At 46.2% G+C, this 63,779-nt stretch overlaps 2 protein-coding genes, 1 long non-coding RNA gene and 1 pseudogene across 3 annotated transcripts; 2 read left to right on the top strand and 2 right to left on the bottom strand.

The window, feature by feature from the left end:
- Positions 1–17,447: 17,447 nt before the first annotated feature.
- LOC138987290 (mth938 domain-containing protein pseudogene) lies at positions 17,448–17,723 on the bottom strand (annotated as a pseudogene).
- Positions 17,724–21,948: 4,225 nt separating this feature from the next.
- Positions 21,949–47,240, bottom strand: LOC138986375 (uncharacterized). The gene is made up of 2 exons (XR_011463212.1): positions 46,944–47,240; positions 21,949–22,239 (listed from the first exon to the last, which is right to left on the bottom strand). It is a non-coding gene; the product is annotated as an uncharacterized lncRNA (long non-coding RNA).
- KCNJ10 (potassium inwardly rectifying channel subfamily J member 10) lies at positions 35,805–37,186 on the top strand. The gene has a single exon (XM_070365875.1). The coding sequence runs from the start codon at positions 36,026–36,028 to the stop codon at positions 37,184–37,186; it is 1,161 nt and encodes a 386-aa protein (XP_070221976.1). The 5' UTR covers positions 35,805–36,025.
- Positions 47,241–47,296: 56 nt separating the features above from the next.
- PIGM (phosphatidylinositol glycan anchor biosynthesis class M) lies at positions 47,297–53,113 on the top strand. Its single transcript, XM_005903871.3, has one exon. It carries the CDS (start codon positions 47,424–47,426, stop codon positions 48,693–48,695), a length of 1,272 nt encoding a protein of 423 aa, XP_005903933.2. The 5' UTR covers positions 47,297–47,423; the 3' UTR covers positions 48,696–53,113.
- The last annotated feature ends 10,666 nt before the right edge of the window (positions 53,114–63,779 follow it).

The raw sequence follows: 63,779 nt of genomic DNA, 5'->3' as shown, positions 1-63,779 counted from the left end.
TTCCCAGCATCAGGGTCTTTTCCAATGAGTCGGCTGTTTGCATCAGGTGGCCAAAGTATTGGAGCTTCAGTTTCAGCATCAGTCCTTCTAATGAATATTCAGGATTAATTTCTTTTAGGATTGACTGGTTTGATCTCCTTGCAGTCCAAGGGACTCTCAAGAGTCTTCTCCAACACCGCAGTTCAAAAGCATCAATTCTTCAGCGCTCAGCCTTCTTTATGGTCCAACTCTCACTTCCATGCATGACCACTGGAAGAATCTTAGCTTTGATTAGATGGACCTTTGTCGGCAAAGTAATGTCTCTGCTTTTTAATATGCTCTCTAGGTTGGTCATAGCTTTTCTTCCAAGGAGCAAGCGTCTTTTACTTTCATGGCTGCAGTCACCATCTGCAGTGATTTTGGAGCCCAGAAAAATAAAGTCTGACACTGTTTCCATTGTGAATGGTGATTGCATCCATGAAATTAAAAGACTCTCGCCCCTTAGTAGGAAAGCTACGACAAACCTAGACAGTGTATTAAAAAGTAGAGACATCACTTTGCCAACAAAAGTCTGTATAGTCAAAGCTATGGTTTTTCCAGTAGTCATGTATGGATGTGAGTTGGAGCATAAAGAAGGCTGAATGTTGAAGACTTCATGCTTTCAAACTGTGGTGCTGTAGAGGACTCTCGAGACTGACTTGGACAGCAAGGAGATCAAACCAGTCATTCCTAAAGGAAATCAATCCTGAATATTCACTGGAAGGACTGATGCTGAAGTCAAAGCTCCAATACTTTGGCCACCTGATGTGAAGATCCAACTTGTTGGAAAAGACCCTGATGTTAGGAAAGATTGAAGGCAAAGGGAGAGGGGGGCTGCAGAGGATGAGATGGCTAGATAGCATCACTGACTCAATGGACATGAGTTTGAGTATATCCAGGAGACAGTGGAGGACAGAGCAGCCTGGAGTGCTGCAGTCCACGGTGCCGCAGAGTCAAGACACAACTCAGCGACTGAACAACACAACAAGCGAACCACCTAGTTACAGAAATTCTGGGAAGAACACTTTGGTCGTGTGATTAAGCATCCCGTAACTTATGTCTTATAAATGTTTGTGTATATCTCATTTACTGAAAGGAAGTGGTATATCTAAATAATGAATCCATTTGTGGCTGGCGGGGAAGGCTCAGTCCCTCTCTTGGCTTTCTCCTCCGTGGTCTGAATTATCCAGCTAGTAGGCACCCTACTACTAATGGAAATTGTTCAGCCTTATGGGGCCTGAACACTAAAATGCCCCTTGGCATCCTCTCCTTGTCAACGTCTGCCGTTTCTAGGTGGCACCCCTGACTGTGAAGTGTTGTCTACTCTGAGCCTCCTCATGCCTCCTGACCCAAAGGTTCCCTGTCCTCTGTCCACTGGCCTTTCCCACCAGGAGCCCCTCATACAGCTGCCTGCTTGTGGACTCTCCTCCCCAAACGGGTTTCTCATCTCTGCGGCCCTCTGTGCTCTGAGGAAGCCCCTACCCTATTACGGATGAGATAAAGGAAGAGATGAGGCCAAAGTTGGAAGGAGTGAATCGGAAAGGGATCATTGAAAATAAGAAAGATAGAACTTGCTAAAGTGAGGAATGGGGTGGGGGGGGGAGGTCCTCAAAGGACGCCGGTTCCCCAAATTGGGAAACACTGGACACTGCAACCCTGGCAAATTTTTCATACAAACGTGTGCTCATAATGCCGAGTTTTTGTTTCAACCGTGCAAATTCACTCCAGTATTACCTTGAGACAAACTTTGAGTCCAACATACGTGGATTCAAATTCCAAATCTAACACTTTCTGCTCTGTTACCATAGATGAGCTGCCGAACCTCGCCGTTTTCCCATCTCAAGTAATACGTGTATCTTGCATAGTGAACGCTCACACATATGAATTTCCTATGTCTGTACTATTGACTCCATATTGGTCTCCTAGTGACTGTTTTGAGACTTCTCTTTTGTAACAAGACAAAAATTAAAAACTGACTATGCAAAAAGCAATATACATAATAGATATCTCTATAATTGTATAAAACATAAAAAGAAAAAAACTTTTATTTAAATCACTATTTTAAAATGGAAAACTCAACAATGCCATTCAAGTTATCTGTACACCTTCTACAGTCTCCACACACCTGCTATTCTAGAACGTCTAAGTGCTTTCTAACTGTCCAGTCCTGCCACACCTTGAGTTTCAGTGAATGACTTTTCTGAACTACACAGAAGTGAAGACCTTTTGTAAGGAACTTCTCCAGAGACTTCTTCACCACTAGGTATCTCTTTCTGCTTCTGCCCCTTGATTCTTCCTCCCCTCCAACTCCTCAGAGGAGTACTCTAAGCGTCAAGCTAGCGAGTTTGGGCTGTGACCTGTTAGCAAGGGCCACCAGTCTGAGGTTTTGATCCAAGGACACAAGGAGTGGCATGGTGAATACAGGCTGCCTCTTCCTTTGAGACTGGAGGGAAAGGTGAAGGGCGGGTCAAGGTCCTGGGCTGCTAGGGATCTTCCTGACCCTAAAAGTGGCTGTGAAATGAAAAAGAATATCCTAGAGAAATAGGCCAAAGGGAGACATGACAGGATTTAGTTGACGTCCCAATGGATGGAGCACAGTTGGTAAGGGTGAGAATGAAGATGACTTCTAACTTTTTAATCTGATTGACTGGGAGAAACACAGAGTAAGTCATGAGAAGTCACAGAAGCCATGAGAAGTGTCACACTGGGGGTGGAAGATGATGAGTTCAATTTGGTGCCTGTCCAGTTGAGAGTGGAAATCCCCAGCAAGGAACTGGAATTGTGGAGGTAACACTCTAAAGACAGCCTAAGACTGAAGACAGAGATCTGGGTATAACTCAGGAAACATAGTTGGAGCCGTGTAAACCATGAAGGCTCCAGGGGCAGGACAGGGAAAGAGAACATAAGACTCAACCTTGAGTATTGGAGGAGGAACCTGTAGGTTGGGATGTAGGGGCAGTGGAAGAAGAAGAGACTGGAGTGGTCCAGGCCATAAGAGGCCTTCTGTTCCATGGTTAAGAATTTGGACTTGATTTATAGACAATGGGCAGTCATTGAAAGCTTAAATTGGGAAGTGAAACAGTCAGATTTGTGTTTCAGAGGCACTGGTGTTTCTTTTTAAAAGAAGGATTTCATGATTCGAAGGATTGTTAGAGTGGAGAATGACTAAAGGCAGGTGTTGGAAGGCTGCTGCAGTAATCCTGGTGAGAGGTGATGGGGTCCTGGACCACTAGATGATGAGCTAGGGAGGAAGGGAGCGGGATTTAGGGGGTTTAGAAAAGGAGATGCAATGCTTAGATAAGGGAGGTAAAGAAAGAGTCTAGGATTGCTGCCAGGTTTCATCTTGAGTCACCTTTTTGTTCAGGAAAAGCCTGGAATTGTTGCCAGGTTCCCTCCTGACCCACCTTTTTGCTCAGGAAGAGTCTAGGATTGCTGCCAGATTCCCTCCTGAGTCACCATTCTGCTCACGTCCAGATTAACCTCCCTAAAATTCTGCTATAGCTTTGTCTCCCCCCTGCTCAGTACACCTTCATTGCTCTCAGTCGCCTTCAGAGCTGACCGTGAATGGGCACAGCTCTACATTTGGTCCAGGTCTTCCCCCACCACAATCACTATACCCGTGGTGCTTACCTTCAGCCCAGTGCAACCCCCTCTGCCCCCATGGCCTGCCCCATGGGGGCTGTTTGAATGGACATTTATCCATCATAGGGCGTTTAGAAGTTGAACTAAGCTAAAATTTCAAGTTTCTTTCCTTTTCTCCCCCCCCAAGATGTGTATCAACTCAATATGATAATACGGTTTACTGATTAGTAGTTAAATATCTATGATGTATAGAAACGGGGAAGTAAATGTTTTCTTTCTTAATGCATGCCAAGAATGGGAGATTGTGGAGAAAAATCTCTCAAAACATGGATTTAGATAATCAAATAAGTCCCTTGTGATGTTAAGGTTGAGAACCACCATTCTATATTCCAGTCCAATGGAACACTTTTCTGCTGTTTCTTTCCCAAGCCTACTTGTGTTTTCCTGTCCTCCCAGAACTGTTGAATGCAGCTGTCTCTGCCTTAAATTCCCTCCCCATCATCTCCTAGTACCTGAATCCTCTGCATTCTTTAGGGACCTTATCGGAAGTCTGTCCTCCCACCTAAGACCTCCTAAGTAGAGTGCTCTTTCCCTTTCTGCAGCCTCTGGCACCTCCCAGGCACTAGGGCTGCATGTTCTGCCCCCTCTCAAACCAAGCCACTGTAGGTGGTAATGATGTCTGCGCATTTCGCAGGACCTCACTCAGCGCTTAGAAAACGGCAAACAGCGTGGAAATGGTGCCGAGGGATATAACCCCGTAGCCCCCGGAGCCCGCCCCTTAGGCGCTGCCTGTCGGGCCACTGGGCGGGTGCTGAATTCATTTCCACCTCATTAACTCGGCCCCAGGCCCGCCCCCGCCAGCTCCCGCTTCTGTTCCCCATCCCTGACACGACCGCCTCCTTTTTCTTCCTTCTCTTTTCCTCTGTCACCTTGCCAGCTCGGCTTCTATCGCTTCGCCTATCGTCTCTCCATCTCTCTCTCCTGAGTCTGTCTGGGTCTCTGTCTTTGGGTGTTGCTCTCTGCCCCGTTCCTGCAGCTGTCTGGGGCTCCGCTTCGTTGCTCCACACGCCCCGCCCCCTGCCCAGGCCCCTCCAATCCCGGCGGCTCGGGCCTGGCGCTCCACGTTCCCATTGGCCTGTCCGGAGCCCCCCGCCCCCGCCCGCCCGGCCCCTCCAGGTCCCTCCATTCACGCAAAGTTTGGCTCTGCGCTGCGGAGGGAGGGGGCGGCCCGGCCCGGCCCAGATCTGCCCCCGGCCGGCCCGACCCCAGCCCCGGCCCCTGGACCAGCCCTTATCTGATCCCAGCTCCGAGTTTAAGAGTCCTGGCCCTGCCGGTTGCACAGCTCCGTTCCTCACGCCTGCCCGCCCCGTCCGTCCGTCTGTCCCGCTGCCCATCCGAGGGGCCACTCCACCCTGGACCCAAGGTAAGACCCTGGCCCTAATGAAAGAGTGCTGCCGCCTAGGCCGGGGTCCCGTTTACCTCACTGTCCAGAGATACCGGGGCCCCCAGTCCCTGGGTCCCTCCCTGACTGGCCTCAGTGGTACGGTCCTATTCCTTAGCTTCCCACCTTGGGCGTCTGGGAAGGGCTCTCCAAGAAGGGAAATTTACCTAAGCTGGTCACCTCAGCGCTTTCAGCCCAGGAAGGGGCTTTCCTAATACCCCTTCCTATTGGGCAGACCTGGAGTTGCATCACAGCTTTCCAACTAATTCAGTAACTACCACATATAACCATGCATGCCCCACAGGCACTCCAGACAGCGCCCCCTTTTCCCAGGATCATCAGGTTACTCCCACTCCCATGCCCAGCCCCTTTCCCCCTCCCCATGCTGTGACACATAGTGACACCCACACATAAGTCACACAGAGGAAGAAAGCTGTATGTGTAACTACTGCTCATATTAGACAGCTCAGATTAGGGAGATGTAGTAGCTTGGTATGACGGGGACCCCCTGCCCACTTAATTTCTTCCCTCCACTCCAACTTGCCTCCCATTTCAAGACATGCCTCCCCGTTAATAACCCCCTCCCCACTGCAAAGTGAGACAGTTGGGAAAGTGGGGTGGTGAAGAAGCCAATACAAATTTGGACCCCAAAGGAGGCCTAGGCTTAAAGCCTGATGCTGTTGCTTACTGATACACATTCTGGCTAAAGATTTTTAGCCTGTCTGCCTTGGTTGTGGTGCTTGAATTTTTTTTTTTTTCCCCCCACCAGAACTGCTTTAGGCATTTCTGGGTGGGAGGGAGATGGTGAGAGATTCGGTGTCCTATGAGGAGTGACGCTTGTTTAGGAATGAGGGGGGTTTGGGGTGGCTATCAGGAAACCAGTTTGAGGAGAGACCAGCAGCTACCACTGAGTTCCATTTAGTTTCATCTTAAAACTGTCTCCCTAATCTCCAAGGATTTCTTTTCTATGTTCCTGGCATGATGGTGGGCACCATCCTGTGCTGAGGGGCAGGCTTGTTAATTCCTCATAGTATAAGCTGGGTACTAGGGACCAAGTGTAGAAGGAACCAGGTGTCCTGGTTTATAGTTAGGTCTTCAGGGAGGAGGAAATGAGGGAGGAGGGTGAGGGAAGGCATCATGCCAAGGAGGGGGGCCAGGGCTGGTCTACAGAGGCAATAGGCATGGCCCAGGCAGTGCCAACTCCTTTTCGCCGCCCTCCAGTCCTTTGGTGGTGGTGGCGCGGGAGGGAAAGAGGGGGTGTTGGGGGTGATCTGGGCCAGTCCAGCCTCCCAAAGCCCTTGCCAACCTAGGCCCTGAAAGGAGCTGCTGTTTTCTGAGCCATCCCCCCACCCTCCACCCTCAGCAGAGCAGCCAACTTGTCTCAGTGGATATCAAATGGCAGTGACTCCACACAGGGGGGTGGGGGGGCAGGGTTATGGTCCCATCCCTTCTGTGGTTCAGTGCAGAATCCCACTGCTGTCCCCTACTCTGGGGGAAAAATCTGTCTCCCCAACATCGCCCCATATGCAGTCTGTGGATGCATCTGTTTGTGTGGGAGGGTTAGTTGTCAGGCCCCTGGCATCTCCCACCTCGTCCCTGTGCCCCACTGGATGGTGGGTGCCCCATCTCTGTACCTGCACCTCTGTGCACACTGGCTTGGGCTAGAAGGGAAGGGCATGGCATAAGACCAGGGCCCTCCTTCCCCAGTCCTCCCTAGGGACCAGAAAGGCGGGCGCACTTGGATCTGGGTGAGCTTAAATGAAGTCCTCTGGGGCCATGCTGGGACTGATGGAATACGGGGTTTAGGGCTCTGGGTGGGGGAGTGAGTCAGGCAGAAAGACTCACTTCTACAAAAAGGAGAAACGGCCTCTTGTACCTTTTAGTAAAATGTTTGGTTTCTGCACACAAGGTGGAAGGTAGGCTGAACCCCCTGGCATTGGTGGGGAGGGAAAGAGATGTTGGGCCACAGAGCCCCTCAGCTTTCCTGCCAAGGGTTATTTAGGACAGAACGAAGAAACTTCCACTCTCAATCCCCTCCCCAGCCAGCCTAGATTCTTCTCTTGCCTGACTGGTCAGTGCTATGGTCCGGGTTGAGGCCAAGCTGTCCAGGACGGTGGTGAGGCCCTGGAAGGGGCAGAGAGAAGGGAGAGTCCAAGGCACACTGTTAAGATGAAACTGCAGAAAGATTAGAGAGATGGGAGATCTGGAATCCAACTGTTTTAGCACGCAGTGAAGGGTGGTTGGAAGGGGCAGCTCTTGGGAATCAGAGCTTTCTGAGTTTACCACATCACCCCTTCTCTTCCATAGGCTGAGTCAATGCTTTTCTCCCTTCATCCAAGATTATTATAGACGTTGCCACCATTTTCATGGAGACAGTGCATTTGCGTGGTCCCTCTTCATCCCCTCCCCCCATCAGAACCTTGAAAGGGCAGAGAGAAAGGGATTATGGGAAAAACCCTCCCGTGGGTGTCAGCCAGCTGGGAGCTGGATTTGAGGTGGTGGGGAGAAGGGAGGGGTTGGCTATGGAATGCAGGAGAGAAGTGAGAACTGAAATGGTGGCCTGGAGGAGGCTGGAGAAGCATGGGCTTGAGAGGGCTTAATTAGCACTTCAGGTCCCTGAAAAGGTGTAGTATTCAAGGAGTGGATGTGGCCAATGGCAGAAGACCTAGGGAAAGGGTTGGGGCTGCAACTTGAAGGACTTAGGCTAGATTTCAGGAAGCATGTCCATAGAAGGAAAGAGATCTGGAGTTTGGAAAAGAGAGGGAGACCACCCTGTGGACTCTAGCAAAAACAAAAAAGCTCCCAAACAACAAACAAAAGCCCATCATTAAGGCTTGTGAGGGGAGTTGTGAAACTCAGAGAAATGCAGGGATTACTGTATCAGGCCAAGAGGCCTCTTCTGGAAGGAAGGTGCGACCCACAGCACGTCCCAGGGTGCATTTCTGTTGCCTGAAAGGCAGAGGCATAGCAGTTAGGAGCACAGCCTTGGAGTCAGACTTCCTGGGTTTACAATCTGTCTTCTGCCGCTTTGTAGCTGCACATTCCCTCATCCTTACAATGGGGCTAAAAGTTATAGTTGTGGATTAACAGAGTCAGTATTTGTAAAGGGCTTGGAATGGTGCTCAACAAGTGGAAACTAAAACAGTGCAGTTGTTGGCTATCGTGGTGTCCCCACGTCTGTGACTCTTTCTACTCCATCATCTTGCCTGGCTCCTGGGCCTGCCACAGCCCTTCCCTGGGGCTTTTTCTGAGGTCTGTCCTAGGTCTCTATCTCTCCACGCTTCTAGACTTTGGAAGGGTGGGAGAATTATCAAGTTGTTGAAGATGAGCTTCCTGTCTTCATTCCAACAGTCTGGCCACAGCCAGAGCCTGGGTCTCCACGTCCCTGGCCCTTTCTTTCCATACGTTTTCACCTAGCAGATGTCTTGCATTCAACTCAGATATGACAAGTGTAACTGAGCTGGTGAGCTTCCCTAAAAGAGTGTCTTTCCCCATTCTGGGCAACTTACTTCTTCCGGCCAAAGATGGCAGCTTCTTTCTGTCCCCACATCTCACCCTGGTCCCTCCATGGGCCTGCCTGTCCCCTCCCTGCCCATTTCCCCCCACCCCCCACAACTCCTTTCAGGTGTGTGAGCCAACCTCTTCCCTGTCCCCCGATCAGCCCGTCCATCCCATTAGCCTGGGTGCCCACAGCAGCCTCCTTAGGACTTTCCTGACTCCCGCCTTTCTTTCTCCTTGATTCTCTCCCTTTACCTCACGGAATCATCACTGCAATTGTTATCATGAAGCATCAGTTTTACCTTGCCCCTTTCCTACCCAGACATCTCTATCGGTTTTCAGACTAAAGTTCCCAATCACAGTCTTCAAGCTGCTTTATATCAGCCTTTCTCCTATCCCCTCCAGCACCCCCTCTTTAGGGACCCCAATCTATTCAGACCTTGTACTGGGGGAGCATATCCCATGGCAATCCCTGAGCCACACCCTTCTACCCTGGGCCCTCACATAGGCCTATGGATTTTAACCTCACGCCTCCTGCAAATCTCCATCCTCCTATTTCCCTATCTGCTCTATCATCTTGTACCCCTTCTTGTCAGCATCCTGCCTGTCCCTTGTCCTTTGTGTCTGTGACTTTGCCCAGGACATCCTGGGCAGTGGTAATACTGGATGGGACATCCCGTCTCCTTCAATAACGGGGGCTCCTCTAGGGAGGGGCCTACACCCCTGTCAGATTGTGGACTCCCTGAAGCAAGCGCATCTTTTCCCTCCCTGGATCCCTCTACCCCAGGGCACAGGGTGCCTACTGACCAGCTTGATTCTAGGTAAAAAGTCTTTCTGGTTGCTAATTCTGGGGGAGGATCCTGACTTTTAAGGCTTTAGAAGCTTAGGAGTGTCCTAGACTAGGGTGCACATTCGTGCATGCTAAGTCACTTCAGTCATGTCCAACTCTGTCAAGAATACTAGAGTGGGTTGCCATGCTTTCCTCCAGGAGATCTTCCTGACCCAGGGATCGAACCTGCATTTCATACATCTCCTGCATTGGCAGGCAGGTTCTATCCACTAGTGCCACCTGGGAAGCCCAGACTAGGGTATACATAAGATCCTATTATCCAATTCTCCTGGGAACTGCCAGAGACATTTATCTCCTACCAGGCTCCCCATCCTGTGGAGACAGTTTCATCCTAAGATTACAGGCAGCAGATTAAGCATTGCTGGCCCAAACACAAAAATCCACATGGGTATCCACAGAAGTTTTCTCTCTTCACCAGGAAGGTCTGCCCCTGCCTGATGTTGGACTTGTCAGCCGGCATCTGGATTGCAAAAGGGGCAGAGACCAGAATCCAGCCTGAGACAGGCCCGTGGTCTTGAGCATACCTCTGGGTGGGAGCTTGCAGGCTAGGAAACATGTGGCGATAGTTCTCAAGTGGGGTTAGGCCTGACTTTTTAGCATTATATACTCAACTTCAGCCCTCATTCTAGTTTCAACCCCAAGACTTTTTCCCCACATCCAAATCTCCCTGGTTGATCTGCTAAAAAAAAAAAAAAAAAAAGCCACAGGCAACAGCAAGAGGAGAAGGTAAGGATGTCTGAGTCTAGGGCGGTGGCTCTCACACTTGTAGATTTCAAGACTCCCTTCACATCTTAAAATTTATTGAGTTTTGTTCATGCGGATTACATCTGCTGATAGGTTAGAAAGAGCAAACTTAAAATATGTATCACTTCATTCAAAAATAACAATCAACCTGTTTTAGATGTCAACTTTAATGACATTTTTAATGAAAAATAGCTATATTTAAAAACAAAATTTAGTAAGTGGCACTGTCTCACTGTCTCAAATCTGTGTGATATCTGGCTTAACAGAAGACAGTTGGTATCTCATATCTGCTTCTGCATTCAATAGGTTACAATATCACATTGATTCTGGAAAATTCTACTGAACACCCATGAGAAAATGAAAGTGAAAAAAAAAAAAGCAAATGACATATTAGCATTATTATGAAGATAGGTTTGGAAAAGCCCTCAGTGATCTGAATATTCTGGCTGATTTCTCTCAGCTGCCCATGGTCTTCTGAATATTTTCACTAGGGAGGCAGTACGGGGCAGTGATTCATCATGTGGGCTTTGGAGACAGACTACCTGCTTGAGCTTGAATCTCAGTTCTCCCACTTGCTAGTTGTACAAGCCTGGGCAAATTATTAACATCTCTGGGCTTCAGTTGTCTCGTCTATAAAATGGAACTTTTAAATAGTGTCTAGTTTTTAGAATTGTTGAGAATTAGATGATGTAAGGCTAGAAAAGGGCCTAACATAATGCTGAATAATATGAGCTCTTAGTAAATCCCAGAGCCTTGTCCCTGAATCCATTGCCCATGGGCCCAGAAGGCAGGGTGATGCAGAATTGACCTTTCCCATGTTGCAGATGTGGGCTTCTTGAACCAGACAGAAAAAGTGATTTGCGCGAGGTCCCAGAAAAAGTTAACAGGGTTGTTGGGCCTGAACCCAGGAGTCCTAATTCTTAGTCCTGCACTTTCCCCATCAGACTGTTTCAGTGGAGGGAAAAACTCAAGATGCTCAGAGAGGGGAGCAGACCTTACCTTTCCCCCAGTAATCCCAAGTGTGCCATCCATGGCTAAGGGCAGAGCAGGAAGGCGGGTAGCAGGGAGGACCTCCTGACATCAACAGCAACTGCAAAAGGAGAAAGCAAGCCAGGAGAAGACATTCCTCAGCCCAGGTTTTCCATTGTGCCTTGCGGTGAGCACCTCTGTAAAGTGGCCCCAACCTTCTCTCCTATGGGTTCCTGACCCAGGGCAGAGGAAGTCTGTAATCAGCAACACTGCTTCTCCGGGGTGTCCCTTTTCCTGCTGTCTGCCTGCAGCCCTTTCTCAAGCATCACTCCCTCTCAGTCTCCCAGCCCTGGGGTGCCTTTCCGCGTTGCTCCAACCCTGCCCTTTGTCCTGTGGAGCCACAGGCAGTGCTCGCACCTTGGGAAGGCAGGGCTGGTGCAAAGGTGCTAGTCAGGTGGAGGAGGGATGAGGCGGGGGTGTCCCTGGCCAGGAGGAGAAGCCTCTTCCCACAGCCTGGGGAAGGGGATGAGGCGGATGGGGGAGACAGACAAACATGTGGTGGTGGGGGCAGGGGTGGAGGGGAGCTAGTTCCGGCTCTTCCTCTATCAGCCAAATCCCCCTGGGCTGAGCCGCAGGCACTACCTTGTCTGAAGCCTAAACACCCCGAACTCCAGGCACACACCCTGAGCAGAAGGATTCTGGACGGTCAGGACCCACATGCAGCCTGGCGACTCTGACACATGGCAGGCTGAGGTTTGAGACCTTCCTGCCTGTTGCTTGGTTTTGCCTCTCCCACCCACACAGTTCCCTTGAATAGATGGGAAGACTGAGGCCAAAAAGTGGGTGGGCTCAGACTGCCCACGTGCTTCTTCAAGAGTCCAGCCTGGGAGGAAGGATCCTGGTCTCCCACAGCACTGCCCCTCCTCCTCCCAGTCCCCCTGGCTTTTTCCACTTGGAGAGCCCTGACAAGTGGCAGGTTTGGGGGCCCTGGTCTGTCTCCTTCCCCTGTCTCCTGGGCAGTGCCCCCAGGGGAGCCCTTGGGGGCTAAGATCTCTACAGCCTCAGCCCTGCCCCATCCCCTGCCTCCACCCACGAGGCTGGCAGCAGCGCCCCCCTCCTCCCCTGGGCTGTGGGACAGGGAGAGGGCCGAGGGGCTGGCCCTGCATACTAATGTCCTGCCCATTGTCAAAGCCCCTTTGTGCCCGGGAGCTCCATTGAGGCGGCTCCGGGGCGGGCACAATGGGGGCTCTGTCCCCGAGTTCCCCCAAACAGTCACCTGCTTTCAGAGCCTCCCCCCACCACTACCCCCACCCACCCCAGTGTCCAGAGGGCCCAGTGAGCGCGGGGGAATGAGCCCAAGGCCAGGGGGGATGGGCAGGAGGCAATCCCCCCTCCCCTTTCCCTGGGCAGGCTGGGGAGATGGGCACCCGGCAGGGAGTGGCCCCGGCTCCCAGGGGGGCGGGGCCGGGCAGTCTGTGGACGGACTTGGAATTCAGGTTCCATGAGGCCGGCCCAGGGGAAGGGGCACGCAGCCTGCCCACTCCTTGGCTCCACATGCCCAGCCACCGCGGCTGGTGGCTGCCCGCCTTTCCTCCCTCTCCCACCACGAGACTCATATATGCAGAGACACACAGGCGCACGCTCTTGTATGCGGCCCCACACACGCTCTCGTCCGCACGTCTGAGCGGAGGAGGCGCCTGGACCCAGCAGGCCGACTCAGGCGCACCGACCCACCCCCCACTTGCATATATGCACCTGCACACCCGCCCTCCACCCGCTTTGCGCCCCTTTCACCAGCCTCGGGCAGCTCAGCGCCGGTCCCCCGCCCCCCACCATGCCCTCGCTGCCCCCTGCTGCTCCAACACAGGTTATAACAAGTTTGCACTTGTGACTTTAAGAATGTAGCCCTGAGGCGGGAAATGTCCCACTGCTCCAGACCGCTCCTGCTTACCTGTTAACCACAGACACCGCCTCCGCTGAACTCTGAACAGGCTCCCCCCGCGTCTCGCCGCCCACAGAGAGGTTTGGTGGGCCCAGGACCCCCGGCCCCAGGGCTTAGCGAGACACTGAATGGAGCAGTGTGGGGAAGATGAACCCCAAGCCGCCCCAGCCCAGACCCAGGGCGACCACCTCTGCACCCCCCCAGTGCACTCCTGGTCACAGCCTCTTACAACCCTGTGAGGTAGACGGGAGCGTTATTATGTCCCCATTTTACGGGAAGGCTCCGACCAGCTGACATGATATATCCAGGTGGCAAGACTGGACTCTATTCTGGAATGCTGCTTGGTGTTTTTCTTTTCTTTTTTTTTTTGTGGAGGGAGCAGTGTTGGTCACTGTCTGCCTAGGGGCTTCCTGGTTGGCTTGGTGGTAAAGAATCCACCTGCAGTGCAGGATACCCAGGAGACTCAGGTTCGATCCCAGGGGCAGGAAGATTCCCTGGAGGAGGGCATGGCAACCCACTCCAGTATTCTTGCTGGGAAAATCCCATGGACAGAGGAGTCTGGCAGGCTACAGTCCGTAGGGTCGCAAAGAGTCGGACATGACTGAAAGGGCTGAGTACACACACGTGCACTGTCTGCCTCTTGACCTCTTCGGATGACCTAGTCCATGTGGAATTTTATCAGAGCTATCTTTTGCCCATCTTTGTTGGGAAGAGTCAGGGCATATTGGGATGGGTGGTAGAGGGGGTAAAAAACAGGTACGAGAAGCTTAAATGGGATTCTCAGTCTAGAAGGAACTTCGAAAGGTCACCTTGACCTCTGACCGCCTCTGGGCAGGGTGAGTCTACCTCCTTTCATTTCCTGCCTTCCCATGAGCCCCACTTCCCGCTGCTGACTGGATCACTGGAGAGAGAAGCCACATGGCCTTCTGGGCTAGGGTTTAGGGATTGAGATCTGTATTGATTTTAAGTCCATGACACTTGACTCTGACCTTCCCTGTTAATATCCTATGTCTGTATAAGGATCTATGGGCTTTCCTGGTAGCTCAGCTGGTAGAGAATCTGCCTGCAATGCAGGAGACCCCAGTTTGATTCCTGGGTTAGGAAAATCCCCTGGAGAAGGGATTGGCTACCCACTCCAGTGTTCATGGGCTTCCCTGGTGGCTCAGACCTGGGATCAAACCCAGGTCTCCTGCATTGCTGGTGAAATCTTTACCAGTAGGAGGACCCTTCTATTCCTCACCCCACTGCTCATCTTGGATGCTCCCCGGCTTGCTACCAGATTCAGCTTAAGCTGCGTGATTCATCTGTCTTCCTCCATGCATGAACACTCTGCCCCAGTCTTTATTCTCTGGTTCTTCCTTCTCCAAGTGCCCCTTCAAATGCTCCCCGTTGGAGAAGGGGGCCTGGCCAAAATCTTCAGCCCGTCCAGCAGCACTCTGGCTCAGAGGAGGGATTCGGGGAAGCCACCTCTGAATCTAGTTCTGCATCTAGTCAATATCTTCGTGCCACCCTGCCCCCCAACTTCTACTCAAACAAGGAATGTGGATGAGGAATAAGTGGATAGCTGGGGAACAATGGAGCAGTTCCCTCCCAGGGTACAGTAGACCTTCTCTAGGTTCCTGTCTGAGGGTCAGGATTGTTCTGCATGCCTGAGACCTGAGAAGGAAAGGGAGTGTCGAGGACACGCGTCAGGGAAGGTGGGTCAGTTTCCTGAATACACATCAGAAGCTCAGGGCACCTATGGGGTTCCATCTCCATCGAGGGTGAAAATAAGAGGAAATTGCTTAGGCAGCAATAGGTCAGTTTTGACTTAATGGGAAGCACTTCCTGGGTGTAAGGGATTACCAGGCAAAGGGGAAGGATGGAGAGAGGTGGACGACCCACTCCCCTTGAGAAAGAGAGGCCTGGTTAAGTCTCCTATTGAACAGAGGTGGCGGGGGTGGGGGGCATCTAGGAGACAGTTTCAAAGGGGCTCAGAGCCCCTGTAGGCCGCGTGATTTCCAGCTGTCTCAGAGAAACTCTCTTGATCAGCTTCACAAACCCCACAGAGAGTGTCACTGGGTCTGCCCTCTCCTAATGGGCCCCCTATCTGCTGTTTCTTCCAGCTCTTCTGGGTCTATCTCTGGGCCAGCTGCTGTTGTGGGAGGGCGGGTTAGGGTTTGGGTTAGATTCCTGAGGCCTGCTGATGGGCGGGGCACACTGCACACCCTGGGCTGGGGCTGTGGTTGGAGGGGAAACCTCAGTGGCTAATGCTCCCAGGTTGGCCCTTCAGCACCCGAGGATCAAGAAAAGATCTTGTAGGAAGAGAGAGGCTGGGATGAAGAAGAAAGTCAGGGTCATTCTCTGATTCTGGTGCTACAAGCCAGCTCTGTGACTGTGGGAAAGTTACTCAGCTTTTCTGGGGCTTGGCTTCCTCTTCGATGGGATGAGGGGATTGGACAAGATGACCATGGGGGCCTCCCAACGCCAACACCCCATGGTGGTAGAGCGGTCAAAGGAAAAGCACAGACCTCGGTTTCAGTGGGCCTGGGTTCACCTTGCAGTCACCTCCTCCTCACTAGTGGTCCTCCTGGGCGAGTCTGGTTCCCCCCATTCATATGAGGGCAATGGCATCACCCAGCTCCCAGGGAGGATATAGGATGATGCAGTGTGTGAACACACAGCACACGGCCTGGCTCATTGTAAGGACTGAGGCAGGGAAGTCCACGGCACACGGGGACACGGACGAGGGGCAGCAACTCACAGCGAGGCTATGGGCATCCAGAAGGGCTTCCCAGAGAAACTGACATCCACACTGAGGCTTGAAGGAGGGGTAGAGACCGACCGAGGAGAGTGGGGAGAGGAAGGGAGCTTCACGGAAGAGGCCCCACTGCTTGCCGAGAACTGTTGGTTAGAGAAAGCATGGCCCATTCAGGCGCTGGGAGCAGCTTAGTGTGGCTGGAGATCAGAGGCCGTGTGTGAGGGGCACGTGGAGGGCCAAGAACACTGATGCTGGAGAGGGCAGCAGAGGGCAGCTTATTACACACTCTGCTGCCTGTAACCCTAGGAGCTTGTGAGCTGGGGTCCCTCCACTTTACTGCATCTTCCTTTTCCTACTTTTCTTTTTCCCAAGCTCAGTCCTCTTGTCTTTGGTCATGTGGGTACAGGGAAGCACTGGGCTCCCCAAGAGGACCTGGCTGGTCCCGGGAGAAGCTCTGGGCCCCACTTGTCTGACTTGGGCCCCGTCTGGGGTCCAGGTCTGGGGTTTTCTGCCAGTCTCCTTTCCCGCCATGAAAGAAAGATCTGCTTTCTGCTGAAGACTCTGGATTTCTGGCACTGAGGCTCCCTGTGTACCCACTGTGGACCTTGGCTGCCACACTGCCCCCTCATGATATAGAGACGTGAGAGTGTTGGCGGAGGTGGGCTGAGGGCAGTGCGGAGTGAGCACAGAGGGAAACCAGAGAGAAGACAGGTCTTCAGCCTGGAGTAAAGGCTGATGGGGAGACCGAGTCAGCGCCCTCCGCTGTTCAAAGGCTGACACTGTCATGGGAAACTCGGAGGAAGGGCTTCCCAAGGATGAAGCAGGTCACTCGCCAGAAAGGGGGCCTGAGGGAGGGAAAAGAGATGTACAATTATCAATCCTATGGGTTCTTTTAAAGCCAAGAACTACTTAGCCAAAGCTCTGTACTAGGCACTGAGGAGGTGACCAAGATGAACGCTGCACTGGTCAGGAAGCAGTTCAGAAATGATTCTCCTGGGGTTTTCTTGATGGTCTAGTGACTCCATGTTCCCAGTGCAGGGAGGCCCGGGTTCCAGCCTTTGTCTGGGACTAGATCCCGCATGCTGCAGCTAAGACCTAGAGCTTCCAAATAAATAAATAATTTAAAATAAAAGAAATGATCCTTCTGATTGGGAAGGGGAGCATGATCCTTCCTGGAAGAAATGGAACAGATAAAAGGCCCCTCTGGCAGCTTCTCCTGAGGGTGCTTCCACACTGTGTGTAACGCTCATGCCTCCTCCACTGCTTACATTGCCTCTTGGGGCCTCCACCGGCTAGCCACACAATGGCTAAGGTCCCAGACAAGAAAGGAGATAGAGAAGGGGACCCTCAGCCAGGAGGTAGTCAGCTTCCCTGTTTTCTCTCAGGTGGGAGGTCACACTGGTCCCAGGACCCTAAGGAGCCAGTCCCATCAACCTGGCCTCTCTCTGGTCTCCCGGGTTCTGGTGGCAGACCTGGTGACAGCTCAGTGGCTCCCTGGCCTCCACCCCAGAAACCTTATCTCCTCGGGCCTGGCATCCTGGGCTCTGTAAAAAGTTTTAAACAAAATTTGTTTGATCATTGCTTAGTGACTTATTCTTTTAAGGCTCCATCAGCAGGGGGAATGGAGACCACTTCCGCCCCGACACCTTGGGTAAGCAAGGCATTATCGTCCTTTGGACCTGCACATCAGTGCCTTGTTTCCTGAGTACTCCACAGCTAATGGGGGTACCTTCCTGGCCTCAGTCACCCCCTGGCCAATCACAAGGATCTGCACACCCTTCTTGACAACTTCCTGCTCATCTGTAGCCTGCACACCAGGAGAATTCTCAGTTCCTATCAAGACTTCCCCCTGGCCACACTTCGTAGTCCTTATAGATTTTGGTAGAGCCTGGTACTTCAGTTGCCCCTCTGAGAGGGTAGAAACTTCAGGTGAAGACATAAGGAACTTAACTGAGATCCAGTGTGCTCTCTTCAGAGATGCATTTCAAAACAGCTCTGTGCTTTACCCCTCATCTTGGGCTTTGAACAGCCTGCCAGCTGCCTGGAGCCATCAAGGCGGGGGTGGGGGAGCAGGAGGGCAAAGGGCTGCAGAGCATGATGGAGGAGCTGGATTCTATTGGGCATCCCTCACTGAACACCTTTCCTACCATTTGGCAGGGTGAATGGGTTTGGAGGGAGCTTCGCCTTAGGAATTATAGGGAAGTAGGATGAAGGAGGTGGGCTGAAAGCCTCCTCCAATTCCAGGGCTATAGGAAGTCCTACTCCATGAAGCACTGTTACCCTGCAGAAAGGACAGATAAGACAGGGAGCTGGAGCACCATCAAGCCCGAGGGGGTATGGAGAGGCACCATGAGTAAAGATCCACCGGGCTTGGAGAACAGAGGTCCAGCTTTGCCATTATATAAACGTTAGCAAGTTACTTTACCTCTCTGAGCCTTAGTTTCTCTAATTTGGTAGATATTTTTCTTTCATCTGCAAAGTAGGCTAATAATAATACCTTATATTTACATAAGGGCCATAGAGATTTCAGAAACTGTAACTTCTGTAATCCCAACCACACAATGGAAGGTTTTATTGCCTCCTTAGGTGAGGAAATAGAGCCCTAGAGAGACGAAGAGATTGATTGGCGTTCCCATGCCTGGTAAATGGCACAGACCAGGATGGCCAATAGTGGAAAAGAAGAATAGATGGGGACCTCTGGCTGTGACTCAGACCTGCCAAGATAACAAACAGGTTTCCTTTGTAAGGCTAACTGCATTGGAAAATGGCTTTCTGTATCACCATGTTGAGAAAGATTCTGAGGCTCAGTGAGAAAAAACAAATGGACTGTGATGAACTGGTGATATCTTTGAAGGGCGGGAGGTGGAGTAAGTGACGGCCCACCTGCAGCATGGTTGGCATCCCCAGCCAGGAGTCACACCAGGACTTCATGTCTAAGTCCTTTCCCTATACTAATCAATTAGGTTAAGTTCAAAGGCACCTGCTGAAAAGAGAACTAAGATATAGCCTCTGCCTTCAAAGCGCTCACCATCTCTCAAGGACAGAGGAGTGCTGAACTGATGCCGTGGTAAAACGTTCCAGGAACGTAGAGGGCATCTAGCGGGCATTCTAGGTGGAGGGGCCTGCTCGATAAAAGCTTGGGGACCATGCAAGTGGTGGTGCAGGCTGCATTTGAAGAGCCAGTGGCAGTTCTGTATGGCTAGAATATGAGGTCCGAAGGGGAAAAGAACCAGAGGGAGAGGCTGTGAAAATCAGGGTGGCATCAGATGGGGAAGGATTCAGAATGCTATGTCTAGATGCGTGGGTTTTATTGCAGAAGCTGTGGAACTCTTTGAGGATGGAAAGCCAGAGCGATGGGATGTAACTGTGTTGTTGAAAGGCGCTGCTGCGGCTGAGGAGGTGGAGGTGAGGGAGGCGAGGCTGGGGGGTGCGGAGACAGAAGATCATTGCAGTGTTTCAGGTGAAAGAGAACTTGGGTAGCCTCAAAGGAGACGGAGAGAAGCCCACAAAGGCAGATTGATAAGACCTAGTGAGCCGCTGGATGGGGGGCAAGAGAGAAACGGAGGGTGACTCTAAGGTTGCAGCTTGAGCACTGAATGGGTGGTGATTCTGCGAACAAGAGGGGAAGCACAGAAGAGACTCCCTTTTGAGAATAGCGTGTGAGTCTGAACATGGTAAAACTGTTACCTCCAGTTAGAGGGAGCCTGTAAGGGTTGGACCTAGGGGGCAGAGGTGAGGGGAGATCCGTGGGAGTGGCTGAAACAGCCGAGGAAGTGAGAGCAGAGTGGTTAGAAATGAGAGCCAAAGAGGATCCCTGAGAAACATCAGTAATTCAGCATCAGCGAGAGGCCACAGCAAGAGAGATGGGCCAAATGTAAAGAGACAGGGAGATGAGATTTCCCTGGTGGTCCAGTGGTTAAGACTCTGCGCTTCCAATGCAGGGTATGCAGGTTCAATCCCTGGTTGTGGAACTAAGATGCCACCAGCCGTACTGTGGGGCCAAAAAATTAAAAAAATAAGAAAAGGAAAGAGAGACGGAGGAGAGAGCCTGGAGGAACACCTCAGAGAGTGATGGTGAGACCCTCCACACAGGCTGTACTGGCCCACCCAGTGCTCTTGGTACATCTGTGTGCTTATCTAACTCTCCCAACACCCTGGTGAGGTAGGCATCATTAGACACCCCCCCCCTTTTTTTTTTGCAAATAAAGGAAAAGGAAACTCAAAGAGTTTAAGTGATTTTCCCCAAATCCCAAAGCCTAGACGTGGCAGAGCTGCTAAGAGCTAATCAAGGTCTCCAGATCAGTGGATCCCCATCACATCGCAGTTAAGAGTCAAAGGACAGTCAAAGGAGAGAGTGTCCAGAACAGACAGACTGGTCATCAGTCTCACAGGATGCAGAGAGACTGCTGGGGTCAAGGGCTGACAAAATGCCCTTGGATTTGATGACTGGAAGTTGAGCTGTGACCTTGGAGAGAGCTTCTTGGAGCTCTAGCTGCCACCCAGCTGGCTGTGAGGATCAAGTGAAATTGCTTCTAACATGCTTTGCAGAACGCAGACCCTGGTAGTTTGAAGGAGACTGGTGCTCTTGTTTTTATTGTTATTAAATATTAATAGATTGGACCACTTGAGATTGCTGACATTTTGAAAAATGGGTAATTTTGTATGCTTTAACCTAATAGTAAAAGGAGGGGGCTGGGGTGGAGGTAGGGCGGCTAGGGCAGGTGTAGCCCAGCTGCTCTGGGCACAGGCAGTCTCCTGGGGCTGGGGTGCCCTGCCCCCTGGTGGTGGGAAGGTGAGCTTCAGCACAGACCGGGGGGCGGGGTGTCGGGGCCAGGTAACCTGGTGAAGCTTGAATTTGCGGAGTGCTCTCATCTCTTCTGCTCCCCTCCAGCCATCTGTAATCTTGCCAGCACCCTCTATGCTAAATGCAGCTGGGCGTGGGGGTGAACTCTCCCAGCGGGGCTCTGTCTGGAAGAATACTTCTAACTTCCAGACTAGGGTGATCCTCTCAACTAGTATCATTGGGGATCAGTTGGGTTCTATGGAGAATCTCAGGAACCCCGGCCAGGTGGTGCCTGATTAAAGAGTCAGGGCAGCTGACACATGAACACGAGTCTTGAACCAAGCCCTTGGTCATCGCCGGCCCAGCTCCTCTGAAACCTCCCCCAGTGTCCTTGGGGACCTCTTCGTTGTCTCAGGTCTTACCGATGACAATAGAATAACAACGACAACGGATGTTATTTATATTAATGCCATTGCTTCTCAGCGCCTCAGCTGTGTCTTAGCGCCTGATTTTTCTGGTTCTTTAGTCGAGGTGAGGAGGGGTGGGTTAATATCTCTGAGACGTTCTTCTGAGGTGAGGACCCAGACGGGGCCAGGCCGGGAGGCTCCCCGGATGGCTGGAGCTGGGGCTGAGGAGGCACTGGTGCATCCTTTGTCCTCAGCTGAACTCTGGATGGTGCCAAGCTCCTCACAGGACCAGGATGTGCAGCCCTGCGGCCCCGCACAATGGGTAGGGGCAGATGCTGTGGCCGGGTGGTGACTCACAGAGGGAGCGCACGCCGGGGGCAAGGGGAGGCAGGTGCATCAAAGAGGCAGTCGTGACCGGCTGCACGTGCCAGGAAGTCCTCTCCCTCTCCAGCTGGGGGAAGGAGGTCCCTGAAGAACCATCCCCCTCCCCCCGCCCCGGTAGTTCTTTGCAGGAACGCTGTTCCCTTCTCATATGGGACAGGAGTCACTGCCAGGGAATTGGGGCGGAGGAAGGGGCTGTGGTCCTAATCAGCCCACACTGACTGGGGTGGCGTCTGGACAGAGGAGAACATCTGACAGGGCTCCATCTCTGTGTTCCTCCCTCTTCTGACCGGAAAGCACAAGAGGGTCAGAAGGGCCAAATGGAGGTCATAGGCTCCCAGGAAATGCTTTGAAGGCTTTTATCCTTTCTTTTGATCAGACTATGAGAACTTTCCAAACGTTGACACAAGGGAAGAAAAGCCTATTCTTCCTTGGGCCAGGGCCTTGTGTCAGGCTGAGGCTAGAGGATGGGAGGGAAGGGGAAGGAGACAGGAGGGTGGGAGGCAGAGCCTGCAGTGACTCAGCTGGCAAGGCAGGCCCCGGACACACACACGGCCCTTTTTTCCCCACCTCAAGATTTGTGTGCATCTGGCTCAGTTTCTATTTGTTTATTTTCTTTGGGGCAGGACAGGAGGAAGATTAATGAACAAAGACATCAACTTTCAAAAGAACCCCAAACCCAGCTCCATTCCTCTCCCAACGTTGAGGGCTTACATAACCCCGCAGTGCTTTTCTTCTAGGCCTTCCTTGACACCGTCTCCTTTCTCCTCTCTTCCCCTCGCTCACATTTAGAACACTTGGAAGCGTAGAAATGCTTCTTTTCAGTCCCCACTGTGCAGCTGATCTCCTCCTGGAGGCCTCCAAGGTCGCTATTCAAGTTGGAGCTGGTATCCAAAACAGAGATAATATGGTTGGTGAGAGGAGGCTAAGTAGTAGTCTCCTGTCTCCACCAAAGCCAGTGGGAGGGATGGGACCCATCTGCACGGGGAGGGGCTCAGGCTAGACATGGACTTTAAAGCAGGACATGATCTTGATAACTCTCAAGCACAGTGCATCCCAAATTGACCCAGCAACAGGTTCTAAAAGGCAGAAGGAATTTTATCCCAGAAGATACAGGGGTGGGTCATAAGCTCCCACACCCTGGATATCCTTGAAATCTGTTTTGTCTTTTAAATTACATAAAATTTTCACTCTACTCTGTTTTACATCGTTTGTTAAATATTGGGGCTTCCCTGGTGGCTCAGACAGTAAAGAATCTGCCTGTAATGCAGGAGACCTGGGTTCGATCCCTGGGTTGGGAAAATCCCCTGGAGCAGGGACCTTCTCCAGTATTCTTGCCTGGAGAATCCCATGGACAGAGGAGGCTGGCAGGCTACAGTCCATGGGTCATAAAGAGTTGGACACGACTGAGTGACTAACACTTAACTGTGTAATATTAACTATGTTTAATAGTAAAATAAGATTTCCCCTCAGAATCCTTGAGTGAAATTGATATCTTAGGAAGGTATGTTAAATTTAATCCTGTGGCTTTGAGCACCTCTTGGCACCCTATTTTGAGAAGTATGGAGCTAATATGATGCCCTTTTTTCCACGGTTAAGGAAATAATGGCCGAAGAAGTTTAAATACTTACCCAAGATCACTGTTAGTCAGAGGCAGAGTTGAGGCAGGTACCAAAAGCTCTTGTTCCCAGTCCAGCCCACTGCCTACCTATGAGTTCCTGATATCCTGGCTCTGTCTCTAGGACGCTAGGCTCAGACACACACCTAACTCAGCTGTCTAAGATGTGTATGGGCTTGGAGACCCACCCCGCTTCCAGCTCTGAGTCCGATCATGCTCACAACCCTACTATTTGTGCACAGGGCTCTCCCAGCACACAGCACCCGAGCATGATGGGCTGTTGTTGGGACAGAGAGTGAGCTAGCACTACGACTTCCTGTTTTTAGCCTCCCATTCATTTATCTATACCCCACTGTGATTGGTTCAGGTATTCCTGTACCTTCAAACCTAGAATAATTGGATAGTGGGAACTCTTCCTATCTTCCTAGAAACTGCCTCCCTTTCTGACCCCATTTCCAAATCCCTGCATCAAGAAGCCATCTTTGGAGGGAAGAAACAGGGCGAACAGGAGGTTGTGGGGCTTAGAATGCCTCTACTAACATAGGCACCTTGGCTTTGGGATGTGGGTGGGGATACAGTGACACAGATTTTGGAGGTCAGAGGTGTGATTTGATGGACAGCACAGTATTCCTTCGGGCTTCCCTGGTGGCTCAGACAGTAAAGAATCCACTTGCAATGCAGGAGATTTGGGTTTGATCCCTGGGTCGGGAAGATCCCCTGGAGAAGGGAATGACTAACCACTCCAGTATTCTTGCCTGGAGAATCCCATGGACAGAAGAGCCTGGTGGGCTATAGTCCATAGGGTGGCAAAGAGTGGGACATGACTGAGTGACTGTCTCTCACACACACACACACACACACAGTATTCCTCTATATCACCCTCTTCCAAAATCACATGTCCAGGATGCAAGACAGGAGGCAGAAGAAACTTGGAGGAGAAGAAGGGATGGGCCAGACAGATGTAGGGGGAGTGAAAAGACAAAGAGGAAGGTGAAAAGAAGGATAGACAAGGGGAGACACATTTTGGTAAAACAGTCAGTATGAAATATGAGCAGGGCAGTGCAGATGATAGAAGAGATGAGAAGAGAGTGGGGAGCAGAGTCCAAGGGAAGGAATGGGGAGGATAAAGACCTGTCATGCAGACCTAGAAGGAACACTAGGACGGGAGCAGTCACACAACAGAGAGCATGACCACCAACCCTCAGACGCACCCTGGGTGATTGCTGCGCACTCTGCACACCTGGCTCCTGCGAGCCCCCATCCTGCTCTAGGTGTCCATCTTCTCTAGGTGTTGTTGAGTGTGAAATCTGCTCAGCAAAGGCAAGGTCACTGTAATATTAACCTGAAGCTATAGTGGAGAGAACTTTGTAATGCAGCCAGAACTAGATACTAATCTCAGCTCTGCTACTTATATATTGGGTCACCTGGGCTCCTTGCACCCAAGTTCCATAAGGAACTGAAGAATGGAAATCCTGCCTGGGACATCCTGGGCGGTCCAGTGGTTAAGATTTCGCCTTTCAACACAGGGGGTGCGTGTTTGATCCCTGGTTGGGGAGTTTAGATTCCACATGCCTTGTGGCCAAAAAACCAAGACATAAAACAGAAGCAATATTGTAACAAATTCAATAAAGACTTTAGAAATGGTCCACATCAAAAAAAAAAAAAAAAAAAAAAAAAAAAAAAAAAAAAACAAAACAAAACTCTGTTCCTGAGTTGCTGCAAAGGTGAAATGTGATGTGCTGGTCTAAACTAGGCATTCAGGAAATGATAGTTGCCCTCATTCTCTCTCCTGTTTCCCTGAACCAGCCGCCAGGAAGAGGAAGTACTCTGTGGTCAGAAGAGAAGACCCCCACCCCCCCCTGCTCTGAATGGGTGTGCACTACAGGCAGGGGACCAAGTCCCTGAATCTGATCCCTGTGGGAGGCGCTGGGCTCCATACCCAGGCCACGTGGCTCATGCCCCTCATTCTAAGCCCAACCTTTAAATCCATGAAGCTGACCACAAGGCAGGAGGGTGTTATGGGATCAGAGCCCATCGTTGTTTTCCCATTTGTCCCATTAAGTCTCATGTGCTCTCAACACTTCTACCAAAATGACTGGCTCCTCTCCCCTGCTGGCCCTGGATCACCTCAACGCTATACCTTTTGTTCCTACAGCTCTCTTCCCTGAGGGGCCTTCTCTTTGACCCCACCCCCAAACTCCAGTCTCTAAGGGTCCAAATCTTGCCTTCAGGCACAGTCCCAGTGCCACATTTCTCTAACATAATCTCCCCTGGGTGAAACAGTCAGGTGTGGAGGAAAAACCTCAACTCTTGCTTGTTACTTACTGATTATGTTTCCTGGTTAAAAAAAAAAAAAATGAGGATAATAGCGATTATAGGAGATAACATTAAAATATCCCCAACAGCTTAGCCCAGTGCCTAGCACTTAATAGGTGCTCCGTCAATACATATTGGTTGTCTTTCCAGCCCCATTGCCTTGAGCTAGACGTCACCTTTCCCTTTGCAAAGTTCCCCAGGACTTCATGGATCTTCCCCCCACCCCGTGGCACTTATCACATTTTGCCTGCTTTGTGGTTGTCTCCCTTATTTGATTGTAAGGCGCTCAAGGCTAGAATCTATATCCAACTTACCTCCATAATTTCAGTGTCCTGTTTAGAATCTGGCACCTAGTAAATGTTCATTGTATAAATGCACGAACACACACCTGAGACTTGCATAAATATGCCTATGCAGGGGGTGCATCATTACAGATGAGGGTGTTTGGTTTGTTTGCATATCTAATAGTGCTGATAATTAGTTATTGGCATTTCAGTGGATACAGGAAAGAGAAAAATCATCATAAGAAAAAAATCAAAAGATACAAACAAGAATGGGGAGTGAGAAGGCCTCAGAGGGACAGAGACCCTGAACCAGAGTGAAGTTCTATCTGTTGTCCCCAGACCAAGAGCTTCCATATGCCCTTGGTCCTCGTGGAGAAGGATTCTCAGTATGCTTACATTGGCCCCTGTGGCTGGAGTGATTTGGGAGTACCCTCCTCCTCATTTATTTACTCATAAACTACTTCTTGATAAAGAAGACTCTACACATGGACCATCACAGATGGTCAACACAGATATCAGATTGATTATATTCTTTGCAGCCAAAGATGGAGAAACTCTATACAGTCAGGAAAAACAAGACTGGGAGCTGACTGTGGCTCAGATCATGAACTCCTTATTGCCAAATTCAGACTGAAATTGAAGAAAATGGGGAAAACCACTAGACCATTCAGATATGACCTAAATCAAATCCCTTATGATTATACAGTGGAAGTGAGAAATGGATTTAAGGGACTTGATCTGATAGAGTGCCTGATGAATTATGGATGGAGGTTCGTGACATTGTACAGGAAACAGGGATCAAGACCATCCCCATGGAAAAGAAATGCAAAAAAGCAAAATGGCTGTCTGAGGAGGCCTTACAAATAGCTGTGAAAAGAAGAGACACGAAAAGCAAAGGAGAAAAGGAAAGATAGAAGCATCTGAATGCAGAGTTCCAAAGAATAGCAAGGACACATAAGAAAGCCTTCCTCAGCGATTAATGCAAAGAAATAGAGGAAAACAATAGAATGGGAAAGACTAGAGATCTCTTCAAGAAAATTAGAGATACCAAGGGAACATTTCATGCAAAGATGGGCTCTATAAAGGACAGAAATGGTATGGACCTAACAGAAGCAGAAGATATTAAGAAGAGGTGGCAAGAATACACAGAAGAACTGTACAAAAAAATCTTAATGACCCAGATAACATGATGGTTTTATCACTCACCTAGAGCCAGACATCCTGGAATGTGAAGTCAAGTGGGCTTTAGAAAGCATCACTACACACAAAGCTAGTGGAGGTGATGGAATTCCAGTTGAGCTATTTCAAATCCTGAAAGATGATGCTGTGAAAGTGCTGCACTCAATATGCCAGCAAATTTGGAAAACTCAGCAGTAGCCACAGGACTGGAAAAGGTCAGTTTTCATTCCAATCCCAAAGAAAGGCAATGCCAAAGAATGCTCAAACTACCGCACAATTGCACTCATCTCACACGCTAGTAAAGTAATGCTCAAAATTCTCCAAGCCAGGCTTCAGCAATATGTGAACTGTGAACTTCCAGATGTTCAAGCTGGTTTTAGAAAAGGCAGAGGAACCAGAGATCAAATTGCCAACATCCACTGGATCATTGAAAAAGCAAGAGAGTTCCAGAAAAACATCTATTTCTGCTTTATTGACTATGCCAAAGCCTTTGACTGTGTGGATCACAATAAACTGTGGAAAATTCTTCAAGAGATGGGAATACCAGACCACCTGACCTGCCTCTTGAGAAACCTATATGCAGGTCAGGAAGCAACAGTTAGAACTGGGCATGGAACAACAGACTGGTTCCAAATAGGAACAGGAGTACATCAAGGCTGTATATTGTCACCCTGCTTATTTAACTTCCTCCTCCACGAGTACATCATGAGAAATGCTGGGCTGGAAGAAGCACAAGCTGGAATCAAGATTGCCAGGAGAAATATCAATAACCTCAGATATGCAGATGACACCACCCTTATGGCAGAAAGTGAAGAGGAACTCAAAAGCCTCTTGATGAAAGTGAAAGAGGAGAGTGAAAAAGTTGGCTTAAAGCTCAACATTCAGAAAACAAAGATCATGGCATCTGGTCCCATCACTTCATGGCAGATAGATGGGGAAACAGTGTTAGACTTTATTTTTGGGGGGCTCCAAAATCACTGCAGATGGTGATTGCAGCCATGAAATTAAAAGACACTCAACCTATTGGAAGGAAAGTTATGACCAACCTAGATAGCATATTGAAATGCAGAGACATTATTTTGCCAACAAAGATCCATCTAGTCAAGGCTATGGTTTTTCCAGTGGTCATGTATGGATGTGAGAGTTGGACTGTGAAGAAAGCTGAGCACTGAAGAATTGATGCTTTTGAACTGTAGTGTTGGAGAAGACTCTTGAGAGTCCCTTGGACTGCAAGGAGATCCAACCAGTCCATCCTAAAGGAGATCAGTCCTGGGTGTTCATTGGAGGGACTGATGCTGAAGCTGAAACTCTAATACTTTGGCCACCTCATGCAAAGAGTTGACTCATTGGAAAAGACCCTGATGCTGGGAGGGATTGGGGGCAGGAGGAGAAGGGAACCACAGAGGATGAGATGGCTGGATGGCATCACCGACTCGATGGACATGAGTTTGGGTGAACTCCGGGAGTTGGTGATGGACAGGGAGGCCTGGTGTGCTGTGATTCATGGGGTCGCAGAGTCGGACACGACTGAGCGACTGACCTGACTGAAACTACTTCTTGAGTACCTACTGTGTGTCATACATTGTGTTAATCATATGTCAGGCTAATCGAAATATGCTATACCTGAATCCTTATTTCAATAAGCTTCTTTGTAGTAGAAGATACATGTTATACCAAGTAGACGCGCAATAGAAGATATAGATGGAATATAAATACACACACACACACACATATATATATATATTTTTTTTTTTTCAGAGGCTTTACTTAAGGCTGTGGGGGTCAGAGAAGTCCTCATGGAAAAGGAATCATTTGAAATGGGCTCTGAAAGATATCTCAGCTATATAAAGACAAGGAGAAAAGGAGTCCAGGAAGAGACAGGAGCATGAACAGCCCTTTGAAGGCAGGAAAACCGGGGTTTGTGCAATAGGGAGCAGGGGACTGCTGGTTTGTCTGAAGTTTGCTAAGGACAGAAGAGGCAGGAAAGAAGGCTGGAAAGAAGGTACAGAAGCAGACTCTGCGAATGCTCCAGACTGAGTTTGGCCTGTCTTTGATACCTAGTGGACACATCATCTGTAAAACCTAAACCAAGAGTAGAAGGGATTGAGCTGGGGAAGGATCTGAGATAGTTATAGTACAATGACAAATGGAGTTTGGAGGGAGAAAGTTTGGGAGAGCAAAGACCTCGATTTACCAATCACATCATCTCCCTTGGCTTCAGTTTCCTCATTCATAAAATAAGGATTGTAACCTTAATATCTCATAGGAATGCCACGAGAGTAGAAGTGCTATGTGAAGTACCGGATGCATGTGCACTGATTCGTGATCAGAGGCGTAGCTTAGGAAGAGTGATCCGGTAGCAGTGTGGGAAGGATTTGGGGAGAGAAAGAATAGAGACAGGAGATGAGTAGGAGGTTGATGGTTCAGCCAAAAGGTATTAAGGACCTGAAGTCAGACAATGAAATGAGGGGGAAGAGACATAGTAACAAATCCACAGCATGTGGCACCTGATGAATATTGGGATGAGGAAGGAGCAGAGTTTGAGATGTTGTGAAACATTTTCAATGCAGTTAACTTGGAAGTTATGGCACTGTTAACTATTTAAAAAAATTTTTGGCTGTACCATGCATGCAGGATCTTAATTCCCTGACCAGGGATCAAACCTGTGCCACTTACATTGGGAGTACAGAGTCTTTTTTTTTAATTTTTTATTGCAAGTTATTTGCTTTACAATATTGTGCTGGTTTCTGCCATACATCAACATGAGTCAGCCACAGGTATACATACGTCCTCTCCCTCTTGGACCTCCCTGCCAGCTCCCTCCCCCTCCAGCCCTCCTCGGTTGTCATGGAGCACTGGGTTGACCTCCCTGTGTCACACAGCCAATTCACTGGCTATCTAGTTTACATGTGGTAATGTATGTTTCCATGCTACTCTCAATTCGCCTCATCCTCTCTCTCTCACACCGTGCCCATAAGTCTGTTCTCTATATCTGCATCTCCACTGATGCCCTGCAAATAGGTTCGTCAGTACCATCTGTATAGATTCCATATATATGCTTAATATACAGTATTTGTCTTTGACTTACTTCAGTCTGTACAATAGGCTATAGGTTCACCCACCTATTAGGACTGACTCAAATGTGTACTTTTTTAAAGCTGAGTAACAGTCCGTTGCATATATGTACCACAATTTCTGTATTCATTCATCTGTTGATGGACATCTAGGCTGCTTACACGTCCTAGCTACTGTAAAAAAGTGCTGCAACGAACACTGGGATACATGTGCCCCTTTCAGCTACGATTTTCACAGGATATATGGCCAGTAGAGGGATTTATGGGTTACATGGTAGTTCTAGTCCTAGTTTTTTTTTTTTAAGGACTCATGTTGTTCTCCATAGCAGCCATATCTATCAATTTACATTCCCACCAACTGTGCAAGAGGGTTTTCCTTTTCTCCACATCCTATCCAGCATTTGTAGATTTTTAAATGATGGCCATTCTGATTGGTGTGAGGTGATACCTTATTGTAGTTTTTATTTGCATTTCTCTAGTAATGAGTGATGCTGAGCATCATTTCCTGTTTGTTGGCCATCTGTATGTCTACTTTGGAGAAATGTCTGTTTAGGTCTTCCACCCATTTTTTTGATTGGGTTGTTTTCCTGGTATTGAGCTACATAAGCTGCTTGTATATTTTGGAGATTAATCCTTTGTCAGTTGTTTCATCTGCAATTATTTTCTCCCATTCTGAGGATTCCCTTTATTGGAGCACGAAGTCTTAACCACTGGACCACCAGGGAAGTCCTGGCACTGTTAACTATTTAGGAAACCAAAGAGGGGCAGAAGTAGAAGAAAGAGAATTCATTCACACACGGAAATGGATGCATTTAGAATTCGTATCCCAAAGCTTCTTCATTTGGGTTGCTCTTGCCACAGAGAGGATAAAGCTCTTTGCTCAGGGCTGCTTCCCCGCCCACCCCACTCCCAGCCTGACAGGTACACAGCTCTAAGCTGCCCCTGCTCCACTGCCTCAGGGAGGGGGCTGAAGCATCCTTTCTGGTCATGCCGTTTGGCAGAGTCCTCCCCAATGCCCACAGCTGTGTATAGGCTTGTTCTCCTCCTTCATCCTCTTGGAAAGGGAACTGCAGATCCAGAGGGAGCTGGGACCTGTGCCTGGGGCTTGCTCTATCCCACCTTTTGAAAAAAGAATTTGTAAACATCTGTGCACGTGTAAACTTGGGTCCCTATGAGGTAGACCATGGCTGCAGCCCTGACTCAGGCCTTTGTCCAAATCAGAGTTCTAGTCATCCTTTTACTCAGACTTTCTCAACAAACTGCACTCAGTACTAGTGAAACAGGTGATGTGCACAGTCTGTGGCCTTAAATTCAGAACTCACAGATGGCAAACAATTGTAAACAAACCGTTGCAAAACACCATGATGTTTGAAAATAGGAATGTGTACAAACTGCTTCTGGAGGCGGGGAGGTGGAGATGAACTGTTTCTTTAACTGTCAGGCAGGCTTCCAAGGGGGAAACTAACACTTGAGTGAGTTTTGAAAGATAAGCTGAAGGTCATCATCCTGGTGGGCAAGGAGCGGGGCAGAGCAAAAGCAGATCCAGAGGTAAAGGTAGATGTGAGGGGCTTTATGGAGCCAGAGTCTAGGATATGAGCAGAAAAGTGGCCAGACCAAAGCCAAGGAGGAAGCAGGGACCAAATCACGAAGAGCCTTGAATGTTGTGCTCAGAGCAATGGGGAGCCAGGAATCAGTTTTAATCACAGGAGGAGTGTGCATACTGCAGAGCAGTCCGGTACTCAAGAAAGGCTCTGATAAATCCATTCTGGAGAATAAATGACTCATGAGCTCTTAGATAAAGAAATAAAGCTTAGATCCATCTGCAGGTGTGAATCAGGAGGGAGAGGTGTTTGCTAAGGGGACGTGCCGGACATCACTGTAGGTGTGACTGGCTTTTGTTTTAGGGACTTATTAGCTTAATTTTTGGTGTAGAAAGAAGGTGATTGTGTCTGACAGCTGAGAGGCTGCTTTTGTTTTCAGAATTCTTCAGCTACTGTCCCTGGTATCTGGCTGGGACTGTTCTGGGGAAACAGCACCCTCTAGAGGAGACAGTTATGTGTTTCAGGTGGGGCAGCAACAAATCATTTCCAGAACTCTACGCTGCCCCCTTCTCCAGGGGCCCAGCCAGCCCTGGGGGTGGAGTGTAGCAGATTTGTTCATATGCTTCCGATTCTCAGTACTGTGGAGAACAAAGCTGCCTGGCGGTGGGAGGTAGTGCAATAGCTGGGAGCAGCATGTAACAGCTGGAGGAGGCAGATACAAAGGCTGGCAACAGCAGGCCCACAGTTGGAGACGGCAGTCACCACTAACAGTAGCCCAAACCTCCACTGCCCAAGAATCTGTCGCCTTAACACTGGCCTCTGGAAGCTCTGCGCCCCATCTTCTCTGTATTAGCTGTGCTCCTCTATACAGGAAACTACAGAGGCACCTCCTGAGAACATGAGACGGTGAGAATGAACTCGGGATATATGCAAGCAGTTGCTATAATTTAAAAGTTCTGGAGCCAGAAGACTTGGGTTCTGGCTCCAAATCCACTTGGAGCAAACGTCTTTGAACCTTAGTTTCTAATGATGCGTTTCCTACTTACCTCACGGTGTGGGGGTCAAATTACATGTCTCACAAACTGTAAAATGATATATGAAGTGAAGTGAAAGTCGCTCAGTCGTGTCTGACTCTTTGGAGCCCCATGGACTATACAGTCCATGGAATTCTCTAGGCCAGAACACTGGAGTGGGTAGCCTTTCCCTTCTCCAGGGGATATTCCCAACGTAGAGATCGAACCCAGGTCTCCCTCATTGCAGGCGGATTCTTTACCAACTGAGCCACAAGGGAAGCCCCCAAATGATATATAATTAGAGACTATTATGTTGGGAACAATAAGCAAGACATCCCTTGAGCCCCAAGAGCTTCCATTTCCCCAGATTATACAGGGTCTCTCCTCAGCACAAGCAAAGCTAGGACTTCAGTGTAGGATCCCTGGATGTCATGGTATAAAGTGAGGCGATACAGACAGGAAGGAGGCAGGCATCTTGATCTTCTATGAATGTAGTCAGAAACTTAAAGACAGTCTTTAAACCTCCCATCCAAAGCTCTAATCTCCTCTGTAGAATCTCTGTAAAGTTCTCATCCTACCTGGCATTGAACACTTCCAGGGACAGGGTACTCTCTACCTTTTGAGATGCTCTTTCTACATTTGTTACAATGTTCTTCATATCAATCTGGAATCCTTTCCTTGGCAGTTTATCTTTTTCTTGATGGTTTAAACTCAGTGGTCCTGGTTGTTCCCCTTGGAGCTCAAACTTGTGTTCACATGGCAGTGCATTCAAACCAAATATTCTCACATAGCCTTCATATCCCTCAGACTGCCTCTTCTCCCAAGTAAACTTCTCCATTACCTTCAACCACTTCTCACATGATTTGGTTCTGAAGACCCTCATGTCCTGATTGTTCCTTGAGACTCAATACTGCAGATGTGAGATGAACAGAGGTTCAGACTCAACTGAATCCTTAGATACTTTAGTTCAACTCAAGGAACTTACAATTGCACTGCTTTTTTGGCAGCCAAAACACATAAGTAACTCACATTGGATTACTTTCTGCTAAAATGCTTACATTTATTTTCATGGTTCTGCTTATGAAATCACATCTTTCCAATTGCAGAACTTGCTCAGGTAATTTTTGGACCCAAATATGTAATCCTATGTTTATCCTTTTTGTTATATTTGGCCCACTCATCTGGCTTCTTTTTGATCTGTCCCAACTCTGTGTCATTTGCATAATCGATGGCCATGTGTTCTATATTTTTGAATAAAATTAGTGTTAAGAACATTGACTGAGGGCAAGACCAAAGATAAAGCTCTCTGGTACATCATTAGAAAGCTTATTTCAGGCTCTCATGATCCACTCACCAGTAACACTGATTTTTTATTTTTAAGCCACCCAATTAGAGAAGCATTTTGTTCATTTGTCTCTATCCCCAAGGACATAACGAGAGATCTTGTAAAAAAAAAAAATCTTGCTTAGTTGCACTTTCTCTATTACATTTCTCTGATGTGCCAAATTAGTAACCTTGTCAAAGAAAATTAGGTTAACATCATTTGACTTGTTCTTAGTAACCCCATGCTGGGTCCTACTGATAACTGCCTTTCCCCAACCCTGCCCAAGCATTCACTATCTTAATGTTCCATTCTAGAGTCTTGTCTATGGTCTACCTCTTTGTAGTTTGTGAAATGCATTTAAATTTTCTTTTTGAAAATTAAAATCATGCTCACTCATCCACAACTTTCTAGCATGCCTTCTGTTCTCTAGAACCTGTTTTAGATTCCCCTGTTCTTCAAAATCTTCTATAGAAGTTTCATTTCTTTCAAGAGTTTGAGGGTCAAATGAGAAGCATGCTAACATGTAAACTGTGACTGCACACAGATGCAAGTTTTGTGGTGATTGTTTCTTTTACTAATATTACTACTTCTGAGTACTGAATGGGGCTTTACTTGGGCCCTAAATAAAAATTTTTCAAACTTCAGAATTACAGGGTCTCCTTCTCCAAAATAGCCATGTCTGGCTGAGGAGTCTCATGTGGATGAGTTCCAAGTGGGCAGTGTAAAATGCGCTGTTGGTTGTCTCTGAATATTCTTGGATTCTTGTCTGTTGGTGATCTCCAATTTTGTGTCTATTTGGGTGAAGCTCCAATACTTTGGCCACCTGACGCAAAGAACTGACTCATTGGAAAAGACTCTGATGCTGGGAAAGATTGAAAGTAGGAGGACAAGGGGACGACAGAGGATGAAATGGTTGGATGGCATCACTGACTCAAACTCGACTTTGAGCAATCTCCGGGAGTTCGTAATGGACAGGGAAGCCTGTTGTGCTGTAGTCCATGGGGTCGCAGAGTCGGACACAACTGAGCAACTGAACTGACTGACTGGGTGAATATATGAATCGACCTAGATAATTTAGAGCTTTCTAGCAATAAGGCCATGGAAATACAGGCTAAGGGGCAGTGTGCAGAAGGATAAAATGCAATGGGACAGACTTCTGAGAATGGAGAATGTGATGAGCCTCTCTGTGTTCTCCAAGAAGAAACAAACTCCCCAGAGATCACCTGCTCCTTCCCAGAAGGCCTGGCCAGCAGATATCAAGTCCAAGGGCTCAATTTATTATAATTCTTTCTCTGCTGGAAAAGTACAAGTTATTCCTTGGGCAGAGGTGCCAAGCACCTTGTATTAAATGAGTTGTCTCCTATTTCAGAGCCTTGTCCCACTTTCTACTATCAGGACAAACAGCATTCCTGAATCTGAACTTGAGCACACATAGTCACGAGCTAATATACACTCCCAACTCTCCTACTTCACTCAGTCAAGACAATTTTGCCACCTACAATCTGGCATCTCTCCCAGTCCTTAGGAAAACGGCCCAGTGCTGCCAGGAGGCTTCAGTTAGATGTTTTTCCTACCCCATCGCTTGTTTACTTTTGCTCAGTTCTGTCTATGCTGTTTCTGACACCACTCCAGACCCAAACCTAGATAATGCAAAAAGATGATAATGACAATAATAATAAATAGTGAAATGGGCTGGGTGCTTAGAGAACATCTTGAGGGGTGGAAGAACAGGTAGTTTCTGCTATCTTCTCAGCTAGAAGAGTATCTTAGTATCACCAGTGAGCACTGAAGTGGAGGTTGGGGAGAGAATGGAGAAATTAAGGGCATATGTGTGTTCAGGGGGACTGACCTGGAAGGATAACAACAGGATAGTCTTTCTTGCTGTTGTCATTCAAGACAGTAGGGAGGGATCCTATTTCAGAATTAGGGATCTTCACAGAACCAGTTCTGTGGTGAAAGGAGACCAGCAGAGCCCTCTTTAGTCCCACTGCCACTTTCAAGGAACTGGGAACTTATTATTACTTTTTCTTCTCTGCCCCGCCTAAGAATTAAAAATATCAGACTATATTGCAATTATTTGCTTTGCTGACCAAGTATCTTTCTCACTAGGCTGTGAATTCTTGGACAGCTAGGTTGCTGTCAGCTGTCAGATTCATTTTTGACTTCCCAGCATCTTGCACTACAGGGCCTGGCATGTTGCAAGTGCTCAGTAAACATTTGCTAATAAGAGAACAGATCAGTGGCACTGAAATGAATACTTCTTCCTTCTTGTTGGGAAGGGGTGGCTGGGAGTTGGCTGGATTTCTGCAGTAACTCTCATTATGCTGTCTTGCTCTCTGCAGATGACTTCGGTTGCCAAGGTATATTACAACCAGACCACTCAGACGGAAAGCCGGCCCCTAATGGGCCCAGGGATCCGGAGGAGGAGAGTCCTCACTAAAGATGGCCGCAGCAACGTGAGAATGGAGCACATCGCTGACAAGCGCTTCCTCTACCTCAAGGACCTGTGGACCACCTTCATTGACATGCAGTGGCGCTACAAGCTGCTGCTCTTCTCTGCCACCTTCGCAGGCACCTGGTTCCTCTTTGGTGTAGTGTGGTATCTGGTAGCCGTGGCCCACGGGGACCTGCTGGAGCTGGGCCCCCCGGCCAACCACACCCCCTGTGTGGTACAGGTGCACACACTCACCGGGGCCTTCCTCTTCTCCCTTGAGTCCCAGACCACCATTGGCTATGGCTTCCGCTACATCAGTGAGGAGTGCCCACTGGCCATTGTGCTTCTTATTGCCCAGCTGGTGCTCACCACCATCCTGGAGATCTTCATCACAGGTACCTTCCTGGCAAAGATTGCCCGGCCCAAGAAGCGGGCGGAGACCATCCGTTTCAGCCAGCACGCAGTCGTAGCCGCTCACAATGGGAAGCCCTGCCTTATGATCCGAGTGGCCAACATGCGTAAGAGCCTCCTCATTGGCTGCCAGGTGACAGGCAAACTGCTTCAGACCCACCAGACCAAGGAGGGTGAGAACATCCGCCTCAACCAGGTCAATGTGACTTTCCAAGTGGATACAGCCTCTGACAGCCCCTTCCTCATCCTCCCCCTTACTTTCTACCACGTGGTAGATGAGACCAGTCCCTTGAAAGACCTCCCCCTCCGCAGTGGTGAGGGCGACTTTGAGCTGGTGCTGATCCTAAGTGGGACAGTGGAATCCACCAGCGCCACCTGCCAGGTGCGCACTTCCTACCTGCCAGAGGAGATCCTTTGGGGCTATGAGTTCATACCCGCCATCTCGCTGTCAGCCAGTGGCAAATACATAGCAGACTTCAGCCTTTTTGACCAAGTGGTGAAAGTAGCCTCTCCAAGCGGCCTCCGTGACAGCACTGTACGCTATGGAGACCCTGAAAAGCTCAAGTTGGAGGAGTCGCTAAGGGAGCAGGCTGAGAAGGAGGGCAGTGCCGTTAGTGTGCGCATCAGCAATGTCTGACGGCTTGGAGTCCCACCTCCCCATCCCTCTGGTTTCTCTTCTTCTTGTGGCTCCTGGGTGAGGGATGTTTGTTATCCAGGCTTACTGGGGAGCCCCAGAAGCATCCTTCTCCACTTCCTCTTCTTTAACCCCGAGGTCACCTGGAGTCCACATTTTCCTCCCTTCACCTCACCCCACTTTGGCCCCAAGATGCACAACTCCCTTAAGCCAGGATGGGGGAAGGAGAGGGAAGATTAGGCTGAAGTGGCTTAGAAGGCCTCAGCCATGCTTGGAGACTCACATTAGAAGGACCATGCGGCTGGATGAATAGACTCCCTCCCACCTCCCATTACCACCAATGTCTGGTACTTTGAGGCTGGAGCCCCCTCCCTCTCTATCTTCCCACTTACCATGTTACCTAAGGCAAGACTCTCTCTCTGATGGGATATATGCCCTCAGAAATATAGGTCGGCAGAATAATTTTTCTCCACCAAAACCTATGGAGAGAAGCCAGGGTTTTTCATGGTGTAGTTTACTTTCTGTTGGCAACTCCCGACTCTAACCTAGGACCTTGGTCCCCACTGTTCTCCTCTTTCTAGTTTCTAAACTGGACTCTCTCTTTGGATACCCAGTTCCTACACACATGTCCTCTACTCCCAGGGAATATAAAGCATAAAGACACAACCACCACATCTGTACCCAACCTGAATATTGAATTCTTCACTGTGGGGTGACTAACACAGAGCTACTGTTTAAAACTTTGAACCTGTCCTCCAGGTAGCCCTGTTTCCCTGTGTTCCATAATGTGATGACCCTCCACAATTCATTCCCCTAGAAAAAGTCCAATGTCCAGGCCCCACAGAAAGGTCTGGAAATAGTGTTCCTGATTACACTGTCCCTGGCTTCCCTGATTCTTTCCTGCCCAGCCCACTCTCCTCTTAACCCCAGCTCTGAAGGAAGGGAGGGAAAATGCAAGGGCCTTCCTCTCAACACTGATGCTTGACTAAAACTAGACTCACAGGGCACAGAGTCGCAGGAAAGTTAAACCAACCCACCAAATGGGAGGAGTACATTCTCAGATTTCCAGACTGCTGTATACAGCTTCTGGGAATTGGCGTGGCTTTAAGGTTTGAGCAGAGGCAGAACTCTGTGGCTGGCAGACACTATTCACTGTTACCCCTCCCAGTGCCCTTCTGAAAAGTGCCAGCTATTCTGTTAGGCAGTGCTGGGAGGGGAGGAAATTACACCTCCTGATCAAATAACTATGGTCTCCCTCAGCCATTCCCGAGACAGTATAAAATGAATATCAGTCTTCTCTCTTCTCTCCTTTGCCATGAAGCCAGTTTCAGGCAAGTTAAAAGGCATATTTTACGAGATCAGACTCAGGCCATTCCTTGTTCCCTGATGGGGACTGTGGTATGAGGTCATGAAGGGTGTATGGATGCCAGAACTTTCTCTAAAGCTCCAAATCCCAAGAGTGCTCCCTGTTCTCATTTAGGTACCAAGGAACACTCTCCCCCACCCCAGATGGATTCGCATAGAGTCAATGTATGAATCAAGTGGCAAATTATTTAAGGTAGACCAGCCAATTGTTATGGGTTTCCCTGGTGGCCTAGATGGTAAAAAATCTGCCTGCAATCTGGGAGACCCAGGTTTGATCCCTGGGTCAGGAAGATCTAGAGAAAGAACTGGCAACCCACTCCAGTATTCCTGCCTGGAGAATCCTATGGACAGAGGAGCCTGGTGGGCTATAGCAACTAATGCACACACACACACGCACACACACACACAAACACACAAATTGTTATAAGCTACACACTTATACAGAATGTATATTTGCATCTGTGTAAAGATGAGCCTTACAGAGAAACCCGCAAAATCTGGAGAGTGGACCCATGGTTATCATTTACTACAACTGCCCAAGATCCTCCTATATGATCTCTCCTTGAACTCAACTAACCCTTCATTCTCCACTTACTGTAAACCCCACCATTACTCCCTAGCTCTCAAGCAAACAAGAACCAGAACAACTTGAAAATCTGAGACAGAAGACAGAAGGCAAAGAGTCACCTTCTGGGCTCTACACTTTTTTCAATGTTTGACTCACCTGATTTCTTTCAACTTGTGCAGGCAAAGAGCACTGCGTTGTGTGTGTATCTTCTGATCTATTTTCAAATTGTCCTCCACCTAGTTTCTTCTGTACAGTTGCTTCCCTCCTGAGAGAAATGCTGTTTTCCCATTCCCTCACTGTCTATTCCAAGCCTCCAGACTCCTCAGATTCTTGGATAACAAAATGAACACTTTCTGACTGACCCTTTTTCATTCTCCTGCACAATCCCTGACTTTGCTCTAAATTGCACTTTAAATCATACCATCCTTTTGATACAACCTGGCTTATAAGCCCCATCAGAGAACAACACTCCCTTGCCCTCAACCCTAAGTGGTTTTCTAGCCTACAGCCCCCATCTCTTCTGAGCTGAAATCATCTTTCAGGCTATCAGGCAAGCTTTAGAAGCAGCCAGGTCTGGTGAGCAATGGGATCCCTGACCACACCAACCATGGACTTGGACTGTGAGGAGAGCACTGGGCACAGATCTTAAGGGAGGAGATTTCAGAGGATGGTCAACATGACTCATGTGGGAGGATACTCAGGGTGCAAAGATGAGAAAGGGTGGTACTGGGGGGACCTAGTGAAATCGATGAAACCCTTGAGTCTTACTTGGGTTAGCAGACAAGAAGTAGCTGGAGGCTCGGGGAATTAAGCTATGATAAATAAATCAAAGGTTTATCTAAGAAAGAGAAACAGAGATAATATATATATATATATATACACACACACACACACACACACAGAGGTAATATAGATGTACATAGGACCAAATATACAGAATGTGCAGAAAGAAAGTATTCAGAGAGCTCAGCATGGGGGCAGGTAGCTTGCTCTCGTTTGGGGGGTAGGACTCCCCAGGTTCCCAGAACTTACAGCCAGTGATCCTCATTTCAACATGCAAAGCCTGGCAAAGGCTTTCAGGTTTGATGATGGGAAAGGGAGGGGTGGAATTTGCTCTTCAGAATAAAGAGGTGTCCACTGAGGCTTCCGATAAACCCTGTGCTGCCGACAGGACCAGGAGGAGGGGAGACACTCCATCCATGGAAATCTAGGACGGTCTACAAGCCGGTGTGCTTGCACGCCCAGTGTCCTGTCCCTGTGGCACTTAAAGTCCTGTTCCCCTCTCTATTTCCCTGCTGTCATGGGGTGGGGCAGCTGCAGCTCCAGCCCCAGGAGGTGACGGCTATTAAACTGAGAAGCTGAGCACTTTGGTGTCAGAGGTACTAAAGGGAAGCCTCAAGCCTAGAATCTAAATGCCAGGACTAAAGAGCTGCTGGACCCAAGATATTCTCAAGGCAGAGGCCCAGCTTTCCGTGTGGCTGCAAGCAGCCCAAAGAGAATACCTTCTGTGCTGAAGAGTCCCAATTCCAGCATCTGGGCATGGGGCAGGGCGTGGTGCTTTAGCTTTGATGGGAGAGGCTTCTGAAATCTCTACTCTATGCTTTACCTCATTACCCGCCTGACCCCCTAACCCAGCCTCAGCTAGTAAGACCATCAGGGATTTCTCTCTGAGACCTGAGCAGAGAAAAGCAGCCAGTTATACTACTGCTACTAGTCAAGGACACTGCCCCTCCCAAGGCTGCCACCCTGGTCCTTTACCCTTGCTAGGTAACCTAGCTTATCTGTAACATAACATAACACACTACCTTTGCTGTAAAGTTAGCCTGGGCTTCGGGCTCAGTCATGGCCAACTCTATTGAAAGCAGAAATATCTAGGGATGGTTTTTCCATTCACTTCATTAAAGACTAAACCAGGTCAAACATACCTAGGAAAAATATGTCGGGTTTTTTTTTTTGGTTTATTTTATTTTTGTCTGTTCAGAACAAGTTACTATTACTAAATAAAATGGCTGAATCTATGTTCTTCGCTCCAGCTTCTTTTAGAAATCAAAACCAATCCTGTTATTAAGGCCTGAACTCACTGGCCTTCCTTTGGGAAAGGAGGGTGGAACTGGGCTGTGCTGGAAGAGCCACTGACAACATGGTCAGGTCTTTCTCTTTCAGTGTTACCATCAGTCCACCAACTCCTTTCCCACACCTCCCCTCATTAACTTTAGGATCCTCTAGCAAATACCTTTTACACTCAGTTTTAAAAGGATTACAAAAAAGTTAAGACCGAGAAATCTGAAAACTATCTCAGCTTAATCCAGGAAAGTCAAGTTGCTTTGGAATCCAGGCATTGCCCCTTTTAGCCAGCGATCATGAACACAACTTCCCTGCCACGCTACCATGGAGTAGTTCCTTATATGTCCTCAAGGCTCTACATGCCTATTCATTTAATCATTAGGTATTTCTTGCCCCAATTCTCAAAGAAGTGGGTTTCTCTTCTATGCTTATCTATCAACAGCCTAAAGAAGGCTTGGTTGTTAATATCCAGTCCTGAATTGAAAAAACAGACCCCGATGGTTACTGACTCTTGTTCCCTAGAAAAGGAAGGACAGAGGGAGAAGATTGGGTCTCTTACCATCATCAATAAATACTTATCTACAACATTTGGGAAACACTAGGTTTTAGGGATGAGTCATGGGACATGGGGCTTCCCAGGTGGTACTAGAAGTAAAGAACCCGCCTCCAATGCAGGGATGTAAGAGACTCCGATTTGAGCCCTGGGGTCGGGAAGATCCCCTGGAGGAGGGCATGGCAACCCACTCCAGTATTTTTGTCTGGAGAATCCCATGGACAGAGGGCTATGATGGGTGGGCGATGATCCATAGGGTCACAAAGAGTCAGATACAACTGAAGAGACTTCATGCATGCACACATAAAACAGGAAAGATATATAAGATATGTGAAATATACAGACCCATAACATTTGAAGAAACTTGCCAACTTGTGAAGAAAAAAAGACAAAATAACAAGTAGCATACATTAGGGCCAGATATACCATTAACAATATATTCTAAACAGTGAGATCTCTGTGGGAAACATTCCCCAAGGATGGGCACTAGGCAAGGGATGGTATCAATCTAAGAGGTGTGGTTAGAACACATCTGACATAGGATTCAAGAAAAATCAGCAAAAACTGAGTTCCTTTTACAAGAAGTGTACCATTCAAGAGACAAACAAGACACGATACATACCATCAAGGTACATACAGTTTTTTCTGACTTTATAACTGCTATTCCTTCTGGGGAACTCTCCGTACTGCTTGCAAACTCCCATGTTAACTCTCAGTAGACAAAACCCTGTTAAAAGCTGTGACTTTCATTACACTTGTCACAGCTGCAATTTTGCTACTTGTCCATTATCTGACTAATATCTGCCTCACCCACTAGACTTTAAGTGCCATGTGACTTTAACTGCGATTCTTGTCAGTGCTGGGTCACCAGTACAGCTGGGCATGCGTGCTAAGTTGCTTCAGTCATGTCCAACTCTGTGCGACCCCATGGACCGTAGCCCTCTAGGCGCCTCTGTCCGTGGGATTCTCCAGGTTGCCATACCTTTTCCAGGGCATCTTCCTGACCCAGAGATTGAACCCATGTCTCCTGCATCTCCTGCACTGGCAGGTGGGTTCTTTACCACTAGTGCCACTTGGGAAGCCCACCTGCATGTGCGATGCTCAGAACTGGAGAACAAAGGATGGAAAGAAAAGAGGGAGACAAGTCTGTTCTTGTACTGAAAGACAAGTAGTATATAAATAAGTGAGGAGAAACAGGAACCTTTGTTAGGACAGCATGAAAAAAAGTATCACAGTTAAAAAAGCAAAAGGTATATTTAAGGAATGGTTAATAAACCTAAGATATAATCAACAAGGACCTACTGTATAGCACAAGGAACTGCACTCAATATTCTGAAATAACCTACAGGGAAAAAGAATGAAAACAAATATATATGTGTGTGTATAAATGAACCACTTTGCTGTACACTTGGAACTAGCACAACATTGTAAATTAACTGTGAAAGTGAAAGTGAAGTCACTCAGTCATGTCTGACTCTTTTCGACCCCATGGACTGTAGCCCACCAAGCTCCTCCCTCCATGGAATTCTCCAGGCAAGAGTACTGGAGTGGGTTGCCATTTCCTTCTCCAGGGGATCTTCCCAACCCAGGGATCGAAACCAGGTCTCCCACATTGTAGGAAGACGCTTTAACCTCTGAGCCACCAGGGAAGCCCCAATATAAAATAAAAATTATATTATAAAAAACACCCTAGAATAGAGGGCTTTCTCGGTGAATAGGTTTAAAACATAAGATAATGGAAGGATTTAATATCAGGTTAAATAGTTTACTATTTTTTTCTACAGGCTTGGGAGCTATTGAAGATGTTTGAGAAAAGAAAGCATCTAATTAAAATACTGCTTATGAATAACAATCTGGCTGCAGAATTGAGAACCAGGAGACACTAAACCAGTTAGAGACTTGCAAAACCTTAGGGGAAAGGTAACTGCCACAGATCCTAGTGTAATACAAGTGTCAATACTGTTATCAAATTGAGCTGTTGAAGTCTGGACTGAGGTGCAGGATGCTGAGCACAAAAAGAATTAGGGATAGACTCAAAAGAAATTACAAAGCAGGAAATATAAGCAAGATCCAGACAAAAAAAGAAGGGGATTGAATTAAGGCACCGGTAGGAAGCAGATGCTTATTCTCAAAGGGCTAACTGGACATGATTTAATGAAGAGATTATCTGCAGAGGTTTGGGGAGGTTCAGGGCTGGTGAAGCACCCAGGGACTTGGAACAGCAGGGAGACTTTGTTCCTACCAAGTGTGTGCCTGCTAAGTCGTGTCAATCATGTCTCTTTTTGACCCTATGGACTCCGCCAGGCTTCTCTGTCCATGGGATTCTCTAGGTAAGAATACTGGAATGGGTTGCCATGCGCTTCTCTAAGGAAGTCTTTACTAGTCGTAAATCTGAAGGGACTGTCACTGAAACCTGTGGAGAGTTGTAGCCAAGGGACAGGGCTATAATTTCAGCAGGAGCCTTGGCCTTAGGTAGAGGAACTCATGCCACTCCCAAAGTTCTGCTAATGTCTGCCACTGGCCTATTCTAATGAGAAGCCAGGGGGCAAGGGAAACCGTGTGATGCTGAAAAAACAGGGAGGAATAGACAGAGAGTGGACCTAAAAAGCTAGTGAGAGCACACAGAGCACAGCAACCAAGGCCAAGGTCCTCACTGCTGATGCTAGGGCTGAGGTATGCATGTCTGTGTGTTCTCCCTAGCCACTCATTCTAAAAAACTGGAAACAAGAGACAGACAATGAAAGGGAGAATTAGGAAGGGTTTTAAGTAATGGTTCAAGAGGTAATGAACAGTGGAGCATTTGAAAAAAAGTAGCTTTTCCAGGGAGAAGTGAGAAGACACAACTCCTACGCCCAATGCAAAAAGCTCAATATGGGGTCCTTAGTGCCGTGATACTTCTGTCTGACCTAGAATTACCTTCCCTAATCTACTCCCTTCTCAAGTCCCACAAACACTATCTACATCTCGCTTTGATCCAAACTTAGTTTCTTTTGATTAGTTGTTTACTGTTTTCTTAATTTCCCAAATTTGATGTGTTTTATGCGTTTACTAGGTTAAGCTCTATAGGGACAAACTGGTTGAGGCCTTTCTGCCACACTATCTAAACCAACCCAACCAAAGGAACCCCTTTCTCCCTCTGGAGGATTAACTAAGTTAATCCTCAAACATCTACCTCCCATATCCTCTACCTTCTGGGACCAGCCCTCACTTATCTATCACTAGCAGAGGAAAAGAATATCAGAGATAAATCACAGTGAGAGAAAATATCAGAAAGATTCAAACAAGAGATCAATGACGGGAGGGAGAGGGGGAAATTAGATATCATAATTAACATTCTATTTGCAGGTTAGCCATACAGTAGTTAAGAATACTCTGGGCCATCTGCTTCTGAGTTCCAGCTCTGCCACTAGCTGACTATGTGACTGAGGAACATTACTTAACCTCAAGCCTTGATTTCTTCATTTGTGAATGTGGGACTATCTATCTTACATGGTTAAGTATTTAGTGTGATGATGGACATACTGCAAATAAGTAGTCAACAAAGCTGGCTATTAGAAATCATCATCATCATTTGAATGATGCAAGAAACTTAACTGCAAGGGAAAAAAAAAAAAAAGTTAAAAGTAATTATTGGGACTTCCCTGGTGGCTCAGTGGTAAACAATCTGCCTACCAACACAGAGGACACGGGTTCCATCCCTGATCTGGGAAGATCCCGCAAATACTGAATGAAGTTCATGTGCCGTAGAGCCTGAGCTCTGCAACAAGAGAAGCTATCAAAATGAGAAGCCTGCGCATTGCAACTAGAGAGTGGCCGCTGCTCTCCACATTAGAGAAAAGCTCACGCAGCAACGAAGACCCAGCACAGCCAAAAAAAAATTTTAAGTAACTATTAATATAAGGTATATATTTATACTAAGGCACAGATAATGACAAAGGGATATCAGAATATGAATACAGGCTATGTGAGATTAAGACAGTTTATCCAAAGAATAAATGTAAATTGTATGAGGGATGAATGGAGGGTAGTCCTCGAAGCTGCATATTCAGACTAGATGGAGTCATTTACTTTCCTTATGCTAGTATAGAAGACTTCCCCTAGGAAGTAGATCAATCTGTAAAGTCAATTAAGTCAGCATTTACTGAACATGTACTGTGTGCTTAAGACTATAATAAGTTATGAGTAATTAAAAAAAATTCAGGATAAGATATAACCCCTAACCTCAAAAACGCTACAATCTCATTGAAAGGGTTATGAATACAATATAAAATAAATGGTGAAATTCCGAAGTGCAGACTGTAAGTTCAGTAAGTGCCCACAGAAGGGCAAGAGATCACGGGTTAGGGTCCTTGGTGAGAAATTCATGGGAACAGGGTTTTGGAGTGGGATGAGTAAACGGGGTAGAACTTGAAATAAAGGATATTTCAAAGAGAAAAGGACTGGGAGTTGGAAGCATCCCCAAAGATGCCACTCCAGAGCTTCTGCTATGAGTAACCTGGAAAATCAATTCAACGTGTACCGAATGCCATAAGTTTGGTAATGTGATATTCGCTGAGGTACAGAAAAGAACAAGATAATCTATTCTCAAAGAACTCAAAGCGTCCTGACAGAAAACTAGGAAAATGAAACCAAAAAACAGTTATCACTGACAAATGCTATATTACAGGGATAGTGATTCCAAAACGGAATTTTAAAGCAACGGGACAGCAAGCACTGAACAGCAGAGAGGAGCAGGGGCTTCTGTGTCAATGACTTTCTAGAACTTAGAGCCCCTTGGCCTCTGTCCGTCTATCCTCACTTAGCGGAATGGCATCTAAATCACAGTGCCTGATGAAAAAGTGAGCTGAGAGCCAGGATATGCTTTCAGGAGTTAACACGTGAGCCGAAGCTTGAAGGGTTAAGTAGTGACTGAAGAAGAGACGGCAACGTTGACAGAAAGAACAGCAAATACAATGACACTGAAGTACGAGGGCATGACATATTTTAGGAACCCTACGAAGCTTCCCGTCCTCCCTTCCAGTTCCTCCACCAAGCGTTGTCGGATAATATACAGGCTGACCAGTTCAATTCAAATTTAGATAAACAATAATTTCAAAATATAAGTAGGTACCAAATATTGCACACACTTTGGGCCTCCTTTCAATTCATCCCAGCTCGGCTCTCTGGTAGCCCACAATCTGCCTCACTCCCGCCCCCGGCCCCCGAATTACCCTCGAGCAGGAGAGGTAAAGCGTGAGAAATCATCACAGGTTTATTTTTTCTTCATTCCTATTTTTTTCACTCTCGGGTCTCCCGCCCAGGCCAGAAGGATGTGGTTCGAAGTTCGCTCCGCTCTAGGAGTCAGTCTCTCCCATCTGGAGTTGAGGCGAGGGAAGAACATGGCCACCAACAATTAACACACTTCCAGCTTGGTAAAAAGCCCACCCAGAGCCAACCGGCCCGGCAAGCGGAAGTCGCCTACCCCAGGACCGGAAATCCCGCCTTCGCCGGAGAGCAGGGGCCACTGAGAATCCAGCCCCGGTATGTGGCCGGAAGCAGGACGGGGCGGATCTTCCTGCCGGAAGTTGTTTTCGATTGGCCGCCTAGCTGATAGATGTACAGGCAACCTGAAGCGAGGAACCGAAGCGAGGGTTAGACGTTTCAGGACAATTTGTGAACTGGGGACTGAGCTGCTGTGGTGCCGTCAGATCATGAGCCCGACCACACACTGGGGAGATAAGTTCCTGAATCTGCGGGTGCCCCCCGCCGGGGTATTTGTTGTGGCCTTCTTTGCCCGAGTGGCTCTGATTTTCTATGGGGTTTTCCAGGACCGGACCCTGCTCGTGAGGTATACAGACATCGACTACCAGGTCTTCACGGACGCCGCGCGTTTCGTCACGGAGGGGCGCTCCCCTTACCTCAGGGCGACATACCGATACACTCCCCTGTTGGCGTGGCTGCTCACTCCCAATATCTATCTAAATGAACTGTTCGGAAAGTTTCTCTTCATCAGCTTCGACCTCTTCACCGCCTTCCTCCTATACCGGCTACTGCTTCTTAAGGGGCTGGGTCGCCGCCAGGCTTGCGGGTACTGTGTCTTTTGGCTTCTTAATCCCCTACCTATGGCGGTGTCCAGCCGAGGCAATGCGGACTCGATTGTCGCCTCCCTGGTGCTTATGACCCTGTACCTAATAGAAAAAAGACTCGTCGCGTGTGCCGCTGTATCCTATGGTTTCGCAGTGCACCTGAAGATGTATCCGGTGACCTATATCCTTCCCATTGCCCTCCACTTGCTTCCGGAACGCGACAGTGACGAAGGTCTCCGTCAATCCCGATATTCTTTCCAGGTTCGTTTGTACGAATTCCTGAAAAGGTTGTGTCATCGGGCTGTGCTGCTCTTCGTAGCAGTTGCTGGACTCACGTTTTTTGCCCTGAGCTTTGGTTTTTATTACAGATATGGTTGGGAGTTTTTGGAGCACGCCTACCTTTATCACCTGACCAGGCGGGATATCCGACACAACTTCTCTCCATACTTCTACATGTTGTATTTGACCGCAGAGAGCAAGTGGAGTTTTTCCCTGGGAATTGCCGCATTCCTGCCGCAGTTCATCTTACTTTCAGCAGTGTCTTTCGCCTATTACAGAGACCTTGTCTTTTGTTGTTTTCTTCATACGTCAATTTTTGTGACATTTAACAAAGTCTGCACCTCCCAGTACTTTCTTTGGTACCTCTGCCTCCTGCCTCTTGTGATGCCACTAGTGAGAATACCTTGGAGAAGAGCCGTGGTTCTCCTCATGTTATGGTTCATCGGGCAGGCCTTATGGCTGGCTCCTGCTTATGTTCTTGAGTTTCAAGGAAAGAACACCTTTTTGTTTATCTGGTTAGCCGGTTTGTTCTTCCTCCTTATCAACTGTTCCATCCTCATTCAAATAATTTCCCATTACAAGGAGGAACCCCTGACAGACAGAACCAAATATGACTGATATGCTCCAATTCTTCTGCGACTTGGATTCTGATTGTTCTGAATGGATCAGAGAGAGCTTTGGAGAAAATTTTTTTTGAACATCCTAAGCACTCTAGTGAAAGTTCAGTTTGGAGCATAAAACTATTCCAACAAATTTAAATGAATGTTTGCCTTACTTATAGAGGGGGCTCAATAACTGAGTTTCACCCTTTGGGAAATCTCAGGACTCATTCATCTGGGACATGATGGGAAGTAAATGTTCAGTTCAGTTCAGTCGCTCAGTCGTGTCCGACTCTTTGCGACCTCATGAATCGCAGCGCGCCAGGCCTCCCTGTTACATCGCCAACTCCCGGAATTCACCCAAACTCAGGTCCATCGAGTTGGTGATGCCATCCAGCCATCTCATCCTCTGTGGTTCCCTTCTCCTCCTGCCCCCAATCCCTCCCAGCATCAGAATCTTTTCCAATGAGTCAACTCTTCGCATGAGGTGGCCAAAGTATTGGAGTTTCAGCTTTAGCATCAGTCCTTCCAAAGAACACCCAGGACTGATCTCCTTTAGAATGGACTGGTTGGATCTCCTTGCAGTCCTCTTGTTTGAAAATGGAAGGGCTAATGAAATAATCAGATAGTAAAAGGTTTTTGTAGAAAGGACAGAGGAATACAGTCAAGAGATGAAATCTAAGCCAGTATTTGTTACAGTTATACTGTGGTACTGTCTGAAACTGTCTTTTATCCTTCACTTTTTTGTTCTAAGGCTTTCCTGATAACTGTGAAAACTCAAAGTGTTCCTAAAGTATAGCTTTTAGATATAAAGTGTTAAGTAATACTACTGAGGTTGGGAAAGTTAATTCTGTATTAAAAGTGGGGGCTTAGAAGGTAAAGAATCCAAAGAATTTAAATTATAGTCATGTTTCATGTATTTGTTTTATAACTTAGTTTTTCAGCACTTAATTCTAGTGGTATTAATTTACTGTTTGGCTTTATACAAAAAGGATTAAATTTAAATTCATCCATCTTGGGACTTCCCTGGTAGTCTAGTGGTAAAGAATCCACCTTGCAATGCAGGGGACTTGGGTTTGATCCCTGGTCAAGGAACTGCGATCCCACATGCCACAGAGCAATTAAGCCCATGTGCTGAAACAAAAGAATGAAGATCTCACACGTTGCAAATAAGACCCAGTGCAGCTAAATAAATATAAGTAAATAAATATTTTTAAAAAGATAAATTCATTCATCTTTAAACTTCTCAACATTTTAAAATAGCATCTTGCTTTTGTTGTGACATTTTAGAACTCTCTTTTGTCTCTTTGTTTCTAATTTTCTAATTACTAGAAAAGACTTTTAATACAGAATATAAGTTAATCAAGTATTATCAGTGTTGTTAAAATGATTAGAGATTTTAGGTGATAAAAAAATAAATAGTTAATAGGCATTTACCAGCTTAAAAATACCTCACTTATGAAAATTTTGTGATAGAAATGAAGACCTGCATAGGAGGCTCCTAAAAAGTATAAGAAGCATTCTGATAGCCATTAGTCTTCTAGACCAGGAAATTGATGGAGAGATTGTGAAAATGGGCTTTAGTAGCCAGATGCTTTTTCCTTATTACTCTTAATTTTCTAGGAAAAAATGCTTTGTGAGTTTCAAACAAGCAGGCTTAAAAAAAAAAAAAAAAACCCATCTAGATTGGGGACTCCCTAACACTCTAAATGTATTAGCAATGAGTGAGTTTGGTTTTATGATTTTGATAGTAAAAGATGAGTAATGTGACAACATTGTTCTTTCACTAAAACCAAAAAACTGCAGAGGAAGTAATATATTTCATGTCAGTTCAAGCCTAAAAAAGTCTGAAAATAAGATGTCTGTAGACAGGTCATAATTAAGAATGCTATTACTGGCAGCACTTCTTAAATGGATACCTTTTACAACCCACCATTAAAAAGAAGGGGGGAGTACTTCTCTGGTGTTTCAGTGGATAAGACTGTGCTTCCAATGCTGGGGGCCTGAGTTCAATCCCTGGCCAGGGAGCTAGATCCCACATGCCACCACTAAAGGTCCCATGTGCTGAAACTAAGACCTGGCAGAATGGACCCAAATAAATATTTAAAAAAAAAAAAAGAAGAAGATGAAGAAGGGGAGAATGGGTGACTTTGCATGGGTTGCTGTTTGGATGAAAGTAGCAGAGAGAATTAATTGTTGAGGACAGAGACCTTTCTTGTAACATTTAGTTTCATATGCAACCTTAACATTTGTATATGACTGTTCAATAGTGGCCTTCCAGCCACGGCAGTCTTACTTTTTTTCCTTCATCCTTTTATAATAATAATTAAAAAAAAATTTTTTTTCCTGGTCGAACTGGGAGGGAAAGGGAATCAGAAATAGATTTCCAACATCTCAATTTAATTGGTTTTTTGGTACTTTTAATAGTCACAAGTGTATTTACTTATTCATTTCTTTTTTACTTTAACATTCTTTGTTGTTACATTGTAACAACATTCTTTGTTGTAACATTCTTCATACTTACATTGAAATTGCTAAATAATACTCTATCATATAAATGTTCACATTATAAATGCATCATAAGAGTAAACATTTTCCACATTTTAAATTACCTTAACATTCTTAGAAATCAGTGGGGTTCTCTTGGGATTTTGGAGGGAATTTCATCAGCAAATCCTGCCTTATAAGAAATTCTCTACCAAAGAACTACAGGCATTTCTTAGAAGATGCTGAAAGTGTTCTCTTATGCTACAAGACATTTAGTAAATTAACTCAAGAAAAGATTTTATTTGGTCTCTTGGGCTTTTAAATTTTTTTCATTTGTTTTTGTTTTTTGGTTTTGTAAAATTTCTTGTCTTTTCATGTGCAGTCCTTTGGTTTCATTATTAATCCTATAACACTGTTATCATTTTATAATACTTTAAAATTGAATAGCACATTGGCTTTTTTCCTATATGACACTTTTTGGTCTTATGCCACCCTTTAAGATCAATATACCCATTTCTAGATAAACATTAATTATTAACATGTGAAGGATGCTTCTCAAGATGGTCTGTGTTCTAAACAGAGGGACTGCATGACTTTTTTTCTTCTGTGGTTGCCTTAATGTCTTCAAAATGTGGTCCCTAAACATCCCTAGATAAAGTCCCTGAATTAGGTCCATTGGAAAGGACCTCTTTCTGAAAACCATATTCTTTAGTTACTGACTTCTCATCACCTTGCTGAATGAGTCTGAGTGACATAACATGGTTTCAAAAGCTTTGCAGAACTTGTCTTTTAGTTAGTTCACTTGTTAAATATATTACTGAATATATCACTTCTTCAGCTGTTTTCTGTTGTACCACCCTTACCTCAGCCATCTGTGCAATGAGTAGAAATGAAAAGATGGAAAATTTCATGTGGGACAGTCCTTAAAAGCACTTGCTTGTTTGTTTCCCCGCCTCCCCACCCCCAGTGCTTTACCATGAACAGTTTTAAACATTACCCCTATGCCTACCATATCTAAGTTCAACAACTGACATTTTGCCATGCTTGCTTTATTTACATACAAGTTTTTCCTGAACCACACAAAGTTGAAAACATCATTGAACTTTACCACTAAGTACATCAGCATGCATTGCGTAAAAATACTCTTCCTGTAAAACTATTATATTGTTATCTAATATAATTTTGCATCCTGTCCATTTTCAAGTTTCTCCAATTATTTTGTGTTTAATTTTAAAGAATAGACATTCTTGGATATCAAAGATTCCCTGAAAGAGATGATAAATAATCCATAATTAGGAAGTTTGGATCTTTCCCTGTTCTTGAAAGCAAAGTGAGAACTAAGGGATTTACCTTCTATCAAAGTCGACCGAACAATTTTGTGCAAATCTTTCTGTCTTCCTCCTAAGAAAATGCAGGGCAGTAATCATCCCTAATAAGTTTTTCAAATAAAAGATTTCATGTTTAGATTTTTTTGGCTGGGCCATGAGCCTTGAGGGATCTCAGTTCCCTGATCAGAGATTGCACCCGGATCACGACAGTGAAAGCCAGAATCCTAACCACTAGGCCACCAGGGAATTCCCCGTGTGTAGATTCTTGATATCTACTTCTCTCTTCCAACAAGTGATTAACTGATTTTATATCTTGATGATAAGTTCTGGTTTTTCATGGCTAAATGATTTGGGGTACCTATTCTGCCATATATGGTTTCATTTAATTTTCACAGCAACACTTCAGAATTGATAATTGTACTTACATCTTATAGATGAATGAAGAAGCTCAAAGATTAAATGGCTTAGAAATAAATTACAGGGCTAGAATTTGAAGCACATTTTGCCAGACTACATGTCATAACCTTTCCACTATATTAGGCTTTGGGATTTTCCAAAGTGTCCAGATGCAATAGGTGGAGATTCTGACAAAATAAATGAAACTCAGCACTACTCTTAACAATTACCTTGCCAATCAATTTGTCCTTACTCTTTTATGTATTTGCTTGAGGGGCAGTTCTCTTGCAGTTGGGCAAAAGGTTCTGTCATTCCCCAACTTTAGTAATTCCAGACCTTTAATAACCCCTTCCCACATCCAAACCCTCTCACCAAATTGTATAATTTGTTACTGCTGACTTTGTAATGTCCTTTCCCTCCATAGTCTGGTCTAAGAAGTTGATTTGCTGAGCCACATGTTAGCCCTTCTATTTGTAAATCAATGGTTTCCAAATGATTATTGTTAAATTTCTCTTGCTCTGCAATGTACTTTCTGCAGGGTGCATTCATATGGTTAAAACTCATGTCCTGTACTAAAAGTATAGCAAACAAAAACACAGATTCATATAGTTTAGGTTCAAATCCCAGAGTGTAACCTTGGACAGATTTCTTCTATCTAGATAAATTAGTTTTCCATCTATGAATTGGGGATGATAATATAATCTTCATAGAATTGTTTGTAAGAATTAAATGTGTTAATATACCCAAAGTGCTTGTGCCCGCCTAGGACAAGCTGTTCCCCATCACCTCCCCAGGTTTCACTTCTGTTTACAAGCCTTTAAAGAAAGAACTCCTTTTAGAATCTACACTTAAGTCTTTTTCTCCCAATTTACTAGAATATAGGAAAAGAACCTGGATTTGTATTAAATAATTGTTTTAACTGCCTGTTAATATAAGCTTTATTTCTTCTAATTTTGATCTGGTTCTCTGAGAAGATAGTAGTTGTATGTGAGAATGTATGCACAGGTTCTTCAGATTTCTGGTTCTGACCTGACAGTTTTGTGTTTGTGCATTCGTGTCATACCTTGGCTGACAGTACACATTGGAGATTTGGCTCTAGCCCCTAAGTTACACAGCACTTCTTTTCTCCATTGTGTTGAGGGGTCATTCAAGGGTTGGCGTTATGTTGATGGAAGCACATGTCCTCTGTCTAGCTGAGAATCATCAGAATAATAGCGTAAGCATTTATTCAGTGCTGATCTAGGAGAACCATTCATTTAGTCAAAACAAGCATTCATATTCATTACCCTGAACAAAACCCAGACAAAATGGGAATATTTCTAGCTGCTCAGACACTTTGCTAATTGTTATGTCTGCTATATAAGATGAAATGACATAGTGACTATTTAAAGATAATTTGTAGTGTGAGTATTTGAAGCTCAGTGATTTCACAAAGGGAGTTTTTAACCTTTGCTCTCCATCCTTTTGGTGATTATTTACAGATCCAGACCTATGCCAAGTCTAATAATAGATGAGTAAGACAGGGTCCATACTCTTGAAGAGTTAACAGTAAAGACAGAAACATTAATATAATAAATTCTGTATGAGACCTCATTAAGTTCCACAACAATTTGGTGATTTGTAAAATGAGGCAGTAGAAGGTATTCTACTATTTCCATTTTACAGATAAGAAAATAGAGGCTAAGAAGCATGTGGCTTTCCAAGACCAAATGGCTTGTTAGTGAAAAGAGTAGGTCTTCTGATTCTAATTCTGTATTTTGCAAGTCCTTCTTAATTCCGTATGATGACAGGTGATTACAGTGAGAAACTTCACTTATTTACCAAATGCTGTCCATATAACAAAAGGCCCCAAGTATCTTTTATGTGCCAGACATTGTTCTAAGCAATGTAGATGCATCTCTGAGTGAGTGAGGCAAAGATTGTCTTCACGGAACTTACAATTTCATGGGAGGCAAAGAATAAGCAAATACACGACCGTGGCAACTGTCACAAAGAAAAATTAAGCAAGCTAAGAAAAGTAAAGAGTGACGGCAGTAAGGAGAAGTAGGGGTGCTATTTTAGATAAAGTGGTTGCAGATGGCATCTTGAGGTGGCATTTGAGCAGAGACCTGAAGGAAGCGAAGATCCAGCACTCATGAAGCTCTCTGAGGAGGAGTGTACCTTGCTGCGTGGAGGCCACTGAGATAGGAAAGAGCTTGGCAGGTTTAAAGAACACCAGGAAGGACAGTATAATGGATGGGAGTGTGCGAGGGTGAACCAGAATTGAATGCACAGTATCCAGCAGAACATGAATGCTAGTTGAGAAATACAATTAACATTAGTATTTTTATTGGCCTGTAATAGAATAACTTGTAGCTCTGTTTTTCCTGACTTTTGATCACATGTTAATTTGTAAGGAAGATAAAATATATATAAAAAAACTAAGCAGTATTACAAAGTACTTTCACATGTTATTTTGACACATGAGTATTTTCTTGAATCTATTGTCACAGATGAGAACCCTAAGGCTCAGAATATATGCCCAAGGTCAGAGTTAGTACATAAGATAGAACCAGAACCCACATCTTCCAGAGCTGAAGTTACCGCTCCTCTCTCTGTGCTACTCTTATCATTTAGATGTGGACTCTAGAAGGTAGAAGTTTGGGGAAAAGTTGTCCAATAGAGCATTCACTCATTTAGTAAATTTTTCCTGAATTTATTTTGTTCCATGCTTTGGTCTTGTTCCATGCACTCAGCTAGGCTGGGGGTGTGAGGATGGTTATGACAACGTTCCCCATTTCAGGGAGCTCACAGTGTCTCACAGAGGATGCAGATGGAAAGGTGATTATAATTCAGTGTGACAATGGCAAGAGCAAACACATATAAAGTAATTGGGAGCGCTTCACTAATCCATCCATTGGACAAAGCCAGCACAGAACATGGTGTATATTAGTGTTAAGTTAGTTAAACAAGGAGATCATTTAACTAAGGTTAACTAAAACCTTAGCAGTCTGCATGAGCAAGCTAAAATCTAAGCCTGTAAAGGTTAAGAAGGCCTTAACCTCTCAAACCGAAACCTAAGGAAAGCTAGTTACGGACAGCTAAGTGGGTTTTTCCCAAATAATGCAACACCTTGGAGCTATAGCCAGTCACATAACTTCCTTGCTCTGCTTCTGCTTCTTTCCTGTAAAAGTCTCTCGCCTAGTTCCTGTAGGTAGATTGCTCTTAACCACTTCCAGTTTGATCTGCCCAATTTAAATCAATTTTTGCTCATATAAGCTTAAAAAAATTAATTGTACTGGTTTATCTTTTAGCACTAGGTACTGAGATGTTTGTTACTTACCTGTTTTCCTCCAATACTGAGTACATATTGGGGGCTGTCTTTGAAACTCCCTTGCTTAAATCACCCAGTGATTAAGTATACTTTAGCTTCTCCTTAGCTTAGCTCACAAGACCTTTTATGATGTGGCCCTGGCCTATGACTCCAGCTTCCTCTTGGCCTCAACCCACCCTGCAGTCATACCAAACCACACCATCTCTTCACGCCTCTTCATCTGCCATTTCTTTGGCCAAAACGTTCTTCTCATCCCCTTGTCTCTCTCATCAGCTCCTGTTCAGTTTAACAACGACCTTCATGAAATGTTCTCTGATTCAGTGCCCCTATTATATAGCACAGATAGCATTGTGCAGTAACTTCCCACTTGTGTGTCTGAGCCACCTAGACTGAGTTCCCCAGGGACAGTGATTATTTCTTAGTTACTGATGTTATTTTCCTTGGGTGTTCCCAGGACCAAGAAAAGCCAAACAGGAGTAACACATGTCGTCGAGCTGTTGTGTGTGCCACATAATCTCCTGGGTTTGTTGAATTGAGTTGTACATGAATCTGTCAAGTGGGAACCAGGGATAGTGAGCTTCTTTGCCCAGTGTCAATGGTGGCAGCTGAGAAAAGAAAGGAAGCAGTTTCTGGGTGCCTGTCATTTCTAAATGCCATCTATCCACTTAATTTTCTAAGCTAGAATCTTATAATCACCTCCTATTCCTTCTTCTTCGCTTGCTGCCTGCCTTCCCATCTAATCAGTCACTGAATCCTGTCAGCTCTACCTTTTAATGTCCCTGGAGCCTGCTGGCATCTCGCCATTGTCACTGCCGATTCTACAGTTCAGGTCCTCATTATCTCTCATCTGGAATCGATGGCTCCTGACTGGTCCTCGCGGATCCCATCTCTCCCGCCCTCCATTGCGCCTCTCATTTATCCTCCCGACTGCTGCCAGAGCACGCTTTCCAAAGCAGACTGATCCTGTCACCATCCTGATAAAAGCATCCTAGAGGACTCCGTGCGTGACCGGCAAGAGAAAGTCTAAATTGTGTAGCATCCTCCATCTTGGGCCAATTTCTTCTGCTCAGCCTCTCTCTACCTGCTGAATGATGCAGGATTTTCTGAAATCACCACACTGTTAAGCCTTTGCCCTTGCTCTTTCTCTTCCTTTAACACATGTGCTTCTCCTGTTCTTCAGATGAACTGTCACGCATTTTTTAAGATCCAACTCACAGGCCCCTTTGTCTACCGGGAGGCATGCAAGGTGAGTTTATACAGAGACATTAATTGGTAAGAAAAGAAAGAAGAATAGGACCAGAGTTGTAAGATTTGGTAAACATTATTATTGCACTTGGTCTAGTATAGTATTATACTATTATAATATATGTCCATATGCCCTTTCATGTACATGTAGAAACCTGCAGTATTATCTCCTTTCAGAGTCGGTTACCTCCTGGAGGACAGGAATTGTTCTGTGCTTGTATCCTTAGCATACAGCATACGTTCTCAATAAATATTTGTTAAATAAATGAAGCTGAAACGGGGAGGGAAACAAATGCTTACTAAACACCTGTTGGGAGCTCAATAATAATGATAATATATGCTTTTCACACATTTCATTTCATTCTCAAAGCAGCTTTTTGAGATAAGCATTTGCTGACCTGAAAACTGGCTCAGGGACTTCCCTGGTGGACCAATGGCTAAGGCTCTGTGCTCCCAGTGCAGGGGGCCCTAGTTCAATCCCTAGTCAGGGAACGAGACCCCACATATCACCTCTAAAGACCCCGCATGCTGCAACTAAGACCCAGTGCAGACAAATAAGTAAGTAAAATTTTTTAAAAAGAAAGAAAATAGGCTCAAGTAAATATTATTTTGTTTGTTTGTTTTTTAAGGATGTAAAGGATGGAGCTAGAATTGGAACCTAAATCTGAGTCTGCAACTTTCCTCTGTTGAGTGATTCTCAGCCAGGGGTGATTTTGCTCCCCACTCTGGGGACATTCTTAGTGCCCACACTAGGACTTGTTACTGGCATCTAGAGGGTACAGATCAGGAAAGCAGCTAAACCTCCCACAATGCACAGGACAGCCCTGACAACAAAGACTTTCTGGCCCCAGATGTCAGCAGAGCAGAGGTTGAGAAACCCCACTCCAACGAGTAATCATACAAAGTAAACGCATCTACCAGGAGGCTAACTGGGTGAAGAGACCCCTTAGGGGCTTGAGGCCAATCAGGAGCCACTGGCTTTTATAAGAGAAAAAAAAAGACTCATCTGATCAGCCTCTGATTTTTCCGTTCTTTCTCTAATGCATTCATCCAGTCTTTCCTCTTTCCATCCTCTCCTCTCCACTTTTTCCTGTCCTTAAAGTGAAAGTGAAGTTGCTCAGTCGTGTCTGACTCTCTGCGACGCTGTGGACTCCCCGTGCCCGCCAGACTCCTCCGTCCATGGGATTCTCCAGGCAAGAATACTGGAGTGGGTTGCCATTTCCTTCTCCAGGGGATCTTCTGGACCCAGGGATCGAACCCAGGTCTCCTGCATTGTGGGAAGATGTTTTAACCTCTGAGCCACCAGGGCAGACCCCTAGCAGACTCTAATTTAGTTTGTAGAAGGCAACCCAGAAAACACCAATGTTTTCTAAGCTCTAATTAGAAGGCAGAGTCAGTATATAGGAGGCTGCAGGTTCCAAACTGACAACCTGTCTAGAATCTGGGAACAGGGCCAAAAATGTCACCTTCTGAAACTGACAATGAAAAATGGATGAGATTAATTACTGTGATAATCTACCCAGGAAATAACCCACCTAAGAAACTCCTGATAAGTGTGCTACTGATAAAACTTGTCTGTTTCCTAATCTCAGTCAGAGTCCAAGAGTGCTTCCCCTTGAAGGAAAGCATTTAAAATGTAACTTGTGTGAGATGAACTGTAATCTAGGAAATTTTTAAATGTTTGTCCTGGAGAAGTGTTCTAATGGGGGAAGCTTCTGATGACATAAATTTAACTGCCTATAATTGTTAAGGATGCTTTGGGTGTTTTTTTTTTTTCCACCAGCAGAATAAACCCTAGAAGGGAGGAACCACATTTAATTTATCAGTATCTTTGACAGCAGAGGTGTGGATGAGTCATTGGTAGAGAAAGGGGGGAATTAGTGGTATGTATGTGTGTGTGTGTGTATGGGGTTGTAGAAGGTCACAGAAGTACTGTTCCTAGTGAAGTGATTCTCAATCAAGAATCCAAGAGCTTTTTGTTGCATGCAAGATTGTGTGTGCTTGTGGGAAGTGTGCATTTATTTGTGAAAAAGTAGGTAGCCTTCATCAATAGTCCTTAAATTCCAAAAAGTGAAGCTCGCTGTCTTGGTGATGAAAATGTAACTACTGGGGAAAATGAAATAGAAAGAAGATTAACTCAGGAAAGGCAAGGGAAGTAAGTCCCTCCTAGGAGAGATTTCCTTCTTAGAGTTTGGATTTATTGCTGTGTTTGCAGGAGGCCCTTTCATGTACATGTACAAACGTGCAGTGCAGAGAGGAGATGAGCTGTGAGCAAACATCAAAGCAGAACATAATTCATCCTCAAGGATGCTGGAGAAAGAGGACCTGGAGAGACTTCAGGAGTGTGTGTGTGTGTATATCAGTCAGAGGGGACAAAATGACTATTAAATTGCCCAAGTATGCCAACATCGGGCTTCCCTTATGGCTCAGCTGGTAAAGAATCCGCCCGCAATTCAGGAGACCTGGGTTCGATCCCTGGGTTGGGAAGATCTCCTGGAGAAGGGAAAGGCTACCCACTCCAGTATTCTGGCCTGGAGAATTCCATGGACTGTTTAGTCCATGCAGTCACAAATAGTTGGACACAACTGAGCGACTTTCACTTATCACTTACGCCAACATCAATGCTGATTTTTGGTTCCAAGGATGCCCTGGGTTAGCCAACCATCTATCCATCCATGCTCAGTTTCTCAGTTGTGTCCAATTCTTTGTGACCCCATGGACTGTAGTCCGCCAGATTCCTTTATCCATGGGATTTTCCAGGCAAGATACTGGAAAGTTGCCATTTCCTACTCCAGGGGATCCTCCTGATCCAGGGATTGAACCCATATCTCTTATGTCTCCTGTATTGGCAGGCAGGTTCTTTACCACTAGCGCCACAGTGGAAGCCCTGGGTTAGCCAGTAGTCATGTGTAAAAGAAGGATTCTGTGAAGCTGAGTTCTAGGAAGCAGTCCAGGCAATCAAGATGGAGTCCTTCATTATTTTAGTCAAAGTTCATTTCAGTTGTACGTTACGGAAACAAAGGTTAGCCAAGGGACTTATTTGAAGAGTACCGAGTAGCTCATAAACTCCAAGGAGAGACCTGAACAAGAGAATCTGGGAACACAAGAAATTGGGTAGTCTGGGGACTTCCACAGGAGGGGACCAGCTCCATCGAGACCTCCAGGCTCTAGATCTCTGTGTCCAGGTTTTAAATTGCCAGGAGAGAAGCTAGCTGTAGGTACCCGTCCTACAGAAGGGGAAGCTGTGAGTCAAAGCATCTCCTCAGTGGTTGCTGGCTGCTAGGATCACTACTGGTTTGGAGCAGGTGTCATACCTTGAAAACAATGGGAGACAAGCACCCAGGTCTTCTGTTTGCCAGTGACACACTGTGACCGCAGTGCTTATTCTTTCTTTCTTGAAGGATAATTGCTTTACAGAATTTTGTTGCTTTCTGTCCGTGCATATTCTTAATTTCTTACTGTTTTAAAAATGAATGAATGGGAATGGGGTGGGAATTGGGTGGGAGAACTTTGAGCCAGAGGAGACAAAAAGTGCAATGGCCCTCGGGTAGGATGAACTTGGAGTCCCAGAAATAGAAAGAAGGCTCTTGTAGCTAAAGAAGAATTTGCAAGGAATGGGGAGTAGAGGAAAGGCATTCACTGAAGTTGTAGGCAGTGGTGGGAAGTTAGGGTTTTTTCTTCCTGGGTGAAATAGAAAGTCACTGGAGGGATTTAAGCGCATATAAATTACATTTAAAAATTCAGTTTGGTGATGGAGAATGAATTCTAGAAAGTTCAACTTGGAGGTTATTGTGGTAATCTAGCTGAGAGGCAATGGTGGCTTTAATCAAGGGGGTAGTACTGGAGAGGGTGAGAAGGGGATATATTCAGCATGTATTTTTGTGTTTTGGAGAGGGAATTGACAGGACTTGCTGATGAAATTGATCCAAATGTTTCTTAAGCTTTTGGCTTGAGCAGCTAAGAGGCCAGTAATGCCCTTTGCGTGTGTGTGAGATAAGTTGCTTCAGTCGTGTCCGACTCTTTGGGACCCTATGGGCTATAGCCTGTCACGCTTGTCTATCCATGGGATTATCTAGGCAAGAATACTGGAGTGGGTTGCCATGCCCTCCTCCAGGGGATCTTCCCAACCCAGGGATCGAACCTGTATCTCTTATGTCTCCTGCATTGGCAGGAAGGTTCTTTACTATTAGCTCCATCTAGGAAGCCCAGTAATACCCTTCACTGAGCTGCAAAGACTGAGAGAAGGAGCAGATTTAGGGAGGAAGATGGAGTTGGGAATTGAACGATATCGTGTCAAGTTTGAGGGGTCAGATGTCTTAGTGGGGAAGCATGTGGGCAGCTGGATGTATGTCTGGGAGCTACCAGATTACAGACTTTACCTAAAACAAGAGGCGGGATGAGGTCACGTGGGAGGCACCTAAGACCGAGCCCTGGGCACTGTCACAGCCGAAAGTCTAGCTGGGCAGCAATGGGCAACAGAGACAGGGAGTGGTTGGTGCGATCAGAGAAATGCCATTTTGGTTTCAAAGTGCAGGTCTTTAGTTTGCAGGTTAACATGTACCACTCAGTTTATTTTGGATACTCTCATTGTTTATGAATACACTCCAGATTCATCTAGTAAATGTCAGACCCTTCACAGCTCCACACTTTTCCTTGCCTAAATCACTGGCAAAATCTTTCTAGCTTCTTTATGTGTGTTTGACGGGTTGGCAGGAATTCACTGCTAGGCCTGGCAGGAAGGCCAAGTCTGCCAATAAACCTCTCTCTGGGCCTGTAAATATTTGTATAGCGCCCATTAAGTTACTGTGGCTAAACCAAGTACTTATAAGCAACTCTAATAAACCACATGTAGAAAATCCATTTTGTGGAGTATTTGCAATAAAATTTTAATTTTTCAGATTAAATTAAATCCTGCCTAAGCTCTCTTATTGCATTTCGCATATTTCTGGGGTGGCTCTCTTTACCAGCGTTTAGCAAATGACTTTATTTTAAAAGCAGTCCAAGCAAAACGTGAGTAGAAAGGTGAGCCTGATTATATCCAGTATACTTGTTTATGCACACATGCAGAGCAAACCAGACTATCTGAACTCTATCTAGTTCCTTCTAATACTTACAGCTGAGTAACTGTAATAATCAATTAGTCCACCTGGTATCCCCAGCTTTCCTTATTTTTTATTTAAAAATAAAGCTTCCCTCCTTGTTATCAAAACAAAATGTTCATCATAGAAAAACAAAAACAAAATGTTAAAAAAGGAGATTTGGAACACAATAATCATATCTCCACAATCCAGAGACGACCACTGTAAGAACTTCTGTTGATATCTTGGGATATATTCTTTCTGATCTTTGTATATACAACTGCGTAGTTTGGAGTCACACTAATTTAAAAATACACTTAATTTTATTTGTTTTAAATGTAATTAAAAATAAATTTTAAAAATCCTCAGCAATGTATTGTGAATGTCTTTCAATAATAATAAATATTTTTCAAGACTTCTTCAGACTTTCAACTGACTGCCAAGAATTTCCCATTATGAATGTACTCATTTAGGTATTTCTCAATTAGTGTTGCATTGTTCTGTTTTTTTGTTTGTTTTTGGGTTCTGCTATTACATCAACCTGAGTAGAGGAGCCTGTCAGAGTACAGTCCATGGGATCGCAAAGAGTTGGACGCAACTGAGCACACACACATTATATCAATAATAACATTCTTGCAACTAAATCCTTGTATATATTCTTGTTTCCTTAGGCTAAACTTCTAGCAATGGACTTGCTGAGTTAAAGCATTCTGACCTATACTGTCAAATTGTTCTATAAGCTGTATTCAAAGATCCTTCTACCAATGATAAATGTCTTTGTCAACACTGGAACTCAAAAACAATTTTAAAAAACACATCTTTGTCAGGGACTTCCCTGGGAGTCCAGTGGCCAAGACTCTGCACTCCCAATGCAAGCGGCCTGGGGGCTCAATCCCTGGTCAGGGAACTGTATCCCACACGCCGCAACTAAGATCTGGTGCAGTCAAATAAATAAAAAAATTAAAATATATATAAAAAAAATCTTTTTCAAGTTGATAGGGGAAAATGGCATTGAGTCACTGGCGTTATTTGTATTTCTTTGATTAGTGACATGGGACGTTACAATATATTCATTGGCTGTTGGCATTCCCTATTTTGCAAATTACTCTTCCACAGCCTATGCTTGATATTTTCTGAAGGTGCTTGTTATTGATTTGTACAATCCGTCTTTCTATGTAAGGGCTATTGATCTTTTTTGTTTTAAGTATTTTTCCTAGTCTGCCATAAGCCTTTTAGTTTTTGAGAACTGAAATGTT

Source organism: Bos mutus, chromosome 3 (assembly GCF_027580195.1).
Source record: "Bos mutus isolate GX-2022 chromosome 3, NWIPB_WYAK_1.1, whole genome shotgun sequence".
Classification (NCBI taxonomy): domain Eukaryota; kingdom Metazoa; phylum Chordata; class Mammalia; order Artiodactyla; family Bovidae; genus Bos; species Bos mutus.
This window is presented reverse-complemented; position numbering and strand designations above follow the sequence as displayed.

Bases quoted from the DNA above. Each gene is read 5' to 3' on its own strand.
- KCNJ10 (XM_070365875.1), top strand. From the start codon at position 36,026: ATGCTGTCTTGCTCTCTGCAGATGACTTCGGTTGCCAAGGTATATTAC.
- PIGM (XM_005903871.3), top strand. From the start codon at position 47,424: ATGAGCCCGACCACACACTGGGGAGATAAGTTCCTGAATCTGCGGGTG.